Genomic DNA, 72,089 nt, shown 5'->3' with positions numbered 1-72,089 from the left:
AGAAATAAGGAATGTTAACCTTTCTCTTGTGTTGTTGATACATCTATTGCACAGGAAGGAAGACTATATTCACATCTGTAATTGCTTGGGAGCATGATGTATCTTGATGGAGAATCATAGTCCCTGAGGAACTCAATAGCTGTGACCTGCTCTCAAATAGTGTTAAGTGTGTATTATTTGTAAATGGGCAAATGTTCACAATAGTACATGATTTTGGGCAGAACAACATTAATTCACTCATCTCATTCCAATGAAATATTCATTATTTCTTGTATTGAAATGAATTCAAGTATGGAAATAATGAAAAAAATGGCATGAAGGAAAACAGTGCTATGTGTCCTAATAATAATTACCATGTTTTAAAGTGATTTGTTGAAAACTGAAAGAGGGAATCTCTGAAATTATTAAAATATTGAAAAGAACAAAGGGAAATAACTCCACCAAAAAAGTTAGAAAGAAAAACAGGTAATAACTAACTGAAATATTATATAGCTGAATAAATGTGTTGTTCATGAGAACACAGTTTCATCAGGTAGTTTTAGAGCTATCATGTTTCAAAGAAATTGGTTAAAACTAAGAAAGAAGATGTCTGAACAAGATAAAAATGTTGAAAATGTAAGGGAAATAACTCTTCCCAAAACTGTAAAAAGTCACGAAGGCAAATACAATTTCATGTGATGGTTATAAAGTATACCAGGTTAAAAAAATGTATGAGGATGAAGACCTCCTTAAAACATTAAAATGTTGATACAAGAAAGGGCAATAACTTCTTTTTTTTAATCAAACTGCCACACAAGTGTCAAAGAAATTGGTTGATAACTGAGAGAAGAAATCTCCAGATAAGATTATCATTATGAAAACAACAGTAACCATTCCAAATACAGTTAAATCAAGAATTTAATAAAAGACAACCTCATGTATGATGTTCAAGCCTACTAAGTTTAAAAACCGCTGGAGGTGATCTACAGAAAAAAAGTTAATAACAGACAGATGGACAAAGTCATGCCATAATAAGTCCTGAAAGGATTGGAAAAAATGGGGGAGGAAGCTACAGATCAAGAAAGAAAAAAACTACTTATTTCTACAAATAACACATTTTGCCCTTAAGGATGACATTCATGTAGCCATCTAGTTTGTTTACATATATCTATACCTCTCATCAGAAAGGTACAAAGTAATAATAACAGACTTATGATTCCATTGTCCAGTGCTTTGTCAATGGGATATTGTAGAACAAATTTCAAAAAAACATATATATATGTACTGGTACTACAAGCTTTTATACAAACATATTACTTCCATCATAGTACAATCAGCTGTGCAATATAAACCTGTAGAAATAGAACACTACAATTGTATGGATCTCTGCCAACAAATCCGCCTATATTTTTTCGAATTGATTGGAAAAACAGAAATCTATTAGCCTTTCCTCTTTCTTCACATTTTTCTTGTGGTTTACAGCTTAAGCAGATTATGAAATTTTATCAATTCAATCACCATGCTCATATCGATACAGCCAACCCTAAAAAATACAGTGTCATGCACAGTGCAGTCATGGCAATGCTGTCACACGGCACAGCGAAAACCAGGCGACTTAATCAACAGAATCAATTCCACATGAAATTGTGCTGAGGAACAATACTGGTTAATCAATGAAATCTATTTCACAAGAAATCGTGATGCACATCGAAAGTGACTGATGTCAGAGCTCCTTACAACCAAAACTGTATACTGTGGGTTAAAGTGTCTCTACCACAGTCGCACTCAGACCTTACAAATTTTACTTTATAGTACAGAAGATACCACAGACCTTGTACAGATATCTCACAACTTTATAGTAGAGATACCACAGACCTTGTACAGATATCTCACAACTTTATAGTACAGAAGATACCACAGACCTTGTACAGATATCTCACAACTTTATAGTAGAGATACCACAGACCTTGTACAGATATCTCACAACTTTATAGTAGAGATACCACAGACCTTGTACAGATATCTCTGAACTTTATACTAGAGATACATTAGACCTTGTACAGATATCTCACAACTTTATAGTAGAGATACCACAGACCTTGTACAGATATCTCACAACTTTATAGTAGAGATACCACAGACCTTGCACAGATATCTCACAACTTTATAGTAGAGATGCCACAGATCTTGTACAGATATCTCACAACTTTATAGTAGAGAAGATACTACAGTAATAGTGAATGTTCTACAGTAATAGTAAATGTTCTACAGTAATAGTGAATGTTCTACAGTAATACTGAATGTTCTACAGTAAAAGTGAATGTTTTACAGTAATAGTGAATGTTCTACAGTAATACTGAATGTTTTACAGTAACAGTGAATGTTCTACAGTAACAGTGAATGTTCTACAGTAACAGTGAATGTTCTACAGTAATAGTGAATGTTCTACAGTAATAGTGAATGTTCTACAGTAATAGTGAATGTTCTACAGTAAAAGTGAATGTTCTACAGTAATACTGAATGTTTTACAGTAATAGTGAATGTTCTACAGTAACAGTGAATGTTCTACAGTAATAGTTAATGTTCTACAGTAATAGTGAATGTTCTACAGTAATAGTAAATGTTCTACAGTAATAGTGAATGTTCTACAGTAATAGTTAATGTTTTACAGTAATAGTGAATGTTCTACAGTAATCGTAAATGTTCTACAGTAATAGTAAATGTTCTACAGTAATAGTGAATGTTCTACAGTAATAGTTAATGTTCTACAGTAATAGTTAATGTTCTACAGTAATAGTTAATGTTCTACAGTAATAGTTAATGTTCTACAGTAATAGTTAATGTTCTACAGTAATAGTTAATGTTATACAGTAATAGTGAATGTTCTACAGTAATAGTAAATGTTCTACAGTAATAGTTAATGTTCTACAGTAATAGTAAATGTTCTACAGTAATAGTTAATGTTCTACAGTAATAGTTAATGTTCTACAGTAATCGTAAATGTTCTACAGTAATAGTGAATGTTCTACAGTAATAGTGAATGTTCTACACTAATAGTAAATGTTCTACAGTAATAGCTAATGTTCTACAGTAATAGTGAATGTTCTACAGTAATAGTTAATGTTCTACAGTAATAGTAAATGTTCTACAGTAATAGTGAATGTTCTACAGTAACAGTAAATGTTCTACAGTAATAGTTAATGTTCTACAATAATAGTGAATGTTCTACAGTAATAGTTAATGTTCTACAGTAATCGTAAATGTTCTACAGTAATAGTAAATGTTCTACAGTAATAGTAAATGTTCTACAGTAATAGTGAATGTTCTACAGTAATAGTGAATGTTCTACAGTAACAGTTAATGTTCTATAGTAATAGTGAATGTTCTACAGTAATACTGAATGTTCTACAGTAACAGTAAATGTTCTACAGTAATAGTTAATGTTCTACAGTAATAGTAAATGTTCTACAGTAATAGTGAATGTTCTACAGTAATAGTGAATGTTCTACAGTAACAGTTAATGTTCTATAGTAATAGTGAATGTTCTACAGTAATAGTGAATGTTCTACAGTAATACTGAATGTTCTACAGTAACAGTAAATGTTCTATGTTGTTCTACAGTAATAGTTAATGTTCTACAATAATAGTGAATGTTCTACAGTAATAGTTAATGTTCTACAGTAATCGTAAATGTTCTACAGTAATAGTAAATGTTCTACAGTAATAGTTAATGTTCTACAGTAATAGTTAATGTTCTACAGTAATAGTGAATGTTCTACAGTAACAGTTAATGTTCTATAGTAATAGTGAATGTTCTACAGTAATACTGAATGTTCTACAGTAATAGTTAATGTTCTACAGTAATATTAAATGTTCTACAGTAATAGTGAATGTTCTACAGTAATAGTTAATGTTCTACAGTAATCGTAAATGTTCTACAGTAATAGTAAATGTTCTACAGTAATATGTTCTACAGTAATAGTGAATGTTCTACAGTAATAGTTAATGTTCTACAGTAATAGTTAATGTTCTACAGTAATAGTTAATGTTCTACAGTAATAGTGAATGTTCTACAGTAATAGTTAATGTTCTACAGTAATAGTAAATGTTCTACAGTAATAGTTAATGTTCTACAGTAATAGTGAATGTTCTACAGTAATAGTTAATGTTCTACAGTAATACTGAATGTTCTACATTAACAGTGAATGTTCTACAGTAATAGTAAATGTTCTACAATAATAGTAAATATGCTTTTTCCACATCAAAAAGCACCACTAGAGTGATATGGTGGTAAGTGTAGTTATATTAAAGATTTTCAAATTTTGCTTTGGAAACAGCAATACATTTGTTCAACACAAAATCAAATAAAAAATCCTCCCTAGCAAAAGGTACAACTAGACGTTGAGATTGAGATCATCATACAAAGTTTCATGTAGTTATCTTGAATGGTTTGAAGTTATTGTTGAAACAAATGAAATTTGTAATATGGTCTATCTGTTTCCATAGTAACAAAGCAAAGGGCACTTCTAAAGTACTAGCTTGATAACGATACAAAGTATTGAGTAGCTCATGAACAGTTTCTGAGCTCTGGTTCCAAAAAATGCTATTTGTAATTTGGGTTATCTGTTTCCGTGGTAACTGAAAATGTATTGAAATACAGAATTTCTCCTTAACAAAAAGCTCTACAAGAGTACTTACTTGATAACTTTTCGAGTTCTGCCCTGGAAAATGACCATGCATGGACACACTCACAGATGCACGAAAGGATCCCAAATCAAAATTCCTTACAATTGTATTTATTTCATGAGGTCAACAATAAAAAAAAAAAACAGACATTTTATTCATGACAAGTGATGCTTTGACAGGAGTAGTCTACTATTCTCAGTAAGGCTGTACTTCAATGAATCCTAAAACACAAGTAGGAATGGATGTAATTGACTAGGTAAACTAATTGTATCCTACTACCAGACATCTAAAACATCTTACAACACCAAGTGGTCAGATGATCCAGATCTCTGGTGCTATGACCCATCAAGATCAAGAGTTGGGCTGACCTAGAGTAGTCATCTCCAATATAGAGCCAATTACATAAAGCCTGCTTTCTGAGATTAGGCTCAGCTGCCATAACTGACCACTGTCCATCAAACTTGACTGGTGAACAGCTACAAATGACCATAACATTAGGTTGTTTGCCTGCTACATTGCTAGATTAGGTCAGCTGTGTATGAGGCATGGACATGTAATGAAGTGTCACATTTGACTGCATTCTGAGCACATTGCCCAGAAGAGACTCCCTTAGCATCCATCAATATCCCAACTGACATATAGTAATATAATACTTAAACATGTACTGCTCATTATCTTTGATCATAGTTGTCTTAAAAAATGAACTCCATATCAAATCATCTTGATAAATACACATATCCTACAAACTTTGTACATCCTACTATTCATACGTCTACTGCTGCAGTCAAATGTCTATATAACCATCCATGCATCTACTGCTGCAGTCAAATGTCTATATAACCATTCATACATCTACTGCTGAAGTCAATGTCTATATAACCATCCATGCATCTACTGCTGAAGTCAAATGTCTATATAACCATCCATGCATCTACTGCTGCAGTCAAATGTCTATATAACCATCCATACATCTACTGCTGAAGTCAAATGTCTATATAACCATCCATACATCTACTGCTGCAGTCAAATGTCTATATAACCATCCATACATCTACTGCTGCAGTCAAATGTCTATATAACCATCCATACATCTACTGCTGCAGTCAAATGTCTATATAACCATCCATACATCTACTGCTGCAGTCAAATGTCTATATAACCATCCATACATCTACTGCTGCAGTCAAATGTCTATATAACCATCCATGCATCTACTGCTGCAGTCAAATGTCTATATAACCATCCATGCATCTACTGCTGCAGTCAAATGTCTATATAACCATCCATACATCTACTGCTGAAGTCAAATGTCTATATAACCATCCATGCATCTACTGCTGCAGTCAAATGTCTATATAACCATCCATGCATCTACTGCTGCAGTCAAATGTCTATATAACCATCCATACATCTACTGCTGCAGTCAAATGTCTATATAACCATCCATACATCTACTGCTGCAGTCAAATGTCTATATAACCATCCATGCATCAAATACTGCTGCAGTCAAATGTCTATATAACCATCCATGCATCTACTGCTGCAGTCAAATGTCTATATATAACCATCCATGCATCTACTGCTGCAGTCAAATGTCTATATAACCATCCATGCATAACTACTGCTGCAGTCAAATGTCTATATAACCATCCATACATCTACTGCTGCAGTCAAATGTCTATATAACCATCCATGCATTTACTGCTGCAGTCAAATGTCTATATAACCATCCATGCATTTACTGCTGCAGTCAAATGTCTATATAACCGTCCATACATTTACTGCTGCAGTCAAATGTCTATATAACCATCCATACATCTACTGCTGCAGTCAAATGTCTATATAACCATCCATACATCTACTGCTGCAGTCAAATGTCTATATAACCATCCATACATCTACTGCTGCAGTCAAATGTCTATATAACCATCCATGCATCTACTGCTGCAGTCAAATGTCTATATAACCATCCATACATCTACTGCTGCAGTCAAATGTCTATATAACCATCCATGCATCTACTGCTGCAGTCATGTCTATATAACCATCCATGCATCAATACTGCTGCAGTCAAATGTCTATATAACCATCCATGCATCTACTGCTGCAGTCAAATGTCTATATAACCATCCATGCATCTACTGCTGCAGTCAAATGTCTATATAACCATCCATACATCTACTGCTGCAGTCAAATGTCTATATAACCATCCATGCATCTACTGCTGCAGTCAAATGTCTATATAACCATCCATACATCTACTGCTGCAGTCAAATGTCTATATAACCATCCATACATCTACTGCTGCAGTCAAATGTCTATAACCATATACATCACTGCTGAAGTCAAATGTCTATATAACCATCCATACATCTACTGCTGCAGTCAAATGTCTATATAACCATCCATGCATCTACTGCTGCAGTCAAATGTCTATATAACCATCCATGCATCTACTGCTGCAGTCAAATGTCTATATAACCATCCATGCATCTACTGCTGCAGTCAAATGTCTATATAACCACCCATGCATCTACTGCTCAATGTCTATATAACCATCCATACATCTACTGCTGCAGTCAAATGTCTATATAACCATCCATGCATTTACTGCTGCAGTCAAATGTCTATATAACCACCCATGCATCTACTGCTGCAGTCAATGTCTATATAACCATCCATACATCTACTGCTGAAGTCAATGTCTATATAACCATCCATACATCTACTGCTGCAGTCAAATGTCTATATAACCATCCATGCATTTACTGCTGCAGTCAAATGTCTATATAATCATCCATGCATCTACTGCTGCAGTCAAATGTCTATATAACCATCCATACATCTACTGCTGCAGTCAAATATCTATATAACCATCCATGCATCTACTGCTGCAGTCAAATGTCTATATAACCATCCATGCATTTACTGCTGCAGTCAAATGTCTATATAACCATCCATGCATCTACTGCTGCAGTCAAATGTCTATATAACCATCCATACATCTACTGCTGCAGTCAAGTGTCTATATAACCATCCATACATCTACTGCTGCAGTCAAATGTCTATGTAACCATCCATACATCTACTGCTGAAGTCAAATGTCTATATAACCATCCATGCATCTGCTGCTGCAGTCAAATATCTATATAACCATCCATACATCTACTGCTGCAGTCAAATGTCTATATAACCATCCATACATCTACTGCTGAAGTCAAATGTCTATATAACCATCCATGCATCTACTGCTGCAGTCAAATGTCTATATAACCATTCATACATCTACTGCTGCAGTCAAAATGTTTACCTGTGGTATTCTACCACAAATGGATCTTTTCATTTCAGTAATAATTACCGTCGCTGGTTTGGCAGGGTCTCGATCTGCCCCATCCGATGCTTCCTGTGTGGGGGGCCTCTCCGCTTTTCTCCCACAGTGGCGGGAGATCACAGAAGATGCTTACGCTTTGTCTGTGGTCAGGGAGGACCTACATTGCTTGGTCACATGTCCAAGTGCGTTGGTTCCACAATTTTCTGGGGTATCTTAACACCCTGGCAGATGTGGTCCACCTAGGGTGGCTTCATATCAGACCTCTCCAGATGTTCCTCCTGTCCAACTGGGTTCTGCCATCCAGGAAGTGAGAGGCCTGGATTCCTCTTACCAAGTCGGTCAGGGAGTTCGCTCGCTGGTGGACCATTCAGGAGAACGTTCTCCGCGGAGTGTCTCTGACCAACCCTGTCCCCATCTATGACCCTGTTCACGGGTGCGTCCATGACAGGATGGAGAGTTTATCTCGACGGCCAATGCCGCTCGGGGGAGTGGTCTGGCAAACAGCTATCAAAGAACATCAAGGTGCTCGAGATGAGGGCTGTTCTTTTGGCTCTGCAGTCCTTTAGGAGGATCCTGTAGTCCAAAGTGATCTGTGTGGCTACCAACCACTCTACAGTTGTCTCCCGACCTGTGTGCCCTCGCCATCTGCATTCTTCTTCTTTGCCAGGAGAAGCAGTTGATCATTGTGGGCAAGCATCTTCCTGGCAGGCTGAATGTGTTGGCGGACACTCTCTCCTGGCGCCGCCAGCTGGTGTTGATGGAATGGCAGATGTGTCCCTTGATTTTCAAGGGGATTTGTCAGGTGTAGGACAAACCTCTTACAGACCTGTTTGCCCCTTCCCTGAACAATTAGCTGCCAACCTTCATCTCTCCAATCTCAGATCCAAAGATTTGGGCTGTGGAAGCCCTATCTCTGGTCTGGGACAGGATGTATGCATATGCATTCCCTCCCTTCAATCTGGTGGGCAGGGTGCTACAGAAGTTTCGAGAGCATCACTGCTCCTTACCTCTGATAGCCCCTTGGTTTCTGGAGCTCTTGTTGTTTCTGGTGGAGGAGGCCCTTGCTCTCCCCACCAAACCAAATCTTCTTTGCCAGCCTCGGTCCAGAACGACACATTCTCGACCAGAGATCCACCACCTTCAAGGCAGGCTTTTATCGAGAGGTGTCAGATCGCATTGTACGATTAATCAGGGCTTCCTCTTCTGCCATCTACCAGTCACGTTGATGATTTTCTGTGATTGATGTGTCGGCAGGGAGGTTGATCTGTTCAAAGCCTCTGTGTAGCTGATTGCAGATTTCCTACTCTCTGTTTAGGGACCGCAATCTGGCACCTGGCACTATTGCTGGCTATTGTACAGCTATTGCCAGTGTCCTTGTTTTTTATGGCAGGAAAGAGATAGGTTCGTCCTCCTCTCTTTCTGCACTATTCAGAGACTTCGCTCTGGATAGACCCAGAGTTCGGCAGCTGGCCCCACAGTGGAATCTGGCCCTGGTGATAGATTCCCAGACTAGGACTACTTATGAGCCTCTGGAGTCTGCCTCGTTAAAGTTAGTAACTTTCAAGGCAGTCTTCCTTTTGGCTTTGGCCTCTGGACTTAAGAGGAGTGAAGTCCATACCTTGTTGTTGCTCCCTTCTTGGGTTTGGCGGGGCTCTTGATCCCGTCTGTTTCTGCCCATCAAACAGGGACAACCAGGGTTACCAGGTGGGTTTTCCAGGTCATTAAGTACGCTTATGAGCATTCTGATGATCAGGCTCGGGTGAGAGTGAAAGTGTGGGCTCATGAGGTCAAGGCCTTTACTGCATCCTAGGCCCTTCTCAATGGGTTCTCCTTTCAGGAGGTCATGTCTGCAGCATTCTGGCGGGGCAGGGATACCTTCACAGAGTTTTATCTGTGATCCCTCGCTTCCCACTCAGAAGGCCTGTATTTGTCGGGACCTCTGGTGGTGGCACAGTCGGTGGCTGCCTCCCTACTATTTTGGCTGTGCTGGATGGGCTGTCTGGCTTCTAGTCACCTCTACGGTAAGACGAATTCGCATACTAAAGTTATGGTAATTATTTTCATGTAAAACCAATTTTCATAAGGTAATACTTACCATAACATTATGGAGTCCCACCCTATCCTTCCCTCTTCCTTATCTATCTGGCTGCCCCTCTGTGGGATGCTCTATAACAGTTATTAGATGAAGGGAGATCACTCTATGTTCCTGACATGATGGCTCAAGGATTGTAGGAAGGGCGGGATTATTTGAATCTTTCGTTGTTAGGATACAAAGATGAGTGCAGGTACTGTATTTGCAAACTAAAGTTATGGTTAAGTGTTACCTCATGAAAATTGGTTTTACATGGTATGGTACAATAGTACCACAGATGGACTTCACAAAGCCTGATTTGTCCCTTGTGATGTGGTATGTTACAATGGTACCACTGATGGACATTAGAAAATCTTGTACATATATATATATATACATATGTGTACCACTGATGGACATTAGAAAACCTGGAACATATATATATATATATTGTGTATGTGTGTGTACCACTGATGGACATTAGAAAACCTGGTGCATATATATATATATATATATATATGTGTGTGTGTGTACCACTGATGGCCATTAGAAAACCTGGAACATATATATATATATATATGTATGTGTATGTGTGTGTACCGCTGATGGACATTAGATATATATATATATGTATTGTGTATGTGTGTGTACCTGGTGCATATATATATATATATTGTGTATGTGTGTGTATGTGTGTGTATATATATATATATATATATATGTGTGTGTGTGTACCACTGATGGACATTAGAAAACCTATATATATATATATATATGTATGTGTGTGTACATATATATATATATATATATATATATGTATTGTGTATGTGTGTGTACCACTGATGGACATTAGAAAACCTAGTACATATATATGTATGTATTGTGTATGTGTGTGTACCGCTGATGGACATTAGAAAACCTGGTGCATATATATATATGTATTGTGTATGTGTGTGTACCACTGATGGACATTAGAAAACCTGGAACATATATATATATATATATGTATGTGTATGTGTGTGTACCAGTGATGGACATTAGAAAACCTGGTGCATATATATATATGTATTGTGTATGTGTGTGTACCACTGATGGACATAAGAAAACCTAGTACATATATATATATATGTATTGTGTATGTGTGTGTACCACTGATGGACATTAGAAAACCTGGAACATATATATATATGTATGTGTATGTGTGTGTACCACTGATGGACATTAGAAAACCTGGTGCATATATATATATGTATTGTGTATGTGTGTGTACCACTGATGGACATAAGAAAACCTAGTACATATATATATATATATATGTATTGTGTATGTGTGTGTACCACTGACGGACATTAGAAAACCTGTTGCATATATATATATATGTGTGTGTGTACCACTGATGGACATTAGAAAACCTGGTGCATATATATATATGTATTGTGTATGTGTGTGTACCACTGATGGACATTAGAAAACCTGGAACATATATATATATATGTATGTGTATGTGTGTGTACCAGTGATGGACATTAGAAAACCTGGTGCATATATATATATGTGTGTGTGTACCACTGATGGACATTAGAAAACCTGGTGCATATATATATATGTATTGTGTATGTGTGTGTACCACTGATGGACATAAGAAAACCTAGTACATATATATATATATGTATTGTGTATGTGTGTATACCACTGATGGACATTAGAAAACCTGGATATATGTATTGTGTATGTGTGTGTACCACTGATGGACATTAGAAAACCTAGTACATATATATATATGTATTGTGTATGTGTGTGTACCACTGATGGACATAAGAAAACCTAGTACATATATATATATATGTATTGTGTATGTGTGTGTACCACTGACGGACATTAGAAAACCTGTTGCATATATATATATATGTGTGTGTACCACTGATACATTATGGTGCATATATATATATGTATTGTGTATGTGTGTGTACCACTGATGGACATAAGAAAACCTAGTACATATATATATATATGTATTGTGTATGTGTGTGTACCACTGATGGACATTAATATATATATATATATGTATTGTGTATGTGTGTGTACCACTGATGGACATTAATATATATATATATGTGTGTGTGTGTGTACCACTGATGGACATAAGAAAACCTAGTACCTATATATATATATGTATGTGTATGTGTGTGTACCACTGATGGACATTAGAAAACCTCGTACATATATATATATGTATGTGTATGTGTGTGGACCAGTGATGGACATTAGAAAACCTGGTACATGTGTACCAGTGATAGACATTAGAAAACCTGGTACATGTGTACCACTGACGGACATTAGAAAACCTCATTTGTCCCTGATATAGGTTACAATGGTATCTATACACACAGCTACCAAACATCAGAGAACCTCGACACTCTGCTCGTTTAGATTTTCTTTTTTACAGCAATTAGCATCAGATAAGAGAGTTTATTTATTTTGGAGAACAAACAGTTATCATTGGTAAAGCACATGACTTTACTTAACATGAATACAATAACATCAAGAGATTCTATCTGCCAGCTTCAATGGTGGTCGCCTACAAAGTGCAATATTGGTGGTCTTAAAGGTTGTTTGTCAATACCTTACTAGACAACATCATTCTAGAGTCCTAGTAATCCAAGCCATTCTGTCCTTGTGCACTATGGATACAAGAGATTATATGTTATATCTAAAGGAACTAAAGGCAAATTTCATAATAAATCTAAGGTTATAATCACATGCATTTGATAACATTAATACATGTTTTAGTGCTTGACCACAAGTTACAAAATCTGGATGATATACTGTCATTTCAACACATGTCCATTTTGGCCTTAAGGTGTTTTGGTCACAGGTGCTAACTGTTTGTGGAGGTGAACTGTTTGTGGAGGTGAACTTGTGTGAACTAGGTGAACTGTTTGTGTCTTCAGACCTTTAAACAATGGAGAAGAACTGTTTGTGGATAACTGTTTGTGGAGGTCTGTTTGTGGAGGTGAACTGTTTGAGGAGATGAACTGTTTGTGGAGGTCAACTGTTTGTGGAGGTCAACTGTTTGTGGAGGTGAACTGTTTGAGGAGATGAACTGTTTGTGGAGGTGAACTGTTTGAGGAGGTGAACTGTTTGTGGAGGTGAACTGTTTGTGGAGGTGAACTGTTTGTGGAGGTGAACTGTTTGAGGAGGTGTGTTTGTGGAGGTGAACTGTTTGTGAACTGTTTGTGTGAAACTGTTTGTGGAGGTCAACTGTTTGTGGAGGTCAACTGTTTGTTGAGGTCAACTGTCTGTGGAGGTCAACTGTTTGTTGAGGTCAACTGTTTGTGGAGATGAACTGTTTGTGGAGATGAACTGTTTCTGGTGATGAACTGTTTGTGGAGGTGAACTCTTTGTGGAGGTGAACTGTTTGTGGTGGTGAACTGTTTGAGGAGGTCAACTGTTTGTGGAGGTCAACTGTTTGTGGAGGTGAACTGTTTGAGGAGATGAACTGTTTGTGGAGGTGAACTGTTTGTGGAGGTGAACTGTTTGTGGAGGTGAACTGTTTGAGGAGGTGAACTGTTTGAGGAGGTCAACTGTTTGTGGAGATGAACTGTTTGTGGAGGTGAACTGTTTGTGGAGGTGAACTGTTTGTGGAGGTGAACTGTTTGAGGAGATGAACTGTTTGTGGAGGTCAACTGTTTGTGGAGGTGAACTGTTTGTGGAGGTCAACTGTTTGTGGAGGTGAACTGTTTGAGGAGATGAACTGTTTGTGGAGGTGAACTGTTTGTGGAGGTGAACTGTTTGAGGAGGTGAACTGTTTGTGGAGGTCAACTGTTTGTGGAGGTCAACTGTTTGTGGAGGTGAACTGTTTGTGGAGGTGAACTGTTTGTGGAGGTGAACTGTTTGTGGAGGTGAACTGTTTGAGGAGATGAACTGTTTGTGGAGGTGAACTGTTTGAGGAGAAGAACTGTTTGTGGAGGTCAACTGTTTGTGGAGGTGAACTATTTGAGGAGATGAACTGTTTGTGGAGGTGAACTGTTTGAGGAGATGAACTGTTTGTGGAGGTGAACTGTTTGTGGAGGTGAACTGTTTGAGGAGATGAACTGTTTGTGGTGGTAAACTGTTTGAGAAGGTGAACTGTTTGTGGAGGTGAACTGTTTGAGGAGATGAACTGTTTGTGGAGGTCAACTGTTTGTGGAGGTCAACTGTTTGTGGAGGTGAACTGTATGTGGAGGTCAACTGTTTGTGGAGGTGAACTATTTGAGGAGATGAACTGTTTGTGGAGGTGAACTGTTTGAGGAGGTGAACTGTTTGTGGAGGTGAACTGTTTGTGGAGGTGAACTGTTTGTGGAGGTGAACTGTTTGTGGAGGTGAACTGTTTGAGGAGATGAACTGTTTGTGGTGGTGAACTATTTGAGGAGATAAACCGTTTTGTGGAGTTGAACTGTTTGAGGAGGTGAACTGTTTGTGGAGGTGAACTGTTTGAGGAGATGAACTGTTTGAGGAGGTGAACTGTTTGTGGAGGTCAACTGTTTGTGGAGGTCAACTGTTTGTGGTGGTGAACTATTGGTGGAGGTCAACTGTTTGTGGAGGTCAACTGTTTGTGGAGGTGAACTGTTTGTGGAGGTGAACTGTTTGTGGAGGTCAACTGTTTGTGGAGGTCAACTGTTTGTGGAGGTGAACTGTTTGTGGAGGTGAACTGTTTGTGGAGGTGAACTGTTTGTGGAGGTGAACTGTTTGTGGAGGTGAACTGTTTGTGGAGGTGAAATGTTTGTGGAGGTGAACTGTTTGTGGAGGTCAACTGTTTGTGGAGGTGAAATGTTTGTGGAGGTGAACTGTTTGTGGAGGTCAACTGTTTGTGAACTGTTTGTGGAGGTGAACTGTTTGTGGAGGTGAACTGTTTGTGGAGGTGAACTGTTTGAGGAGATGAACTGTTTGTGGTGGTCAACTGTTTGTAGGGGTCAACTGTTTGTGGAGTTGAACTGTTTGTAGAGGTGAACTGTTTGAGGAGGTGAACTGTTTGTGGAGATGAACTGTTTGTGGAGTTGAACTGTTTGAGGAGGTGAACTGTTTGTGGAGGTGAACTGTTTGTGGAGATGAACTGTTTGTGGAGGTGAACTGTTTGTGGAGGTGAACTGTTTGTGGAGGTGAACTGTTTGAGGAGATGAACTGTTTGTGGAGGTGAACTGTTTGTGGAGGTGAACTGTTTGTGGAGGTGAACTGTTTGTGGAGGTTTGAACTGTTTGTGAACTGTTTGTGGAGGTCAACTGTTTGTGGAGGTCAACTGTTTGTGGAGATGAACTGTTTGTGGAGGTGAACTGTTTGAGGAGGTGAACTGTTTGTGGAGGTGAACTGTTTGTGGAGGTGAACTGTTTGAGGAGGTGAACTGTTTGTGGAGGTGAACTGTTTGTGGGGGTCAACTGTTTGTAGAGGTGAACTGTTTGAGGAGGTGAACTGTTTGTGGAGATAAACTGTTTGTGGAGATGAACTGTTTGTGGAGATGAACTAATTGTGGAGGTGAACTGTTTGTGGAGGTGAACTGTTTGTGGAGGTGAACTGTTTGTGGAGGTGAACTGTTTGTGGAGGTGAACTGTTTGAGGAGGTGAACTGTTTGTCGAGGTGAACTGTTTGTGGAGGTCAACTGTTTGAGGAGATGAACTGTTTGTGGAGGTCAACTGTTTGTGGAGGTCAACTGTTTGTGGAGGTGAACTGTTTGTGGTGGTGAACTGTTTGTGGAGGTGAACTGTTTGTGGAGGTCAACTGTTTGTGGAGGTCAACTGTTTGTGGAGGTCAACTGTTTGTTGAGGTCAACTGTCTGTGGAGGTCAACTGTTTGTTGTTTGTGGAAGTCTGTTTGTGGAGGTGAACTGACTTCTACAAAATGATGGGCGAGTGATGTTTGTGTAGAGAGGTGAACTGTTTGTGGAGGTCAACTAATGCTCTCCCTGTTGATTAATACTTTAAAAATGACAGAATGGACTGAACTGTTTGTCAGGTGTGGATTGTGTTGATGAAGTGTTGATAGGTGTGGATTGATTGTGTTGATGAAGTGCTGACAGGTGTGGATTGATTGTGTTGATGAAGTGTTGATAGGTGTGGATTGATTGTGTTGATGAAGTGTTGACAGGTGTGGATTGATTGTGTTGATGAAGTGTTGACAGGTGTGGATTGATTGTGTTGATGAAGTGTTGACAGGTGTGGATTGATTGTGTTGATGAAGTGTTGACAGGTGTGGATTGATTGTGTTGAAGAAGTTTGGACAGGTGAGGATTGATTGTGTTGATGAAGTGTTGACAGGTGTGGATTGATTGTGTTGATGAAGTGTTTACAGGTGTGGAATGAGTATGTTGATGAAGTGTTGACAGGTGTGGATTGATTGTGTTGATGAAGTGTTTACAGGTGTGAATTGATTGTGTTGATGAAGTGTTGACAGGTGTGGATTGATTGTGTTGATGAAGTGTTGACAGGTGTGGATTGATTGTGTTGAAGAAGTTTGGACAGGTGAGGATTGATTGTGTTGATGAAGTGTTGACAGGTGTGGATTGATTGTGTTGATGAAGTGTTGACAGGTGTGAATTGATTGTGTTGAAGAAGTTTGGACAGGTGAGGATTGATTGTGTTGATGAAGTGTTGACAGGTGTGGATTGATTGTGTTGATGAAGTGTTGACAGGTGTGGATTGATTGTGTTGATGAAGTGTTGACAGGTGTGGATTGATTGTGTTGATGAAGTGTTTACAGGTGAGGATTGATTGTGTTGATGAAGTGTTGACAGGTGAGGATTGATTGTGTTGATGAAGTGTTGACAGGTGTGAATTGATTGTGTTGAAGAAGTTTGGACAGGTGAGGATTGATTGTGTTGATGAAGTTTTGAAAGGTGTGGATTGATTGTGTTGATGAAGTGTTGACAGGTGTGGATTGATTATGTTGATGAAGTGTTGACAGGTGTGAACTGATAGTGTTGATGAAGTGTTTATAGGTGAGGATTGATTGTGTTGATGATTGTTGACAGGTGTGAATTGATTATGTTGATGAAGTGTTGGCAGTTGTGAATTGATTGTGTTAATGAAGTTTTAACAGGTGAGGATTGATTGTGTTGATGAAGTGTTGACAGATGTGAATTGATTGTGTTGATGAAGTGTTGACAGGTGTGAATTGATTATGTTGATGAAGTGTTGGCAGTTGTGAATTGATTGTGTTAATGAAGTTTTAACAGGTGAGGATTGATTGTGTTGATGAAGTGTTGACAGATGTGAATTGATTGTGTTGATGAAGTGTTGACAGATGTGAATTGATTATGTTGATGAAGTGTTTATAGGTGTGGATTGATTGTGTTGATGAAGTGTTTACAGGTGTGGATTGTGTTGATGAAGTGTTTACAGGTGTGGAATGAGTATGTTGATGAAGTGTTTACAGGTGTGGAATGAGTATGTTGATGAAGTGTTTACAGGTGTGGAATGAGTATGTTGATGAAGTGTTTACAGGTGTGGAATGAGTATGTTGATGAAGTGTTTACAGGTGTGGAATGAGTATGTTGATGAAGTGTTTACAGGTGTGGAATGAGTATGTTGATGAAGTGTTTACAGGTGTGGAATGAGTATGTTGATGAAGTGTTTACAGGTGTGGAATGAGTATGTTGATGAAGTGTTTACAGGTGTGGAATGAGTATGTTGATGAAGTGTTGACAGGTGTGGAATGAGTATGTTGATGAAGTGTTGACAGGTGTGGATTGATTGTGTTGATGAATTGCTGATAGGTAGGAGCTGATTTGTTTCTTAAACTGCGGACAGGTGTTGATAATTGAGTAGGGGTTGGTGATGAATTGTAAAGAAAGTGGATTGACAGTAAATATTTCATTGTTTATCATTCTTTTGACCTTTAATGTGTGATATTCTTATTCATTTGTGATGTAACACAACATTTGATTGGTTGATGAGGTTCAAAAGTATAACCATGACATACTATTTGTAAGTTTCTCATTTTCATAATTAGCACAGATGATAATCATTTGTTCCTGACATCAATGACTCTGATACATCATGAAACAATAGTATGACCCTGAAAGGTCATCTGAGTTTATAGGTCACTGGCAACCTGAATAAGGATGAAGCTCATCCAGATTTCTTAAATCAATCGAAAAACAATAACAATACATTTTTGCAATAAAACTGAATTTGTGACAGTTAAATGATGACATACTACTGAGAATACTAGAGTTTTGCCAAGAAATTGCTGAACAACTTTTTGTAAATACATGACAGCTCAATATCTGACTGGTGCCAGACTGATACAGGGTTATACAAACTTTCTCATTATACAGCAGCTTCTGCCAGAAAACACCCAACACATTAAGACATAAAACTGAATGCTGTTTACAGATGTTTGACTCATGTGAAAACCCATGAGATCAATACAATGTAATGGACTATCACTGGTGATAATAACAACTCTAAGTGCTTATCAGGGTTAGAAAAATCCACTCATCCACTCGTCTAGACGAGTCAAAGCTACTTGCGGGCGGGTGATTTGTTTCAGCTACTTGCCTGGCAGGCGAGTGAAATTTGTAGTTCTGACTATTGAATATTCCATAATAAATGAAAAAATAAATTAAACACTCTTAAAACTAATTTAAATCCACTGATAGTCGATCAAATACATTGATGTAGTATCCTTGTTTACACCACGTGTCAAGACTCGGGCTTATCTAGACTACGCGAAAACCTATTACGTCACCACAAATGTTGTAAACAAGGTTGTTTTGTGTACGTAGTTACTGTCAAAAAGTTGATGTTCTCACTCACGAGAGTGAATTAGATATGAGTTAAACAATAAGAGCAAGTGTTGAGTTCAAACATTTGATATAGAAATTGATAATAAAATTTGTGTTCCTTAAATTACGTTTTGTTGCCTTTTTTCTTCAGGTGAGTGAATATTGGATTCGGGCAAGTGAATTTCAAGTTTCACTTGCCCGACACGAGTAGCTGTAAATATTTTTAGGTCATCTGACCCGAAGGGTCCGATGACCTATAGTCATCATGCTTCGTCCGTCGTCGTGCGCCGTGCGCCGTGCGCCGTGCGTCGTGCGCCGTCTGCCGTCCGCCGTGCGCCGTCCGTAAACTTTTCATTCAAACGACTTCTTCTCAAATACTAGAAGGTCTAGGGGGCTAATACTTGGCACAGAGGATACTGGCATGGAGCTCTACCAAGTTTGTTCAAATGAATGACCTTGACCCACTTTAAAGGTCACAGGGGTCAAATATGTTAAAATCTTTAAACAACTTCTCATTAACCAAAAGGCTCAGAGTGTAGATATTGGGCCTGTGACATGCTGGGATGAAGGACTACCAAGTTTGTTCAAATGAATGACCTTGACCCACTTTAAAGGTCACAGGGGTCAAATATGTTAAAATCTTTAAACAACTTCTTCTCAATAACCAAAAGGCTCAGATTGCTGATATTGTGCCTGTGGCATGCTGGGATGAAGGGCTATCAAGTTTGTTTAAATGAATGACCTTGAACAACTTTCAAGGTCACAGGGGTCAAATATGTCAAAATCTTTAAATAACTTCTTCTCAAATACTAGAAGGCCTAGGGGGCTAATACTTGGCCCATAGCATGCTGGCATGGAGCCCTACAAAGTTTGTTCAAATGAATGACCTTGGCCCACTTTCAAGGTCACAGGGGTCAAATATGTTAAAATATACAAAGGACTTCATCTCAATAAGCAAAAGTCTATGAGTGCCGATATTGGGTCTGTAGCATGCTGGGAGGAAAGGCTACCAAGTTTATTTAAATGAATGACCTTGAACAACTTTCAAGGTCGCAGGGGTCAAATATGTCAAAATCTTTAAATAACTTCTTCTCAAATACTAGAAGGCCTAGGGGGCTAATACTTGGCCCATAGCATGCTGGCATGGAGCCCTACAAAGTTTGTTCAAATGAATGACCTTGGCCCACTTTCAAGGTCACAGGGGTCAAATATGTTAAAATATACAAAGGACTTCATCTCAATAAGCAAAAGTCTATGAGTGTAGATATTGGGTCTGTAGCATGCTGGGAGGAAAGGCTACCAAGTTTATTCAAATGAATGACCTCAACCCACTTTCAAGGTCACAGGGGTCAAATATGTTAAAATATACAAACGACTTCTTCTCAACAAGCAAAAGTCCATGAGTGCTGATATTGGGCCTGTAAGATGCTTGGAGGAGAGGCTACCAAGTTAGTTCAAATGAATGACCTCAACCCACTTTCTAGGTTTGGCTTGCTTTTTGTCAGATGACCGTTAAGGCCCATGGGCCTCTTGTTTTCTAGCCCTGCTTATCCACTTGATTCTTCTAAAACTGGACAAAACTGAATTGTGTTTCATTCAATCAACTCCAAACCATAAATTCAATTCCACACATGTCACTTGACTCAGGTCTTGATCGACTATGTATGACATTTTGACGCAAAAGATGATTAGTTTTATTTAGAACCTGTTGTAGAATCAACTACAGTACACCATTAAGTGGACAGTGAAGTAAGAGCACAAGTATACAAAACAAGAACAGTCACAACATATTTCATACATGTCACAACATATTTCATACATGTCACAACATATTTCATACATGTCACAACATATTTCATACATGGTACAACATATTTCATACATGTCACAACATATTTCATACATGTCACAACATATTTCATACATTTCACATCACACCTGTCACAACATATTTCATACATGTCATAACATATTTCATACATGTCACAACATATTTCATACATGTCACAACATATTTCATACATTTCAAAACACACCTAAACACAACATATTTCATACATTTCACAACACACCTAATCACAACATATTTCATACATTTCACAACACATCTGTCACAACATATTTCATACATGTCACAACACACCAGTCACAAAATAACCTTATCACAACACACCTGTCACAACATATTTCATACATCTCACAACACACCTGTCACAACATGTTTCATATATTTCACAACACACCTAATCACAACATATTTCAGTCATGTCACAACACACCTGTCACAACATATTTCATACATTTCACAACACACCTGTCACAACATTTTCATACATTGCACAAAACACCAGTCACAACATATTTCATACATTTCACAACACACCTGTCACAACATATTTCATACATGTCACAACATATTTCATACATTTCATAACACACCTAATCACAACATATTTCATACATTTCACAACACACCTAATCACAACATATTTCATACATTTCACAACACACCTGTCACAACATATTTCATACATGTCACAACACACCTGTCACAAAATAACCTATCACAACACACCTGTCACAACATATTTCATACATTTCACAACACACCTGTCACAACATGTTTCATATATTTCACAACACACCTAATCACAACATATTTCAGTCATGTCACAACACACCTGTCACAACATATTTCATACATTTCACACACACCTAAACACAACATATTTCATACATTTCACAACACACCTAATCACAACATATTTCATACATTTCACAACACACCTGTCACAACATATTTCATACATGTCACAACACACCTGTCACAAAATAACCTTATCACAACACACCTGTCACAACATATTTCATACATTTCACAACACACCTGTCACAACATGTTTCATATATTTCACAACACACCTAATCACAATATATTTCAGTCATGTCACAACACACCTGTCACAACATATTTCATACATTTCACAACACACCTGTCACAAAATGACCTAATCACAACACATCTGTCACAACATATTTCATACATGTCACAACACACCTGTCACAACATATTTCATACATGTCACAACACACCTGTCACAACATATTTCATACATTTCACAACAAGGTTATTCTTGATAATCTGTGATCTGTACACCATTTGATCTTGATGAAAATGAAGTTTCTGTAAGCCCCACCATTTTCAATAATGTGAGTTCACCAGCCAGGAACCTTATCAATGCTTGCATACTGCGACTGCTTTGCTTCAGATAAAGGGAATCTTCGGATAGCACATGCTTAAATTTCCCAGTACTGCTTTGGATGTAGCTCTTTCTGTATTCTTCAAAAGACAGGATATCATTAAATGGATTGGTCAGTTTTGAATTCCAGGAACCAATGAAATGGCTGACCTTGACAATTAAACCATGGATGACATTAAATGAGGACAGAATCCTCAGGTGATGTTCAGAATAAGCAATTATGGGTTGAGGATAAATGATAAGCTATTTATGACTGTGTAATTGTTTGGTAGATATTACGACCTTTTATTAGAATGTTAAATGACTATTTTTATTTGTTATTTATTTTCATTTCGGCACTTTAATCCTTTGTAGTCAAACCTGCCTAGAGGATACCTCTCTATAAAGGCCACCTCCCTATAATGACTACCTCCATAAAGGGTCATCTCTACAAAGGCCACCACTCTATGAATGGCAAATCCACACATGCTACCTCCTTATAATGTCTAATTTTAATTTCTTAAAAAGGTGATCTATAAAAACCACACCTCTTCAAAGTCTGTCTCTTTATAAAAGCAACTTCTCTATAAAGGCCACATCCTGACAAAGGCAACCTCTCTATAAAGGCCATATCCCTACAAAGGCAACCTCTACAAAAGCCACATCCCTACAAAGACAACCTCTATAAAGACCACATCTATAAAAAGGCAACCTCTCTATAAAGGCAACATCAATACAAAAGCAACCTCACCATAAAGGCCACACCCTACAAAGATGACCTCCCTATAAAGGCCACATCCCTACAAAGGCAACATCTCTATATAGGGCACATCCCTACAAAGGCAACTTCTCTATAAAGGCCACATCTGTACAAAGTCACCTGTCTATAAAGGCCACATTTTTCTCTGCTCCCTTAGGTGGCCTTTATAGACAGGTTTGACTGCACTAAATAGGCTTATCAGCTTACATAACAATGCAGGTATCAATTCATTATGGAAATCACAGCTTTTTTTCATACTAATAAATGAAAAATATTAATTAGCAATAATAAGTTTGCCATAGCTGGTTTACCTGTTTGTTACTAGATAATCAATCCTACAACTTTAACTCACTCAGGTGATCACTTCCTCTGGGTTGTAGAGAATGTGATTGACAGCACTCCAGAAAATAAGTTACAAGAAACCACTTGAAGATCGGTACTTTATTGATTAATCTTTTAATCTGTTAATATTAAAGTCAGAAATTATTCGTGATCAAATGTCCACAACATACTGTTTTGATTTTAGAGATGAATCATCAAACAGATGTAAAAATCTCCAAATTTTTTTTCTTTCTAAAAACATAACTGAAAACTTAAACATGTAATTAATTCTCTGATACATTGCTTAGAAAGGATATGAGTGGAGAAAAATGCAGGGAATTATGTGACTGATAATAAACATTTTGGAGAAGAATTTTGGTTTTGTTGTGAAGGATTTAATTATCTAAAAAAAAAATGTTATACACCACAAGTTCTTTAAATTCAAACATTTTTTGAAAGAATAAATATCTTTATGTCTATCCTAACTTAAAAAGCTTAACCACTTAAGTGGCATCAATACAGAAGTCGTCCCGAACATATTCAAGTTACAGGCTCATTGCCATTCCTTCTCGCTACATCTATTTACTTAAAACAATCATCAGTACATACCCATCTTTAAGTGTCAACAGCTCAGCAGGTCACCAATGTTAAAATGATCCAGAGAATCCTAAAAAGTTAGAATATTTTCACAAATCTTCAGGCTTCACACATGTCCTAAATCTCTCCAACTCAAAGTCTAAATCACTGCATCACCATGACAAACCAATGGTGCTCCTAAACAGGTATCATTTGTCCGAGTATTGGTTCTGGGCAATCCCTCCTCTAGTTTAGGTCAATAGTTGGGAGACGTGCCAATCTACAGTTGTACATATACTACACAATTTAGTGGTGATCTGTTGTCTGACAGGTTCTAAGCGGATCTCCATTAAACTCAGCCATCCTCCTCTCTCTTTGGGGACGTGTCGCAGTTTCTGTCACACACTCATAAATCCAAGGATAGGCGCAGATCTTCTGTAATGAATAAATTCCATTAAATCAAAGATCAGCAAGTAAATTGATGTTTTCTGAGGTTTTTGTATGTCACCAGTAAAACAGTCTGTAAAGCTACAATCCACAATGTTGGTTTACAGTGCTTTATATACCAGCCTCTAACTAGGGAAATGTATTGACAAAATCTAAAAACAGACAATACATGAGAGATTAAATAAGTAGATGTATGGATATGTTTTTCTTAAGCAGATGCATGTGTTTAATATGTAGAAACCATGTTATGCGTTATAACATAAAAAGTATAATCTCAGGTTTTCAACACATTAGTAGAGTGTAATGTGTTGAACATGTAGATACATTGTCATGCCTTTAACATGTAGGTACAGTGTCATGTGTTTGACATGTGGGTACAGTGTCATGTGTTTGACATGTAGGTACAGTGTCATGTGTTTGACATGTGGGTACAGTGTCATGTGTTTGACATGTACTGGTACAGTGTCATGTGTTTGACATGTACTGGTAGTGTCATGTGTTTGACATGTGGGTACAGTGTCATGTGCTTGACATGTGGGTACAGTGTCATGTGTTTAACATGTAGATACATTGTCATGCCTTTAACATGTAGATACAGTGTCATGTGTTGAACATGTAGATACAGTGTCATGTGTTTGACATGTAGATACATTGTCATGTGTTTAACATGTAGATACATTGTCATCTGTTTAACATGTAGATACATTGTCATGCCTTTAACATGTAGATACAGTGTCATGTGTTTGACATGTAGATACAGTGTCATGTGTTTGACATGTGGGTACAATGTCATGTGTTTGACATGTGGGTACAGTGTCATGTGTTTGACATGTAGATACATTGTCATGTGTTTGACATGTTGGTACAGTGTCATGCGTTTAACATGTAGATACAGTGTCATGTGTTTGACATGTAGATACAGTGTCATGTGTTTGACATGTGGGTACAATGTCATGTGTTTGACATGTGGGTACAGTGTCATGCATTTAACATGTACTGGTACAGTGTCATGTGTTTAATATGTAGGTACAGTGTCATGTGTTTAGCATGTATTGGTACAGTGTCATGTGTTTTACTTGTAATGGTACAGTGTCTTGTGTTTGACATGTAGGTACAGTGTCATGCGTTTAACATGTAGATACAGTGTCATGTGTTTGACATACAAGCCAAGTGGCATGTGTTTGACATGTAGATACATTGTCATGTGTTTGACATGTATTGGTAGAACTGCTATAGTGTCGTCTTTTCACTATTTAACTGCAATCTATTTTTGGATAGTTGTTATATAAATTAAACTTAGGGAATCCTAATTGCCTTGCTGACTTGTGCGGCTGTGTTTCCATTGTCAGCACACTAACATTTTGATTTTGTCATGTGTTGTAAAGCAGACAACATCTTGTTGCGACCTTTACAAACATATCCCTTTTGGGATTTACTTGACAATGCTGTACATCACTAGATAGCTACCTGAAGAAGCCTGTCAAGCTGTTTATTGTTACAGAAGTCACTGGATGTGTCCCCTGGGCTAAATCATTTTCCTTACTGCAAAAGATCAGGGAATTCTCAAAACAAGTTACAAAACACCTCAGATTGTAGTTTCTCCAGAAAGCATTGTAAGTGTTTCTGGAAATATAGCATGGAAAGAGAATCAGCACTGACAGAAGTGATTACAATATCTGTTCTTCAATCACAGAAAGTTAGCAGTCAGCAAAATTACATCAATATAAAAGTACATGTTGTTCCACTATATAGAGAGCCCCAATAAAACCAATGTTAGAAAATCATCAACAGCTAACACTCACCTCAACTAATCTATATCCCTCAGGATGGAGAAAGAAGGATGAGTGAAAGAAGAGGTGATGATTTTACCATCAATGTTAGGATTTAGGGGAGTTTATCAACAAACTTCATTAATGATGAAATATTGCTTATTGGTAAATCACATTCTTGTACAAGGCAAATGACTGCAGAGGTAGCAAAGATAGACAGACTATTGGTAGATCACTGTCTGGCACAGGGAAGGTTGACAGACTATTGGTAAATCACTGTCTGGTACAGGGAAGGTTGACACACTATTGGTAAATCACTGTCTGGTACAGGGAAGGTTGACAGACTATTGGTAAATCACTGTCTGGTACAGGGAAGGTTGACACACTATTGGTAAATCACTGTCTAGTACATGGAAGGTTGACACACTATTGGTAAATCACTGTCTGGTACAAGGAAGGTTGACAGACTATTGGTAAATCACTGTCTGGTACAAGGAAGGTTGACACACTATTGGTAAATCACTGTCTGGTACAGGGAAGGTTGACACACTATTGGTAAATCACTGTCTAGTACATGGAAGGTTGACACACTATTGGTAAATCACTGTCTGGTACAGGGAACGTTGATAGACTATTGGTAAATCACTGTCTGGTACAGGGAACGTTGATAGACTATTGGTAAATCACTGTCTGGTACAGGGAAGGTTGACAGACTATTGGTAAATTACTGTCTGGCACAGGGAAGGTTGATAGACTATTGGTAAATCACTGTCTAGTACAGGGAAGGTTGATAGACTATTGGTAAATCACTGTCTGGTACAGGGAACGTTGACAGACTATTGGTAAATCACTGTCTAGTACATGGAAGGTTGACACACTATTGGTAAATCACTGTCTGGTACAGGGAACGTTGATAGACTATTGGTAAATCACTGTCTGGTACATGGAAGGTTGACAGACTATTGGTAAATCACTGTCTGGTACAGGGAAGGTTGATAGACTATTGGTAAATCACTGTCTTTTACAGGGAAGGTTGACAGACTATTGGTAAATCACTGTCTGGTACAGGGAAGAAGACAGACTATTGGTAAATCACTGTCTGGTACAGGGAACGTTGATAGACTATTGGTAAATTACTGTCTGGCACAGGGAAGGTTGACAGACTATTGGTAAATTACTGTCTGGCACAGGGAAGGTTGACAGACTATTGGTAAATCACTGTCTGGTACAGGGAAGAAGACAGACTATTGGTAAATCACTGTCTGGTACAGGGAACGTTGATAGACTATTGGTAAATTACTGTCTGGCACAGGGAAGGTTGACAGACTATTGGTAAATCACTGTCTGGCACAGGGAAGGTTGACAGACTATTGGTAAATTACTGTCTGGCACAGGGAAGGTTGACAGACTATTGGTAAATCACTGTCTGGTACAGGGAAGGTTGACAGACTATTGGTAAATCACTGTCTGGTACAGGGAAGGTTGATAGACTATTGGTAAATCACTGTCTGGTACAGGGAAGAAGACAGACTATTGGTAAATCACTGTCTGGTACAGGGAACGTTGATAGACTATTGGTAAATCACTGTCTGGTACAGGGAAGAAGACAGACTATTGGTAAATCACTGTCTGGCACAGGGAAGGTTGACAGACTATTGGTAAATCACTGTCTGGTACAGGGAAGGTTGACAGACTATTGGTAAATCACTGTCTGGTACAGGGAAGGTTGATAGACTATTGGTAAATCACTGTCTGGTACAGAGAAGGTTGACAGACTATTGGTAAATCACTGTCTGGTACAGGGAAGGTTGACAGACTATTGGTAAATCACTGTCTGGTACAGGGAAGGTTGACAGACTATTGGTAAATCACTGTCTGGTACAGGGAACGTTGATAGACTATTGGTAAATTACTGTCTGGCACAGGGAAGGTTGACAGACTATTGGTAAATCACTGTCTGGTACAGGGAACGTTGATAGACTATTGGTAAATTACTGTCTGGCACAGGGAAGGTTGACAGACTATTGGTAAATTACTGTCTGGCACAGGGAAGGTTGACAGACTATTGGTAAATCACTGTCTGGTACAGAGAAGGTTGACAGACTATTGGTAAATCACTGTCTGGTACAGAGAAGGTTGACAGACTATTGGTAAATCACTGTCTGGTACAGGGAACGTTGATAGACTATTGGTAAATCACTGTCTGGTACAGGGAACGTTGATAGACTATTGGTAAATCACTGTCTGGTACAGGGAAGGTTGATAGACTATTGGTAAATCACTGTCTGGTACAGGGAAGGTTGACACACTATTGGTAAATCACTGTCTGGTACAGGGAAGGTTGACAGACTATTGGTAAATCACTGTGTGGCACAGGGAAGGTTGACAGACTATTGGTAAATCACTGTCTGGCACAGGGAAGGTTGACAGACTATTGGTAAATCACTGTCTGGCACAGGGAAGGTTGACAGACTATTGGTAAATCACTGTGTGGCACAGGGAAGGTTGACAGACTATTGGTAAATCACTGTCTGGTACAGGGAAGGTTGACAGACTATTGGTAAATCACTGTATGGAACAGGGAAGGTTGACAGACTATTGACACAATAAATTCATTGTCATTAGTAGTAAAAGAGTGACTCATATTTAGGGCTTCAATGGTCTCCACAGAATCCAAATGTTCTTTAGTTTGGTCTAAACTAGACTTGTAAATCCTAGTGCCAGACTTTCAGGGGTGATAAATACATCTTTGTGTTCAGTTAACAGTTCTAACAACTTTAACCTTTCCTGTTCAGTCAACTTAGATGAAATATCAAAATAAGATTCTAACTTTCTGACAACAGAGTTACTCCCCTTTAAAATAGAGCTCAAAACTTTTCCAGGGCACCTCTGTCATGAATCACATTCATCATGTACACTTGAATCATCTGAGCTTGATAATTGGTTATCATGACTTATATCATTACATCTCAAAATATCTGTCTGTACCAGAGGATGAACATGCATGAATAGGACAACATTGGACATCAGTTTTGCAACCTTTGGTATAACCAGGAAAAGTATGTACATTGGTATATTCAGAGGGAAAATGTTTAACATTCACTAAATTTGGACATCCCTTAGCATGAACAACATTGGAAAGGTGGTGGCACCTGAAATGCTGTTAAGTTAGTTTGTCCACTCTCGATGAAAGGTCTTGGATGTGGATATATTGATTATCTACAGGCCTCGATTCCATGGAACATGACACTTGCTGGAGTTCTCGGTATCCATAGACTTTCTGGAAGAGCCTCAATAAATTTAGCAAGTATTTCAACATCCGTCTTTCCAATTCTCTCTCCCCTTTCTGATAATCTAGCATAAAAGTCATCTAAAGGATCATGTTGGGATAACTTCATTTTGTTAAAATTGTTAGTTTCTAGTAATAATGATGGACTGGAGGAATTAAACTTTATATATTCATCTTCAAAACATTTCTGGACCTCCTTCCACGACTTCTTTTGGAGATCTTTTGATATGAACCAGGCCCGAGCTGGCCCTTGCAACAGGAGATTGAACAAAGCAACTCTCTTGTCCTCTTCATAAAGCTGATCCTCTGCTAGAGAATATAAATGTACGTACGATTCATATTCACTAATAAACTTTGCGCCATTTTCATGGGATAGTCCTGAAAAATGTCTGCACTTAGATATATCCATTGTGAACTGTTGACATGACAAATTGACGTTTGTAGTACGATAAAAATGAGATGGAGATCGTAAATCACAACATTTCAACTCAGTCAATCGATTTTCTTTCAAAAAAAGTTTGAGACAAGATTTCATCATCCGAATATAAGACGGTACTATCTTCTGATTCCGACGAATACATATTTTACCGCCAAAACCCGCATGGTTTCTCGACGACAAGTCACTAGAGTCACATAGAAGGCATATCAACATTCAGTTCAAAACAACAGAAAAAAGGTTCAAAAATGTCATAGGAATAGCTTAGCTTGAAGTTGGGATCATCATTGTTTGTAAGAGCTACCCACATTTCCCACCATTTCGTAGATATCGGTTGTTTCTGCATTGAGAAGCAAGACATCTGTAGCATGCCATGTTTTTTCCATTTTCCTTCTTCTCAACTTTTTAGTGGCCCGGATCAGAATATATAACTTATTTTTAAAGGATACGGACAGAATCCGGAATTATTAATTGCCGATTGGCTTACCTCCCTTACCACAGCATTATCTCCATATCACCCATTATACAGCATGTATACACCACAATGTCCGCATGTCACTTTACGTTAACATTGCATTCAGGATCACTTGAGCCAATGTTTTGCTCATAGAATCAGCCATCTCACCTATACCTTATCTGATCTACCAATCTCAATATCAATTTCTCTAGGACATCTCGATTGGTTCCTTGTTATTGTTCCATGTACAGAAAATTAATAGATGTTAAAAAATCCAGGACAATACAAATGTACAGAAAATTAATAAATGTTAAAAAAATCCAGGACAATACAAATGTACAGGAAATTAATAAATGTTAAAAAAAAACAGGACAAAACAAATGTACAGAAAATTAATAGATGTTGAAAAATCCACGACAAAACAAATGTACAGAAAATTAGTAGATGTTAAAAAAACAGGACAAAACAAATGTACAGAAAATTAATAGATGTTTAAAAAAAACAGGGCAAAACAAATGTACAGAAAATTAATAGATGTTAAAAAAACAGGACAAATCAAATGTACAGAAAATTAATAGATGTTAAAAAATCCAGGACAATACAAATGGATGTTTACTAATAACACATAAGGGTCATACAAACATTGTTACCTTTTCTTTGAACATGGATACAGATCCATTCAAGAGTTTCCATGTAGATTCTAAATCTTTCTTTTGTTCATATTTTGCCAAAGAGTTTTTTTTTCATTTTTGTTTGGATTATGATTGTTGACATGTTGATAATTTCTTGTTCTTTTCGGCTGCATTGAAGTTCAAGTCAGTGCAATCTGGCCATTTTGAACGAATACCTAGAATTTAGAGCTAATAGCATCAACCATATAAATAATAGTGTCCCTATTCGATGAATCCGTGAAACGCTTTGAGAGATCGCCGAGAAAGGCGTACTTAATTCAAGCGTTAAATAGATTCCGATCTTCCCGCGAAATTGCAATTTCTAGCAATCTTGCCCGCCACAACGACGAAATGAGTCTGTGGGTAGATAAACACCGCCCTAATTCCCTTACTAAACTTGACTTCCACAAGGAGCAAGCCTCCCATTTGAAAAAGCTGGTATGTATAACACAATAAAGTATTCGCTGAGTCATATTAGCCATAATTACATCATGATTTATAAATGGAAACCAATCGAGGTCGACAGCTACCGTACCACGAAGCCTGGATCCATATCCATGGTGGTGTGACGTATAGTTAATCACAGCTTTGTTGTCGTGTCATGTGAATAAAAATCGGCAATGAATAATAGGTCATTCTTCTTGCGGTTTTTTTACTATGAATGTACAAACATGCATGCCTTAAGTTATATTGAATAGTGTCATTTTGATGGTTCATTTCTGATTCTAAATAATTAGTGAGTTGTAAGCAGAGACATGAAAAATTAGCATTTCGGAAGCATATGTTGTCTGCTATCCACTGCTCTTAAAACCAAAACAGCCAACAGCGGTTGTAAGAGTTTTAAAAGTAAAACTTGTATATCGGTTTTGCCAATGTATTCATGAATTAATTTTACACCCACTTGACTGTACGCATACAGTTCAATTTCAAATTATGGACACTCTTGTTCAAATATGTGAAATTGTTCTTAGCTGCTTAAATTGGTATCAATTTAATTTCATCAAAATTGCCTGAATGATTACATTTACAGGTGAACAGTGGAGATTTTCCACATCTGATCGTGTATGGACCATCAGGGGCGGGCAAGAAGACAAGAATCATGTGCCTGCTTCGTGAGCTGTATGGATCTGGGGTAGAAAAGCTACGAATAGAGCAACACAACTTTACAACACCTTCTAATAAAAAGCTGGATATATCTACCATCTCCAGTAACTACCACATAGAGGTTAACCCAAGGTTTGTACTATAGACCCACCCATGGCCACAGATGTGTGGATGGTGGTGAGCAAATTAAACTGGGTCGTAATGTTAAAACATTTGCAGTAGGTGTCAACCCGAGGTCAGTACTTCATAGACCCACCCATATTCACAGATATTTGGGTGGTGGTGGGCAAACCAGGTCATAATATTGATACCTCTAATAGGTTTCAACCTGAGGTCTGTACTTCACAGACCCACCTACAGATGTGTGAGTGGTGGTGTGCAGACCCCGGGTAATAATATTAAAATGTTAAGTATTTCTGAGACCCTCATCATTGAAGTATGTATGTATGCTCGTAATTTTAGAATGTTTTAACGTAGAAGACATTAACCTATAGCAAACGTTTGTAAGACCCACTGATTAGGGTGCACTGATGCAACATGAAGCATCAGGATTCTAGTTCACCAGCTTTTATGTTCTCCTTTCATTGCTGTGATACAGCTTTTGATTTTTAATAAAGGTGGGCTGAGTTCTGCAGTCGATGGTTTTATTTACAAATACTGCTTCTGTTTACTTTGTTATGTACTATTGCCTGAGAAAGACAATGAAATCTGATTGGCTGACCTATAAGTATCTGCTGAGCCTTACACTGTAGTAGTGACACAAGTTTGAAAAATGCCTTGAAAGCAGGTGAGAACCATAGTATCAAGCAAAACCCAGGGCTCTCAATCTGCCAGATTTGATTGGCCCCATTTCCAATGCAAAAATAGTATCTTTTTTTTTCCAATTTAGACCCCAAGTTTTCCCCATTCTAAGAAAAACGTCAATATTTTTCCCAATTCTAAGGGCCCTGGGCCCCAGTCCCAAAATGGGGTGTGAGAGCCCTGAAACCAATAATATATTATCATTAAATCAGTCCATACATTACAGAAAGATACTTCCATTTTAGATGCAGCCATTGATCTACAATTTATTTTCACAGTGTAAAATTAAATATTTCCAAATGTTAGATGAGTTCCATCAAAACTTTATGAGTACAGGACTCGCATGTAGACTTATCACTGGGATTGTGGACATTTATGGTTGAGAGTTTGAGAGGTAATCTGGAACAAATATACAATCAGTAGTTGAATATTCTTATTTTTCAACTGTATCAAATCAAAATTAACCTGTGTGACACAAAGACCTATCCACAGAGATAGAACAGTTTTAAGTGAAGTGAGGGTGGGGATGGGGGGTGGGGGGTTCATATGTAGTACTTTGTCATTTTCAATAGAGGTCTATACCGATCAATACTTCACAGGGTGACAGTGGTCAAAGAGGTCAACACAAGGTCATTATTTGCACTTGTATAATCCATAGTGGTCAACCATCTTTGTTTTTTTACACAATTATAACTCCTACCACAGCTATATTTCATCTGCATCAAAACGACAGGCCTCAGTTTTGTCAACAGGTGAGTGGTGAATCATAATATCACTAAATGTCGACACTTGCATTAAAGCCATAGGTTTAATTTTTTAAATGTGGGTGGGGGCCAAATGGAAGGGATAAACTTATACCACAAGATTTACACTTTTACCTGTGTAATGAGTACACTGTAGCCTGCAGGTGAAGTATGGCTTGGGTACATGTGCATGTGATGTTGAGTGTAAAATAGAGGATCTTAATATGAATACAGTTTCCTTTCAGAATTATTGAAATGGGAATCAATTACAGTCCAAGTCTGGTGATGTGATTGAGTTTGAGATTTAGTGTAGATTATCCAATATTTATTTACAGTGATGTGGGAAACAATGACAGAGTTGTCATACAGGAACTTATAAAGACAGTCGCACAGACAAACCAGCTGGAATCTTCTTCACAGAAAAGCTTTAAAGGTATTTCAATACTATTAAGTAGAAAAACACGCTGGAGTCATTATCTGAGAAAACGACTTTTGTTATGATTATATGTATAATTACTAAGTATACAAACAGATCAGCATGGATAAGTTTAAAGGTAACGGATATCATAAACGATAAGTCCAGGATTCAATCCCAAAATGAGGCTGTAAGATAAATCTTGAATGCAATAACAATCATAATCTACTCTGGGATATATGTCTTGAAGTGTTATGGTCATATTACGTTTAAAAAACTGATGTGGTTTCTATAGTAATTGTGAAACTAATTGATTGCAGTGGTCATTCTGACAGAGGTTGACCGTCTCAGTGTAGATGCCCAACATGCACTGCGACGGACGATGGAGAAATATATGGCAACCTGTCGCTTAATCCTCTGCTGTAACTCTACTTCTAAAGTCATTCCCGCCATCCGCAGCCGATGTCTTGGAGTCAGGGTAGCAGCTCCCTCTATAGATCAGGTAGGTACAGGTGTCAGGGGGTTAGGATAGTGGCTCCCTCTATAGAACAGGTAGGTACAGGTGTCAGGGGGTTAGGATAGTGGGTGTCTAGGGGTCAGGGTAGTGGGTGTCTAGGGGTCAGGGTAGTGGCTCCCTCTATAGAACAAGTAAGTACAGGTGTCTAGGGGTCAGGGTAGTGGGTGTCTAGGGGTCAGGGTAGCAGCTCCCTCTATAGAACAGGTAGGTACAGGTGTCTAGGGGTCAGGGTAGTGGCTCCCTCTATAGAACAAGTAAGTACAGGTGTCTAGGGGTCAGGGTAGCAGCTCCCTCTATAGAACAGGTAGGTACAGGTGTCAGGGGGTTAGGATAGTGGGTGTCTAGGGGTCAGGGTAGCAGCTCCCTCTATAGAACAGGTAGGTACAGGTGTCTAGGGGTCAGGGTAGCAGCTCCCTGTATAGAACAGGTAGGTACAGGTGTCAGGGGGTTAGGATAGTGGGTGTCTAGGGGTCAGGGTAGCAGCTCCCTCTATAGAACAGGTAGGTACAGGTGTCTAGGGGTCAGGGTAGCAGCTCCCTCTATAGAACAGGTAGGTACAGGTGCTAGGGGTCAGGGTAGTGGCTCCCTCTATAGAACAGGTAGGTACAGGTGTCAGGGGGTTAGGATAGTGGGTGTCTAGGGGTCAGGGTAGTGGGTGTCTAGGGGTCAGGGTAGTGGCTCCCTCTATAGAACAAGTAAGTACAGGTGTCTAGGGGTCAGGGTAGTGGGTGTCTAGGGGTCAGGGTAGCAGCTCCCTCTATAGAACAGGTAGGTACAGGCGCTAGGGGTCAGGGTAGTGGCTCCCTCTAGAGAACAATTAAGTACAGGTGTCAGGGGGTTAGGATAGTGGGTGTCTAGGGGTCAGGGTAGTGGCTCCCTCTATAGAACAGGTAGGTACAGGCGCTAGGGGTCAGGGTAGCAGCTCCCTCTATAGAACAGGTAGGTACAGGTGTCTAGGGGTCAGGGTAGCAGCTCCCTCTATAGAACAGGTAGGTACAGGTGTCTAGGGGTCAGGGTAGGGCTCCCTCAATATAGAACAGGTCAGGTACAGGCGGCTCTCCCTCTAGAGAACAATTAAGTACAGGTGTCAGGGGGTTAGGATAGTGGGTGTCTAGGGGTCAGGGTAGTGGCTCCCTCTAGAGAACAAGTAAGTACAGGTGTCTAGGGGTCAGGGTAGTGGGTGTCTAGGGGTCAGGGTAGCAGCTCCCTCTATAGAACAAGTAAGTACAGGTGTCTAGGGGTCAGGGTAGTGGGTGTCTAGGGGTCAGGGTAGCTGCTCCCTCTATAGAACAAGTAAGTACAGGTGTCTAGGGGTCAGAGTAGTGGGTGTCTAGGGGTCAGGGTAGCAGCTCCCTCTATAGAACAGGTAGGTACAGGCGCTAGGGGTCAGGGTAGTGGCTCCCTCTATAGAACAATTAAGTACAGGTGTCTAGGGGTCAGGGTAGCAGCTCCCTCTATAGAACAAGTAAGTACAGGTGTCTAGGGGTCAGGGTAGTGGGTGTCTAGGGGTCAGGGTAGCAGCTCCCTCTATAGAACAGGTAGGTACAGGCGCTAGGGGTCAGGGTAGTGGCTCCCTCTAGAGAACAATTAAGTACAGGTGTCAGGGGGTTAGGATAGTGGCTCCCTCTATAGAACAGGTAGGTACAGGCGCTAGGAGTCAGCGTAGTGGCTCCTTCTAGAGAACAATTAAGTACAGGTGTCAGGGGGTTAGGATAGTGGGTGTCTAGGGGTCAGGGTAGTGGGTGTCTAGGGGTCAGGGTAGCAGCTCCCTCTATAGAACAGGTAGGTACAGGTGTCTAGGGGTCAGGGTAGTGGCTCCCTCTATAGAACAGGTAGGTACAGGTGTCAGGGGGTTAGGATAGTGGGTGTCTAGGGGTCAGGATAGCAGCTCCCTCTATAGAACAAGTAAGTACAGGTGTCTAGGGGTCAGGGTAGTGGCTCCCTCTAGAGAACAATTAAGTACAGGTGTCTAGGGGTCAGGGTAGTGGGTGTCTAGGGGTCAGGGTAGCAGCTCCCTCTATAGAACAGGTAGGTACAGGCGCTAGGGGTCAGGGTAGTGGCTCCCTCTAGAGAACAATTAAGTACAGGTGTCAGGGGGTTAGGATAGTGGCTCCCTCTATAGAACAGGTAGGTACAGGCGCTAGGAGTCAGGGTAGTGGCTCCTTCTAGAGAACAATTAAGTACAGGTGTCAGGGGGTTAGGATAGTGGGTGTCTAGGGGTCAGGGTAGTGGGTGTCTAGGGGTCAGGGTAGCAGCTCCCTCTATAGAACAGGTAGGTACAGGTGTCTAGGGGTCAGGGTAGTGGCTCGCTCTATAGAACAATTAAGTACAGGTGTCTAGGGGTCAGGGTAGTGGCTCCCTCTAGAGAACAATTAAGTACAGGTGTCAGGGGGTTAGGATAGTGGGTGTCTAGGGGTCAGGGTAGCAGCTCCCTCTATAGATCAGGTAGGTACAGGTGTCTAGGGGTCAGGATAGCAGCTCCCTCTATAGAACAGGTAGGTACAGGTGCTAGGGGTCAGGGTAGCAGCTCCCTCTATAGAACAGGTAGGTACAGGTGTCTAGGGGTCAGGGTAGCAGCTCCCTCTATAGAACAAGTAAGTACAGGTGTCTAGGGGTCAGGGTAGTGGCTCCCTCTAGAGAACAATTAAGTACAGGTGTCAGGGGGTTAGGATAGTGGGTGTCTAAGGGTCAGGGTAGTGGCTCCCTCTAGAGAACAAGTAAGTACAGGTGTCTAGGGGTCAGGGTAGTGGGTGTCTAGGGGTCAGGGTAGCAGCTCCCTCTATAGAACAAGTAAGTACAGGTGTCTAGGGGTCAGGGTAGTGGGTGTCTAGGGGTCAGGGTAGCAGCTCCCTCTATAGAACAAGTAAGTACAGGTGTCTAGGGGTCAGGGTAGTGGGTGTCTAGGGGTCAGGGTAGCTGCTCCCTCTATAGAACAAGTAAGTACAGGTGTCTATGGGTCAGGGTAGTGGGTGTCTAGGGGTCAGGGTAGCAGCTCCCTCTATAGAACAGGTAGGTACAGGCGCTAGGGGTCAGGGTAGTGGCTCCCTCTAGAGAACAATTAAGTACAGGTGTCAGGGGGTTAGGATAGTGGGTGTCTAGGGGTCAGAGTAGTGGCTCCCTCTATAGAACAAGTAAGTACAGGTGTCCAGGAGTCAGGGTGGTGACTCTCCTCAGAAACAGGTAAATGCATGTGTCTATGTCATGGCTCTCTTTATAGAACAGATATAAATACAAGATTCAGGATTAAAAGTGAATTGTAACCAATTACAGATACTGTATAATTATTTATCCTATACACTAACCTTTGTCAGCATGTTATGATGTATTTTGTTTGTCTTCCAGGTTGGTCAGATCCTCCAGAGTGTCTGTAAAAAAGAAGGATTGACCTTACCTTTGGAACTAGCAACAAAAATTGCCACAAAAAGTAACAGAAATCTGCGTCGTGCCCTATTGATGTGTGAGGCTTGCAGAGTCCAGCAGTAAGTGACTCAGGTGTTGTCCATTTGTAGGTCACATGTAATTCAGGTGTAGTCCATTTGTAAGTCACATGTAACTCAGATGTAGTCCTACAACAGTAAGTCACATGTAGCTCAGGTGTAGTACTACAACAGTAAGTCACATGTAACTCAGGTGTAGTCCTACAACAGTAAGTCACATGTAACTCAGGTGTAGTCCTGCAACAGTAAGTCACATGTAACTCAGGTGTAGTCCTACAACAGTAAGTCACATGTAACTCAGGTGTAGTCCTACAACAGTAAGTCACATGTAACTCAGGTGTAGTCCTACAACAGTAAGTCACATGTAACTCAGGTGTAGTCCTACAACAGTAAGTCACATGTAACTCAGGTGTAGTACTACAACAGTAAGTCACATGTAACTCAGATGTAGTACTACAACAGTAAGTCACATGTAACTCAGGTGTAGTACTACAACAGTAAGTCACATGTAACTCAGGTGTAGTCCTACAACAGTAAGTCACATGTAACTCGTATAGTCCTTTAGTAAGTGACTTACATGTTGAAATTCCTTTTTTTTCTGGATATTTACATTGATTGCAGTTAGATTGCCTTTATCAGTACAAATATCTATATATAACTTTACCTGGAGGAATATGAATGTTTTATCCTAAATGGGTACGTAGCATGTAATTATGATATAGGAATTATTGTATGTCCCTGAAGTCCTATGGTTTGATGTCCATAGATATCCCTTCCGACCTGACCAGGAGGTCACAGAACCCGATTGGGAGTTATACCTGAAAGAGACAGCAAATCTCATAGTCCAACAACAATCACCTAAAAGGTAAACTACTACAATGATCCTAGGAAAGATCTTGTCCTCTGCCATCAAGTTTTAAATATATCCCATATTTCATCTTGTCTTTATTTTTTTTTTTTTTTTTTTCCATATTCTACATTTGCTTCTTTTACTGGAAGATTTAATGCTGAAATTAAACAAGCAAAAGTTAATTGAGAAAGTGTTACATGACATAAATTTAGTTCCTTTGGTCCTTTTAAGTGATGATAATATGACTGCTAAAACCAGGTATTCCTGTTTTGGCATCAAATTAGCCTGTGTACGTTATTTCAAGATAAACATCTAATCACGTTGTTCCTTGACTGATTATGTATTGTCAAGTCCTTTGATCATTCAAATTTCTAATCAATTGAGGTTCAGATGTAGTAGAAGATCAGGGTCTCGATCTGCCAGACCTGGGACCGATATTCGGCCCCATTCCCAATGCGAAATAGTATCTTTTTTCCCAATTTAGACCCCAAGTTTTCCCAATTCTAAGGAAAACGCCACTATTTTTCCCCATTCTAAGGGCCCCAGTCACAAAATGGAGTGTGAGAGCCCTGAAGATGATTTTTGTAGTAGACAGAATGCTGAATCCTTTTTAAGTGTATGTTTACCTTGTATTTTCAGACTACTGGAGGTGCGGGCACGTCTGTATGAACTGATAACGCACTGTATACCAGCTGACGTCATTATGAAAGTAAGTCAGGAATCATATATATGTAAACCTTGTATTGTGTTGAGGTCACAAATCATAGAAAAAAGTCTTAATAGTGTTATAGAATGTACTGGTCTAAATTCTTGTGTTCATCCTTAAAAGAGGTCCAATTGGCATGTTATTCCTCATTTTTTCCATTATGTGTGAATGCTCAGGTGTAATTAAATTGTTACAAATACAGAAACATAGGAAACTTCTGTAACTTCATACTTCGCCATTTCTCCTTATGGGGAGAAACTTTCAAATTTTACTCCAATTTTAGGAATTATAAGTTATTAGTAAGTTTATAATTTCAACCATCTATTATGAAAACAGCTCAAAATATCTGGTTTTAAATATTTAGTTTGTGAAAAAGGAGGTCTGTAAATACACTTTTCAGAGGCTTCTCATGTTCTCAGCAGTGAGCAGGTACGATGCTTTTACTTCTTTGTGCCATATGTACAGTTCCTACCTAATTCTTACATTACAATGTATTTGAGTACTCCTTCTGTTGTCAGTTTGCCTAACTCTAATGTATTGTTACTTCAGGGTCTTCTGAAGGAGCTGGTGAAGAACTGTGACGGGGAACTGAAGTTAGAGGTAGTGCAGTCTGCAGCATACTATGAACATCGTTTACAGACTGGACAAAAGGCCATCTACCATCTGGAGGCTTTTGTGGCAAAGTTTATGGCGATCTACAAACGCTTCTTTGAGGAAGGCATCGCCGATCTGTTCTGATGGATATTGTGTTTTAAGGTCTGTTATGCATGTTAGAGGAATGAGTTACTGAGTTTCCTGTTAATTTCTCCACCTTGTTATCAGGAGACAGAAAGGACAGGCCTATTTTCCAGAGGAGTACTATAGCTATACTTGGCTGCATAGGGACAATTCTTATGACCATCCATCCAAACTTCACCAATTACAATGGTAGCAGTGGTCACATGAATGTTTAATGTTTTATTAGAAGATGATGTTACTCAGTGCCTGTTGTATATAAATAGTGGTTTCCAGGATACTGCCATATAGTCTCTAACATGGCCTAGATGATGGTTTACAGGATACTGCCATATAGTCTCTAACATGGCCTAGATGATGGTTTCCAGGATACTGCCATATAGTCTCTAACATGGCCTAGATGATGGTTTCCAGGATACTGCCATATAGTCTCTAACATGGCCTAGATGATGGTTTCCAGGATATTGCCATATAGTCTCTAACATGGCCTAGATGATGGTTTCCATGACTATTACCATTGGAATAGTCTCTAACATGGTCTACATGATCGACTCTTGTGGAAATGAATTTAATCTGTAACTGCATTCTGAAGTGAAGTTGTCAATATAGTGGCTTGTAAGAAAAAATGATTCAAGATATGAAGGTTTTCTTGGTGTGTTCTGTTTCAATCATTCAGATCAATCCATCATCCGTAGCAACTGTTAAGTGACAATTGTTTGGTAGTAATTTTTGATGGCAAATGTGATGGACAAAATAATGTCATCAGAGTAATGTATATCATTATACATTAAAAAAATGAAGTTTATATGCACTATTAAAAGTTTCAAAATGCAAAAATGTAGTCTTTGATCTGTTTGAAAACTGGCAAGGTAAAAAATTACCATCCAAAATTGAACCACTTATAAGAGTTGTGTCTGGATGTGGCTATCCCTACATATCTCACCTTGATGTTTGATAGCTTCCTATCAGCTTGCCATACACTTTTGTATTTTTTGGATATGGATTGTGTTGAAGAACATTCCTGTAGGCTAAATTTGTCCACTTTGAATATCATTATTCCCCTACCATTGTATGGAGGGGCATATGTCTATCTCATTGGTCCCAAAGCAGTGCTATCCCTCCAGCAACTTCATCTCTTAAGAGAATTTGATAAAACTGAATGGAATGGTTACCTATGACCTCACATTAGTTAATGTTTCAGACTTCAGAGATCACAGTTGATACCATTACTATTTTTTCAATTAAGTCAACCTTACCAACTTGTCAGAGGGGTTGTTAAAGTCACTAGGACCAAGTCTTGTGTGAAATCCAAATCATGTAGATGTAACAGAAATGGATACACTGATTACAGATGCCATGGACAAGATTGATAACACTATATTTACTCATAACAACAAAAGGTCACAGTGACCTATATTTACTTTTCCAGCTCTAAAATTCCTCATCAGTTCTACAACAATGAATTAACTGTAGGACATTAATTAAAATTCACAGATTTTGTTAGTCATAATTCCATAGAAGTACATTACACTTAGACTATACAACATTATTATTATTGCAGGTCTCTTAATTGTTAGAAGTTGTTGAAATATATCTAACCACTGCTACCTTGAAAGTGAATGAAGGTCATTCATCCTAGCTTGCTACTGACCTCCAAAAGAAGTCCTCTAAGACAAGAGGCCCATAGCCTTAAATGGTCACCTGACTAATCTGAACCAAACTTAGACTGCCTTAACATTGCAAGTCACATCAAATTGGTCCAATTATAGAACTCATAAATATCTTAATGATACAAGGCAGTATACCAAGTTTCATCAAAATCTGTTCACATGTATCCAAACTATTGTGTTCACAAGGTCCACAGGAAACAATTGGTCCATTGTCAAACTCATCTCAAATCTATTAACATTAGGCTGCATGTATACCAAGATTTATTCAAATCTTCATATTTACTCAAGTTATGGTGTCCACAAGATCCAATGGAAATAGAAGTGCAAAGGGCCACAACTCTGTATATTAGAATGAAATTGATGCCATTGTCAAACTCAAAATTTAAGATATTGTTATAAGGCTGCACGGCAAGTTTCATTAAATTCTATTCATAGTTACTTTATTCATTGTGTACACAAGGTCCAATGGAAATATAACTGCAAAGGACCATAACTCAGCTAAATTTTGATATCTAGGGATGTGAGCTTGTTTCAGGCCCCAACCCCCAAGATAAGAAAAAGGGAATACAAGATAAAAGAAAACCATAAACAGTGTTGAAGAGTTTTATTAGTTTATTACTCTCAAACTTACAATGAGTATATATAAAGCTACATTGAAACATAACAAAATAATAAAAACAAACAAAATCATCAAAACAATTTCTTCACACTCGGGATAAAAGGTTGGTCAGAGATCCATTTTAGGATCTGACAATACTTCCACTTTGGGAAGTGATAACACAAAATCAACTAACCTCTCTCACTTATGTTAACCAGTCCTCATTTCACCGAACCTCTCACTTCTGCAGAAAAAAGTTCTTCTCGCCTCTACTCTCAGCAAAACAATCCTTTCTCATTCAGCTTAATTTGTCTCTTCAACATAGAGTAGTAATAACAAAAGATTTAGATATTGATCCTCCTGGTATGCTGAAATGATTCCAGGAACATCGATAAGAAATCAACTGATCAGTTGACCAGTATCATGTGAATTTGTGATATTCTGTGATTTTTGGAAATATTCAGATTTTTGAAAAGATAATTTAGTGAAAAAGTAAACACAGGAATCCATTTCCAATAAGTTGTCTCTGATTAATTGAAATTTTTAATTAAATTTGTCAGTTACCTGACTAATTATTACCACTGTACAATGTCCTGAGAGATCAGTTTTGGAACAAATTTATAACTGCGCTTTGGCAGTTTATAATACATGATTGCAGACAGAATCTGATTCTTTCTACATGGAATAAAGCATGGTAATACTTGTGAGTTTAAAACTGTACATTATAAAACAAAAGAATATTTACAGTCATTTGAATGATAGTAATGTATGTTTGTGTAGCTATGGATCAAGGTTTGACTACCAGACAAAAACAACCCCCTATTAGTCTGGTAATGAAATGAGATTTTTCGTGATATCAAAAATTAGTGTGGTACCCTGCTTTAGATTAGTTTTTGTTCTTTCATGTGTGGGACTGCATTGGGGATCTTATTGTAGTTCTGGTAACTCTGACCTAATTACTGGAAACTTAAGGAAAAGTGTGGGACATTACATATATGTTTGTGGTCACAACAGATGTCAACCCAACATAGGATTTTAACAAGAGGCCCATGGGCCTTAACCGTCATCTGACATAAAATACAAGATTTCAAATTTTGAACTTAAGAAGTCGAAAATGTGTTTTCAAGATGGCAGCCATGTTGGATTTCGGACCAACCCGAAATAAACACACTTTGGTCAGGATCATGTCACGTTCATTTCAGGTAAGTTTCAGCTCAATGAGACATGTAGAACTTGAGAAGAAGTTGAAAATGTTTACGACGGACGATGCTGGACAAAAGGCGATCGCAGTAGGTCATCAGACCCTTGGGACAGATGACATAAAAATATATTTACGTGGTCATGACAAATGTCACCTCAACATTTTTTCAAAGATAAAAACAGTCCAGAAATTCCATGAATCATCGTAAGAGAACTACACCATATTATATGTTACATTGTATACATACAGTTGCTATACCTGTATCTGGTTGATATTTTCTATAAGGACTACCAACACATACGAAAGTTTTGTTACTACAGAAACTACAAGTACTTTGAATTTAAAGAGGGTGGTCAGTTGGCACAGTGGTAACGCACCTGCCTTTCACCTAGCCATCCCGTGTTCCATTCCCGGAATGGATGTGAAAAGGTATGGGGTCACCTGCCCAACCACGTGGGTTTTCCCTGGGTACTTAGGGTTTCCTCCCACAATAAGACCCCTCGCGTGCTTACATCCGAACCAACAAGAGTGATTAGTATCAGTTAGAAAAACATCCTTCATGATTGTTGTAAAATAAAAAAAGTTTATTATTATTATAAACATGGATTTCTGCACACCAACATCAACAATGCACCAGAGAAAGTTTAACTTGGTTTTGTTCTCCAGCTAGTAATTACACACACAAACTATTGTACAACTCAATGGTTTGAACTCGTATTGATTTCATTCCATCCAATATTATATAAATTTTCTACCATAAACAGAATCCAGTTCTGTCGTACCTTAAACCAAGCAATCATCCGAATGGGAGGAATATGTTGGTGAGTTTTAGGAAGGAACAAAATAATCAGGCTATAATTATCACTTGATGTCATGATCATCAAATAGATGTAAAAAGTGGGAAAGGTTTTGATAAACAGACTGTAAAGAAGTTTACCTGTGGTAACTTATACTGAATACCGTTTGATTTATGTAGGACTTTCTTGCTGAAATCTCCCTCAATTTCCTAAACCATCAGTATGCTACAAACACAAATCCTAACACATAGAATGATATGCCAATGTTATTTAAATGAAACAGGAAAATAAGAAGACCTATATTCCTGTGTTGATGACATTCAGTGAATACAGATGAATCAAAAGACCTTTTTTTCTTTGATTGACAAAAATGTTGGATGATACAGATAAAACAGCTTATGGTCCTTAGTTGATGACAGCTAGATAATACAGATGAATTTGATGACCTACGTCCACTTGCCATTAGGAACAGGAAATGGATCTTACATCAGGCACAGTGTTATTTCTCTGCAACATGGCAGATAAGTGGCTTCTGTCCTCAACATTTTCTTCGTCAATGTCAGCCCACGTGGGGGCACCACCAGTTTTACTGGTTCCAACAGTAAAGAAGTCACTTTTATCCTTCTGAATTCTTGTTTTCTTCGCGCCTACAAATTGAGGCTGAAGAATTGATAGTGATGCTACATCTTGTTGTACATCACGTTTCACATCTAGATCTTCAATGTGTTTGCGTAAGTAGTCACTGAGGGATGGAGAAGATAAAGACAATGGGATTTGTTCAACAGGTGGCATCTTCACTTTCAGTGGCTCCACCTGGATGGGGTTTGGGATCTGTATCTCAAGCTGTGGCTCCTCCACAAAGTCATACATGTACTGTTCTGTAAGGTAAGAAATTAAATATCTCTTTAAAAATCTTACTAGTACACATTCTGTCAAACTTTTACAATGAATATTACAGATCGCAACAAATGGACACCTATACTTATTAATAAGGAACTTACCACTATGATTCTCCCCAACAGATGGACAGCTATATCTGTCTATAAGGAACTTACCACTATGATTCTCCCCAACAGATGGACAGCTGTATCTCTCTATAAGGAACTTACCACTACGATTCTCTCCAACAGATGGACAGCTGTATCTGCCTATAAGGAACTTACCACTACGATTCTCCCAAACAGATGGACAGCTGTATCTGTCTATAAGTAACTTACCACTACAATTCTCCCCAACAGATGGACAGCTGTATCTGTCTATAAGGAACTTACTACTACGATTCTTCCCCAACAGATGGACAGCTGTATCTGTCTATAAGGAACTCACCACTACAATTCTCCCCAACAGATGGACAGCTGTATCTGTCTATAAGGAACTCACCACTACGATTCTCCCCAACAGATGGACAGCTGTATCTGTCTATAAGGAACTTACCACTACGATTCTCCCCAACAGATGGACAGCTGTATCTGTCTGTAAGGAACTTACCACTACGATTCTCCCCAACAGATGGACAGCTGTATTTGTCTGTAAGGAACTCACCACAATGATTCTACCTGATAGATGGACAGCTGTATCTGCCTTCAATGAGTTTACCACAATTCTCACCATGGACAGCTGTTACCGTTTCATTTTATTTTTTGCCTGTCTAACACCATCATTTAAATAACAGACAGTGGTAACTAACAGACCTATTTCTACAGAGTTTTGAAATCTGGTGTAATACAAATAACTTGCCTTTCCAGGTTGGAGAAGCTGTTTGTTGTGGACCTTCAAGATAACTGAGAGCACTTTCATTTCCTGCATCAGCAGCTTTCCTGTACAAGGTCATGGCTGTAACTTGATCCTCTGGTAGCCCTGTTTACAGATAAAACTTTTGTGAAATTCAGAATTTAGAAGTTGATGTACAACTTTTGTTGAAACAGTAAAGACTGACAAGGACATATACATTGCTACTTTTTTTGTACAACATTGTATGCCTGAAGTCATTTTGACACAGTGTTATCGATGATGGAGGAAAAAAAGTATACAGGTGGTGTTAGATTTTTAAGAAATAAACAGGACTTGTGGTAGTTTTCTATAGCAGACATACCCCCTAATCCGTGCTCATGGAAGAAGGCAAGATTGTAGATGGCACCATCATGGCCTTTGGTGGCTGCCTGGCTGTACAAATCTGCAGCACGACACTTGTTCTCTTCTACACCAAGTCCCTGCTCATAACACAGTGCTAGGAAGTACTCTCCATCAGAGTCCTGGAACATTAGCATTATTGTAACAATTAGTGGTAAGTAGGCCCTAGCATTATTGTAACAACTAGTGGTAAGTAGGCCCTAGCATTATTGTAACAATTAGGGGTAAGTAGGCCCTAGCATTATTGTAACAATTAGTGGTAAGTAGGCCCTAGCATTATTGTAACAATTAGTGGTAAGTAGGCCCTAGCATAATTGTAACAACTAGTGGTAAGTAGGCCCTAGCATTATTGTAACAACTAGGGGTAAGTAGGCCCTAGCATTATTGTAACAACTAGGGGTAAGTAGGCCCTAGCATTATTGTAACAACTAGTGGTAAGTAGGCCCTAGCATTATTGTAACAACTAGGGGTAAGTAGGCCCTAGCATAATTGTAACAACTAGTGGTAAGTAGGCCCTAGCATTATTGTAACAACTAGGGGTAAGTAGGTCCTAGCATTATTGTAACAACTAGTGGTAAGTAGGCCCTAGCATTATTGTAACAACTAGGGGTAAGTAGGCCCTAGCATAATTGTAACAACTAGTGGTAAGTAGGCCCTAGCATTATTGTAACAACTAGGGGTAAGTAGGCCCTAGCATTATTGTAACAACTAGGGGTAAGTAGGCCCTAGCATTATTGTAACAACTAGTGGTAAGTAGGCCCTAGCATTATTGTAACAACTAGGGGTAAGTAGGCCCTTGCATTATTGTAACAACTAGTGGTAAGTAGGCCCTAGAATTATTGTAACAACTAGGGGTAAGTAGGCCCTAGCATTATTGTAACAACTAGTGGTAAGTAGGCCCTAGCATTATTGTAACAACTAGTGGTAAGTAGGCCCTAGCATTATTGTAACAACTAGTGGTAAGTAGGCCCTAGCATTATTGTAACAACTAGGGGTAAGTAGGCCCTAGCATTATTGTAACAACTAGTGGTAAGTAGGCCCTAGCATTATTGTAACAACTAGGGGTAAGTAGGCCCTAGCATTATTCTGTGAGAGCTTAGCACTAGGTAAAATGCTACCATCAGAACAAGTGTCACACACTTTGTAAAGTATTATTACAGAAGTTTTTTGTCTTTTTAAAGATTACCCAATGCTAAACGGTTGTGTTAAAAGCTACTAAGCCCCATAATTACCTGTCTCAGACTTAAACTAATGAGATTATGTGTAGTAACTGGAAATCATGTTTTATCACACCAGAGAGGTCATCACAGACAGGTTGTGAACGGGCTAGGTAATTACAGACAGGTTGTTAAGGGGCTAGGTCATCACAGACAGGTCGTTAAGGGGTCATGTCATCACAGACAGGTTGTAACGGGGCTATCATACTGACGTAATACCAGCAAGGGGCAGTAACTCACATCCTGTCCAGCAGCAGCTCTGAAGTAGGCGACAGCTTTGAACAGAGATGGTTGTTTCTGCTCCATGATATGTACTCCCATGAATGTCTGGGCCTGAAACATTACAATTTTTTATACTAAGTTTATATTGACTTATCTCCCTTTGAATATATGGATATGGAGAAATGAAAGTTTCCGGGGATACTGCCTTGTGAATTACAATATTACTTATGATGTCTGCTACTTTAACTTCTTAAACAAGTGGACAATCTCTTAAAAAGTCTCCAAATTACAGACCATTTACCTGAGTAAAACCGACCAATAAACTACATGCAAGTCTCTAAGATGAATGTAGCTGAATATAATTAGATTGTTGAGAATTAATAGCTGGACTGTTGATGAATTGATAACTAGATTGTTGAGAATTAATAGCTGGACTGTTGATGAATTGATAACTAGATTGTTGAGAATTAATAGCTGGACTGTTGATGAATTGATAACTAGATTGTTGAGAATTAATAGCTGGACTGTTGATGAATTGATAACTAGATTGTTGAGAATTAATAGCTGGACTGTTGATGAATTGATAACTAGATTGTTGAGAATTAATAGCTGGACTGTTGATGAATTGATAACTAGATTGTTGAGAATTAATAGCTGGACTGTTGATGAATTGATAACTAGATTGTTGAGAATTAATAGCTGGACTGTTGATGAATTGATAACTAGATTGTTGAGAATTAATAGCTGGACTGTTGATGAATTGATAACTAGATTGTTGAAGCTCAATTATACAATATACATTAACTTGACTCTGCGACACCTTCAAACTAATATGCAGAATAAGCAGCCATCAATCAAGGTCTTTAAGATGTACCTTGGACATATTTAATGTTTTATGTTTGAATGTGAGAACCTACCTGAGCTAATCCAAGGTCAGCTGCCTTCTCCATAAGCTGTATACCGAGGGCAGGTGATGTGAGAGCCCCATCTTCTCCCAGATAGATAAGTGCTAGGTTGTACATGGCCTGTGGGTGGTTCTCCATCACTGCTCGCTCATACAGTTTCATAGCCTGCATATGTAAGTGCACAAGTCAAAAAATTGTCTTTCTTCGTCAGTTGTGTTACTATGTTCAAATACCAATTAACACAAAGCATCATAAACTGTAATGTATATTGATCTGAAAGTTTCAGATTTGAATTTCCTGTCAAAATTGTACTCATGTTTAATGTATTTTCTTTGTATAATTCATATCCATGTATATATATTGCAATCCAGTTGTTCATACATTGAACCACATACTAGACAATTTGCCACTCTGATCATGTCAAGATTTTCCAGCACTCTATGATCACAACTTCCAAACATTCTGTTTTGGGATGTCAAGGTGGTGTAGTTGGTTAGGCAATTGTCCAATTTCTTCGCTAGGTGATTTGATACTGTAGGTTGTGAGTTTGCGGCCCGAAGAGGGCACAAGCAAAAAATTGTCTCCCTTTGTCAGTTGTGTTACCATGTTCAAATATATTGATTCAAGATTGTTGAGTTCAAGGATAATTCAAGAATTATTCAAATGATAAACTTTGTACTCAATCTACCTATCAAAATTACCACAAAAATAGCCTGTATTGAACGTATCACCAAAAGACCTGTGTAGGGCTAAACAACTGAACTGCATGGAAGTTGCCTTCATCTATAATTAGAAATTGTCATCTTTCTCCAGAGAAGCTGCACCAACTCATCAATGACATTATTTCTAGGCATGAGTATTTTGATGCACAAAGACAATAAATATAAACATGACAACATATTCACCTGTTTAATATTTTTCTTCACCCCACGTCCAGTTTCATAACACAAACCCAGATTGAAGTTTGCCTTGCCATATGCTGAGCAACTAGCCTCAGCCCAGTGATTGGCTGCCTGTGTCAGCTGACCTGCCATAGCCTTCTTAAGTCCGGCAATGTTTTGTCCAACAGCAGCATAATTACGACAAATTGCTTCAAACTCCTTCATTACAGTTTCCAAAGGATCAAGAGAAGGGCTAGAGGCCAACACTTCTTCCTCTGCCACAAACCTATCATCAGTCTTCTCACCATCCTTCAGAAGAAATCAACACAATTACACAAATTACCTCAGATTTGAAATACAGATTGGGGAAAGTTAAGAAATTCACTGAATTGGATATATACTCAGAAACACAAGTGATGTATAGTAGAGGCAGTAGAAGGAAAGATAATTGGGACAAGTAGTAACATTTTCATTAGAAGGAAAAAATTGTTGATATGGAGTGATGGAAACCAATTTTCAAATAAACTGAATACCATCTCAGACAGATAAAACTTTCTATAATCTGTTTTCATATTAATTTCTAAACATTCAGTTACAAATTTCTGAAAGTTATTGTGTCCTAATGCATTAGGATATTCAGTCTTAACCTACATTCAGAATTTAACAGTTTCAAACAGGCACTATATACCTTAGCATCCTGTGTAGAAGTATTCAATAATGACGGATGTCTTTGGTATAGTTTTGACACTGGAGAGGTATGTTTCCTGTCTGAGGGAGGAGAATCATTTGTCTCCAGAACAGAATTCTTCAGTAGACATGGTTCGGGCAGTACACTCCTGATCTTGTAAAGCAAGCAGTGGGAACGCCTATCTTTGTCTTTCAACTTCTCCCATCTGTCTATCAACAGATGGTATTTGGTTAGCTGCAGGCCGACAACTACAATTGTCCCCTGTTAACATCAACAAACACCATGTAATATTAACAAATATCATAACATTAACCCACTAGTAAACATCATACACAATACACTCAACAAGAACTGTAAATAATATATAAAAAATAGAGATATATTTAAACTGCTTTGTTCCTGTATTAATAATGAATAAGATGTAGACAATTAGATGGATTTGAGTTTAAGAAAATGGTGTATAATTATGTCCCTTTTGTGACTCAGATATTGGAATATTATCAGCAAAACTTCTTTACCAACTGAAATACAATAGATACAGCAGAATCAGTGATTATACTCACCAATCCTAAAGCCTCACATGACCCTGGTCCACAGAACAGATTCCAGAAGTTTGGGGTGTGTCTGTAACCTTTCTCCTTGTCAGGTCCAGCCTCTTGTTCCCATTGGTAGTCATCATGGGAGCCTTCCTGATAGTCAGACCAAGCTCCTAGTCTGTAACAGCATTACATTCTTAAATAGAGTATAGACCATGCATATGCATACTGTAACTACATTCTCTCTCGACACCCAGGTATCGCTTTTACATATTAGGTCTAGATCTACATCTAGATAAAAACATCTTTGACTGAAATTTATCATAATACAAGACAGAAAATATTTTAACTCTCTACAAGAAGTAGAATGTCTCTAGACTTTTTATGTACTAAAAGTGCCAGAGCAATGAAAACTTACAAGTACATGTATTTGGGGAAAAATGAACTCAAGAACAGGTAATACAATTATTGTAGGGCTCAATCAGAGTGAATAATATTCAAAACTATTTGATGAAATATGAAGACCATCAACATCATATCTTTTTTGGTTCCCAGTAAGAATTGATGAAATGTTGGACACCAGTAGTATGTTTATTGTTGGTCCTAATCAGTGAAAACTATTTTAAACTATTTGATGAAATGTTGGACACCAGTAGTATGTTTATTGTTGGTCCTAATCAGTGAAGACTATTTTAAACTATTTGATGAAATGTTGGACACCAGTAGTATGTTTATTGTTGGTCCTAATCAGTGATGACTATTTTAAACTATTTGATGAAATGTTGGACACCAGTAGTATGTTTATTATTGGTCCTAATCAGTGAAGACTATCTTAAACTATTTGATGAAATGTTGGACACCAGTAGTATTGTTGGTCCTAATCAGTGAAGACTATTTTAAACTATTTGATGAAATGTTGGACACCAGTAGTATGTTTATTGTTGGTCCTAATCAGTGAAGACTATTTTAAACTATTTGATGAAATGTTGGATACCAGTAGTATGTTTATTGTAGGTCCTAATCAGTGAAGACTATTTTAAATGATTTGATGAAATATAATGTTGGACACCAGTAGTATGTTTATTGTTGGTCCTAATCAGTGAAGACTATTTTAAACTATTTGATGAAATGTTGGATACCAGTAGTATGTTTATTGTAGGTCCTAATCAGTGAAGACTATTTTAAATGATTTGATGAAATATAATGTTGGACACCACAGGGAGATTTATTGTAGATCAGCTATAAAATGATGTTACCTATACTGGGCTTTGTAGTGCTGGTGACAGTTCTCTGCACATTTCTTTGCTTCATCTAATTCATCTTCTTTACAGACACCAGATGCTGAGGCTCTGGGACCATGGAGGTGGTTTCGGACGGCTAAAACAAGTCAAAATTAGAGAACATCAATACAAAACTATATCAAGCAGAAAAAGATGGACAGGTAATACATGTATAGCAAGATAAAGATATTTTCAAAAGATGTCATTGAGTGAAATTTTAACAAAAATTTATGAAGAGGCAGAGATGCTGATCATGACCCATGTGACCCTGACTTTTTGCTTCAGGATTAATGAAATAACAAAATATTTAGTGACTTAAACTTATAATGTATCCGAATGACCTTGACCTTTAACCCTTAACTTCTTTCGAATTCAATCAAATCAGTTGTAGATAAATTTGGTAAAATTCTATTTTCAGATTCAGGCTTTGATGACTTCACGGCTTAGTGATCAAACTGAAAAGTTAATGCCAGAGAAGTCTGCACACAGCCCAGTTTCTTATCCTCTATATTGTAGCAAGCGCTTTATGGTATTGTGTGATAATTCAACACCAACAACCTGCCCATACTATCAACTTTAAACAGAAGTGTGGCTGGAACTTCATTACCCACAATACACTTGCCGCAGCATTTTAACATAACGAAAACTCTCAATAGCAAAGAGAAAAGAAAATGGTGGGAGAGAACATTCTGATTTTAATAATGAAAACTTGTGAAACATAAGCACCACCTTTACAAATCCGACTGAAACTATAATATATTGTCTTTCCCCATATTTTGACTACAAAATCCTTTCATTTTAAAGCAAAGATGACAGATAGTCCTCTCTGCAATATCTGTAACTCTAAAAGGGAAACTCTTGTGCATTTATTTTGAAGATCTTTTTTTTATCAATTTTTATAGTCTAAATGTGTTGTCAAAGACTTTATCAACACATTTATTGTTACCACTGAAACCGATAACCATCACAAATTTCAGTTTTTCTGAGCCAATACTCTGACAAGGTAATTGCTCAAAAATGTTTACATTTATTAAGCTAGTAGTATCTTTTGCTATGGGGAAGTTCTCCATTTAAATACTTTTTATGTTACCATGGAAACAGATAGGCCAAATCACAAACTTCAGTTTTTTAGGCAGTGCCTATTTCATATTATGTCCTTGCTCAGACACTGGGTGGGATGTCTTTACTATTTGTTTTGACTGACTTGATGATGATAGACGTCCTGTATTATGACCGGAAACAATTTTACTATAAAAAAACAAAACATCTCCGTACGGATACTTGCAAATTAATGCTTTGTTTCAGCCGATACCGACAGGTCCACACAAAATCTATCTCAAAGCAGCTTCCACAGAAATCTACTTAAATAATACCATGCTTCGAGTAGTTACCATCAGTGGAAATAAATAGACAGTTACACTGACAGAAAGGAAATATTACAATTGATCAAAAGTTTCGTGCGTGAACTTGGTTTATTTGAAATCTATGAATGTAAATTAACTATTAAGCTTTGACGATATGAGGAAGTAAATAGCGCAACAAAACAGTATTAACGGGTCACCTTGGAGCGTTTGTAATGTTCTTTAATAGACCGTGACGCCACCCCCAACATGGAAATACTCCCGAGAAACACATCTAATGAAAAACATCGTCCATTTCTTTAGGAATATTAAAAACCGCTGGATGCTTACCTCTGGGAATTCCACTGAGCCACCTCCACATGGCTACATAATTTTAGTAAACATTGAGAAATTAGAAGGTAAAAGTTTCCTACTCCACTAAGACCGGACACACGTGACCTGATTCGATGTCCTCGTATTAGATCCTCCACTTTGGAGAAAAATGCGAGAGTTCCGAATAGAAGAATTTTTCGGGTTTTCCTCTTACGTCAAACCGAAAATAGATTCAAGGGAAGTCACTCTTTTTTCAGCGGTGCCATCGAATCTGTGTAACACATAAATCAAATTGTCATTTGACATGAACCTGTCATGAATGTCTGGTCTACCATAGACGTGCACAGTACAGGTAACGCGCCCGCACAGTAGAGTCACTGAAAGGAAAGCGTCTTCATTGAAAATTTCAGGTAGGAATTAATAGTTTGTTTTAGTATATTGTTTCAAAGAATCTCCTGAATATCCACTGCCGGATGTTCTATTTTCGGTTTGTTTTCTAGTCTTTGTTTTTCACAAATTAAAACTGAAGCGTTATATCTACGCTATGTATTGAATGTGTAACGTTATACTTTTTCTGACATATCCAGAACTCGTTGTTTCTATACGTGATAACGTGTATTATATTAGAAGGACTTATGTGTAATTTGTAAAAACGTAGATTTGATAGGCCGCGTACACGCATGTTCGTGTTACTTGTGTAGTACTTACGTTTATAAATATATACATATATAATAATTAATGTGGTCTAAGTTTTTTGTATGACATAGTGACTGTGAACCTTTGATACTATACAATGATCGGCTGAATTAATTGCCTTCGTTTTATGTGATTAACCAAAGAACGAAGTATTAGTATTTTATCAAAGTACAATAAAGTGGAAATAATTGTCTAAAATGCACCAAATGTTAGATAATATAATAACCATCAATATTTATCTGCCTTTTTCAACCAGTTAGCTACAGCTAGTCGACAGTTTTTGTCCCAATATGGTGACCTGCTGTAACATTCTTCACTTCTTCATATACATTTTAAAAAAAAAAGATGATGATAAAAAACAGATGATTTGTTGTATACTGGAGGAGATTCTGTGACTGAGTCAACAATATCGAGTGCAACACTTTCCTTTGACTTCTTTTTTCGAAGTTTACCTTTAGATTTTAACCAAACTTGGTTGAATGACCTTACGTTTGGGTAAGTAATTGTTGACGGAGCTGGAAGGTAGGAACCAAACACAAAAGCTTCAATCAACTTAAGCTGTAGTTACAATAGGATTTTTACCAAATTAGTGTAAATATGCAAGTGGCGGACCCCTCAGGGGCAGGAGAATGGGGCCCAGAAGAGGTCATAGAGAATGAAGGAATAAAAAGGTATAGTTGGTGAGTGGCGGCCCCTCAGGGGCAGGAGAAAGGGGCCCAAAAGAGGTCATAGAGAATCTAAGGATAAAAAGGCATTATTGGTAAGTGATTGACCCCTGTGGGGCTTGAGAATGAGGCCCAAAAGAGGTCAAAGAGAATATTAAGGATGAAAAGGTATAGTTGGCAAGCGGTTGACTCCCATGGGAACAAGAAATGGGACCCATTTAATGGGTCATCAAATCCTTGTGACATAATTGCATCTCTAATAGTTGAGAGTCACATTCCTTAAGCATGCAGAGTTTAGTTTTTATAATTTACTGATATATAAAACTTCACGCATTCAACCCAATAAAAGTACCATAGAGAGATCATAAAACAGATAAGATTTACATGGATTTGACTAGTTGTATGAGTCATATTGTTCCAATTTTGAATTTTAGGGCTTTTTCACTGTACTCAACGATGGTGGACAAGGTATTGAACTGCAGATTTCCACGACCAACAGCCTCTTGTCAACTTTTCTGTTTCCCTTGGGCTGGTGGAGGGTCAAACTTCTATGCAAACTGGGGAAACATGCTTCCAGAGTCTCTTGAAGGTAAATTGGTAATAACCATCAAGTCTTAACATCAAACAGTGTAGTGTTTTTTATTTAATATTAGATTTTAAAATCTTGACGAAAAGAAAGATGAAGAAAATGGAAGATGATGTTATGTCCTGAGTACTTGTAAGGTTTAATCTTGGATTTTGAATTAATTCAGGAATGACTTATAAGATTATAAACATCTATTTATATAAATGTGATCAACATGATGTTGTTAGTCCTAGTTATCATTTAAAGATAAGAATTAAGATTTAATCAACAATTAATACTGTTGATGTATTTTAGGGGGAATCCATATTTATTTATCTCATATATAACAGGGAATTTCAAATGTACCAACATACCTGCTGGATTTCATGGTTACAACTTACAATCTTCGATTGAAAAGGTGTATTTCATATGTAAGGAAGTCAAACATCTTTAGGTAATATATACAACCATCCACATATTGTACATCATTTGGTCATAAAACTTTCTTTTGTCATAAAATCATCTTTCTTCATTTTCAAAAGATCTATTTGAAATTGAGTAAAGAACTTTTTTATTGTAGGAAGTTTTATAATTAATTGATATGATATATTTTGGGAGAGTTGTTTCCCTTTAGGTTTTTTTCCTGGAGTAATTTTAGAGATTAATATGCTTTCTTTGACTACTTGGTGAAACTAATAGACTTTGAATATGTTGATGTCCTTTCCTGTGTTATTTGATCTGAGAACTTACAATAGATTTTGATATTAAATAGCAGAGATTTCTTCACTCAGGTTTGATATGGAAAAGCAGAGATTTCTTCACTCTGTTTTGATATTAAATAACAGAGATTGCTTCATTAAATTTTGAAATTGAAAAGCAGAGATTTCTTCACTCAAATTTTTGATTATATCTTACAAGCCTGGTTCAACTTAATCATCATGACATGTAGTTGTGTTTTTCAGAATAAAATCTTCAATTGACAGTTTGGAAGACTGAGTTTTGTCTCCTATTCAAGGCTTTTCACAATATCCAGATTATTTCTTCTAAAAACTTGATTTCCACCAATCATGTTGAAACTTGATAAACTTCATAATTGTAGTTTTGTATCAGTGTCGTCCTGAATGACCCCTTGGTTGTGAAATCATTCCATTTTCAGTGTTCAGTGTTAATAGTGTTGTACATGTTTCAGTGACTGGTCTGATATTTCCAGGATAAGAGGGACATGTTTAATAGTGTTGTACATGTTTCAGTGACTGGTCTGACATGTTTAATAGTGTTGTACATGTTTCAGTGACTGGTCTGACATTTCCAGGATAAGAGGGACGTGTTTAATAGTGTTGTACATGTTTCAGTGACTGGTCTGACATGTTTAATAGTGTTGTACATGTTTCAGTGACTGGTCTGACATGTTTAATAGTGTTGTACATGTTTCAGTGACTGGTCTGACATGTTTAATAGTGTTGTATATGTTTCAGTGACTGGTCTGACATGTTTAATAGTGTTGTATATGTTTCAGTGACTGGTCTGACATTTCCAGGACAAGAGGGACGTGTTTAATAGTGTTGTATTTGTTTCAGTGACTGGTCTGACATGTTTAATAGTGTTGTATTTGTTTCAGTGACTGGTCTGACATGTTTAATAGTGTTGTATATGTTTCAGTGACTGGTCTGACATTTCCAGGACAAGAGGGACGTGTTTAATAGTGTTGTACATGTTTCAGTGACTGGTCTGACATTTCCAGGACAAGAGGGACGTGTTTAATAGTGTTGTACATGTTTCAGTGACGGGTCTGACATTCTCAGGACAAGAGGGACGTGTTTAATAGTGTTGTACATGTTTCAGTGACTGGTCTGACATTCCCAGGACGAGAGGGACGATTTAAGGACCCCTGCTGTCACTCCCTGGAAGTCATGCAAAAGGAAATCATTGCAGCAATTCTACCAAAATGTCGGGAGCGACCATTTGCTTTTTGGGGTCACAGGTCAATACATAAAAATATAGTTGAAAATTATTATTTCTGAATATCTATTAATTTTGTTATATGTCCAAATAGATTCACAAATGAAGATATTGACAAAAATGTTTCAACAGATACATAATTATACATGTAAATGATTAAACCCAATTTACGGTCTTGATATTGTGGTAATGACCTTTGAACTCCTCCTAGCAATGAAGATCACAATATAGTTTCCTCTCTTGATCTGTGTTTCCTGCTAAGTAATGGATATTTATCACTTAGTTAATTCCATGTATCGAAAGGAGTTTATCAACACCAGGAAGGTTATAAAACATCTGCTTTAACATTCAATAGTTCTGTTACAGCTTAGGAGCATTGATGTGTTTTGATGTAGCAAAAACTCTAAAGAGTGAATACAACCTTGAACCAGAGCGAATGTTTGTTTCTGGAGTTTCCGCTCCCCACGTAAGTATGAACTTCAATGTGTCAGCCTTCTGGTTCTTAACTTACATTGTATAGAGAGTGTTTTTGCCCCTCAGTCCGATGGGGAGGGGTGTTTGGGGGCAAGGGATGACAGAATTAGTAATTTTGAACTAGAATACACTAGAAAGCAAAATATAATTGATTGATGCCCTGACAAGAAATATAGCAGTCCTTGATATTTAACACCAGTCTCACATAACAGCAGTCCTTGATATCTAACACCACAGTCTCACATAACAGCAGTCCTTGATATTTAACACCAGTCTCACATAACAGCAGTCCTTGATATCTAACACCCCAGTCTTACATAACAGCAGTCCTTGATATCTAACACCAGTCTCACATAAAAGCCGTCCTTGATATCTAACACCAGTCTCACATAACAGCAGTCCTTGATATCTAACACCACAGTCTGACATAACAGCAGTCCTTGATATCTAACACCAGTCTCACATAACAGCAGTCCTTGATATCTAACACCACAGTCTGACATAACAGCAGTCCTTGATATCTAACACCAGTCTCACATACCAGCAGTCCTTGATATCTAACACCAGTCTCGCATAACAGCAGTCGTTCATATCTAACACCACAGTCTGACATAACAGCAGTCCTTGATATCTAACACCAGTCTCACATAAAAGCCGTCCTTGATATCTAACACCAGTCTCACATAACAGCAGTCCTTGATATCTAACACCACAGTCTGACATAACAGCAGTCCTTGATATCTAACACCAGTCTCACATAACAGCAGTCCTTGATATCTAACACCACAGTCTGACATAACAGCAGTCCTTGATATCTAACACCAGTCTCACATACCAGCAGTCCTTGATATCTAACACCAGTCTCGCATAACAGCTGTCGTTCATATCTAACACCACAGTCTGACATAACAGCAGTCCTTGATATCTAACACCACAGTCTCACATAACAGCAGTCCTTGATGTCTAACACCACAGTCTGACCTAACAGCAGTCCTTGATATCTAACACCAGTCTCGCATAACAGCAGTCCTTGATATCTAACACCAGTCTCGCATAAAAGCAGTCCTTGATATCTAACACCAGTCTCACATAAAAGCAGTCCTTGATATCTAACACCACAGTCTGACCTAACAGCAGTCCTTGATATCTAACACCAGTCTCACATAACAGCAGTCCTTGATATCTAACACCAGTCTCACATAACAGCAGTCCTTGATGTCTAACACCACAGTCTGACCTAACAGCAGTCCTTGATATCTAACACCAGTCTTGCATAACAGCAGTCCTTGATATCTAACACCAGTCTCGCATAAAAGCCGTCCTTGATATCTAACACCAGTCTCACATAACAGCAGTCCTTGATATTTAACACCAGTCTCACATAACAGCAGTCCTTGATATCTAACACCAGTCTCACATAACAGCAGTCCTTGATATCTAACACCAGTCTCACATGACTTCAGTCCTTGATATCTAACACCAGTCTTACATAACAGCAGTCCTTGATATCTAACACCAGTTTCACATAAAAGCCGTCCTTGATATTTAACACCAGTCTCACATAACAGCAGTCCTTGATATCTAACACCAGTCTCACATAACAGCAGTCCTTGATATCTAACACCAGTCTCACATGACTTCAGTCCTTGATATCTAACACCAGTTTCACATAAAAGCCGTCCTTGATATCTAACACCAGTCTCACATAACAGCAGTCCTTGATATCTAACACCACAGTCTGACATAACAGCAGTCCTTGATATCTAACACCAGTCTCACATAACAGCAGTCCTTGATATCTAACACTACAGTCTTACATAACAGCAGTCCTTGATATCTAACACCAGTCTCACATAAAAGCTGTCCTTGATATCTAACACCAGTCTCACATAACAGCAGTCCTTGATATCTAACACCACAGTCTCAAATAACAGCAGTCCTTGATATCTAACACCACAGTCTAACATATATAAAAGTTGACAAAAATATTCAATCTTTTGTTGTTTTTTATATACATTTTCACAGTCAGCAGAGAGAAAAGAAAGTAAAGTGTATGTAAAAGATCTCAATGATGAAGAGTTTAAAGATTTTCTGAAGAAGCTGGGTAAGTTTGAATTCTATCATTAAATCATTAGCTCATTAAGAAATCTGACTGCTTTCCTGACAAAGTCAGATGTCAGCCAAGGATCTGATTGGTTGGCATTTTTTATATATTAATAGAGCTACTCAAGGTGAATACCCAACACTGCATGTGTTGGATTTGGGATTTATATTCTTTATGCATGTTCACGTTGGTAACTGATATATCTGACCCACACTGTACATGGTAACTGATATATCTGACCCACACTGTACATGGTAACTGATATATCTGACCCACACTGTACATGGTAACTGATATATCTGACCTACACTGTACATGGTAACTGATATATCTGACCCACACTGTACATGGTAACTGATATATCTGACCTACACTGTACATGGTAACTGATATATCTGACCCACACTGTACATGGTAACTGATATATCTGACCTACACTGTACATGGTAACTGACATATTTGACCTACACTGTACATGGTAACTGATATATCTGACCTACACTGTACATGGTAACTGATATATCTGACCTACATTGTACATGGTAACCGAAATATTTGACCTACATTGTACATGGTAACTGATATATCTGACCTACACTGTACATGGTAACTGATATATTTGACCTACACTGTACATGGTAACTGACATATTTGACCTACACTGTACATGGTAACTGATATATTTGACCTACACTGTACATGGTAACTGATGTACATGGTAACTGATATATTTGACCTACACTGTACATGGTAACTGATATATCTGACCTACACTGTACATGGTAACTGACATATTTGACCTACACTGTACATGATAACTGATATATCTGACCTACACTGTACATGGTAACTGACATATCTGACCTACACTGTACATGGTAACCGATATATTTGACCTACACTGTACATGGTGATATGACTCACTTTTTTCTTTTCAAGGTGGGACACCAGATGAAATTCTCAGAAGTGAAGAACTCATGGCTCTCTTTTTGCCTCCATTGAGGGCAGACTATGAACTTGTTGACCAGTATGAGTAAGTTTGAATAATCCATTTTATTCCTACTTCTGTTTATTGCCCTCCGTGTATCACAGTGCACTTCTGATAATGCCTCCTAAACCATCATCCTAAACACCATCCAGGACCTCCATGTCCCATCCAGTCATTGTATTATATTCTCAAATTCCATCTGTCATAAACATCTCTGTTCCTCAGACTCTTTTTATCATTATTTCATATCTAATCTCAATATCATTATATAGATTCTTCTAAATATGGCAATAACAATATGCTGTTTCCAAATTATAAGTGAAAATCATTGAAATGACCTGTGTCTCATACATTGGTTTTTGTAAGTAACATTGAGGTGTTGATTTAATTTTGCAGGTATGACCTTGAGGGAGAAGCCCCTTTGACCTGTCCTATAGATATAACAGATGGACAATATGATATCAAACATAATTTGAAAGGTAAGCCTTCAGATATCAACTACATCATTGGCACTGCAGCCTACCACACAGGCCTTACATCTTGCAGCACAGGCCTTCAGATATCACCTACATCATTGGCCTTACATCTTACAGCAGAGTCCTTCAAATATCACCGACATCACAGGCCTTACATCTTACAGCACCGCCTTCAAATATCACCGACATCACAGGCCTTACATCTTACAGCAGAGTCCTTCAAATATCACCGACATCACAGGCCTTACATCTTACAGCAGAGTCCTTCAAATATCACCGACATCACAGGCCTTACATCTTACAGCACAGGCCTTCAAATATCACCGACATCATAGGCCTTACATCTTACAGCACAGGCCTTCAAATATCACCTAAATCATAGGCCTTGCATCTTACAGCAGAGGCCTTCAAATATCACCTACATCACAGACCTTACATCTTACAGCACAGGCCTTTAAATATCACCTACATCATAGGCCTTGTATCTTACAGCAGAGGCCTTCAAATATCACCTACATCACAGACCTTACATCTTACAGCAGAGGCCTTCAAATATCACCTACATCACAGGCCTTACATCTTACAGCAGAGGCCTTCAGATATCACCTACATCACAGGCCTTACATCTTACAGCACAGGCCTTCAAATATCACCTACATCATTGGCCTTACATCTTACAGCACAGGCCTTACATCTTATAGCAGAGTCCTTCAAATATCACCTACATCACAGGCCTTACATCTTACAGCAGAGGCCTTCAGATATCACCTACATCACAGGCCTTCAAATATCACCTACATCATAGGCCTTGCATCTTACAGCAGAGGCCTTCAAATATCACCTACATCACAGGCCTTACATCTTACAGCAGAGGCCTTCAAATATCACCGACATCACAGGCCTTATATCTTACAGCAGAGGCCTTCAGATATCACCTACATCATAGGCCTTACATCTTACAGCAGAGGCCTTCAAATATCACCGACATCACAGGCCTTATATCTTACAGCAGAGGCCTTCAAATATCACCTACATCACAGGCCTTACATCTTACAGCACAGGCCTTCAAATATCACCTACATCACAGGCCTTACATCTTACAGCAGAGGCCTTCAAATATCACCTACATCACAGGCCTTACATCTTACAGCACAGGCCTTCAAATATCACCTACATCATAGGCCTTGCATCTTACAGCAGAGACCTTCAGATATCACCTACATCATTGGCCTTACATCTTACAGCATAGGCCTTCAAATATCACCTACATCATAGGCCTTGCATCTTACAGCACAGGCCTTCAAATATCACCTACATCACAGGCCTTACGTCTTACAGCAGAGGCCTTCAAATATCACCTACATCACAGGCCTTACATCTTACAGCACAGGCCTTCAAATATCACCTACATCATTGACCTTACATCTTACAGCAGAGGCCTTCAGATATCACCTACATCATTGGTCTTACATCTACAACCAACGCCTTCAAATAGTACCATTAACATAGGCCTTACTTCCTACAATACAGACTTTCAAATATCTCCTACATCACTGGCATTTCAGCCTACCACACAGGCCTTCAAATATGTCCTTCAATAAAAAAATCTTCAAACATGTCCTACAAAGAAGGATTTCAAACATATCTTTCCACAAAAGCCTTCAAATAACACATATAAGACAAATCTACAAATATGTCCTACATTGAAATCATTCAAACATATCCTTCAACGAAGGCCTGACATCATTTTCCTTTAAAAGAAAAGAAAGCCTTCAAACATATTGTACAACAAATTAAGGCCTTCAGATGTATTCTACCATAAAAGTCATAAAAACAAAGAAAACATGAAAATGTTAACAGAATCATTGTTCCGGATTTTGTTGTTGATTTGTCTGCCATACAAGCTTTCTATGGTATTTTAACCTGCAGTCATGTTTTATTTCATTAGAATGGGTCAGAATATACACATATTCTTTGACCTCATTTTTTGCTCACCTGGCCCAAACGGCCAAGTGAGCTTATGCCATAGCGCGGCGTCCGTCCTCTGTCCTCCATCCGTCTGTCGTCCATCAACTTTTCATTTAAACAACTTCTTCTGAAATACCGGAAGGTGTAGAGTTATCATATTTGGCAGGAAAGTTCCTTTGATGAAGCCCAACAAAGTTTGCGAAAAAAAATTACCTTGACCCATACTCAAGGTCAATGAGGTCAAATATGTTAAAAAAATTTAAGTGACTTCTTTCAAAATACCGGAAGGCATAGAATTATTATATTAGGCTACTATGTTCCTCTTATAGTGTCCTACAAAGTTTGCTAAAAGAAATGACCTTGACCAATCTTCATGGTCACAGGAGTCAAATATGTTAAAACATTTAAACAATTTCTTTTGAAATATCGAAAAGCCTAGAATCATTATATTTGGCCAGTATGTTCCTTTTATGAAGTCCAAGAAGGTAAAAGAAATGACCTTGACTTTTTTTATAGGTGATAGAGGGATAGGTCTGTTTAATGTTGACGTGTCCATCAGTTTCCTAAACCTCGTTATTTAACATTGACCTCGACCTATCGGTTAGATTGTACATTTATAGCAGATTCAGTTCCACATTTTCCTTCCTATCTCTTTGTTCTGTATTAGTAATATATACGTTTTTTTCAGCTTGGCAAGATTTGACGACTGGAAAATTGACCATTAAAATGTTGCCAGGGGGCCATTTTTACCTGAAAGAGAAAGACAACATGATGAGGATCCTGGAAAATATATCTTCGTACTTCTTTGAATAGCGTAGAGATTTTGTACAACTATCATTAATTGTCACAGGTGTCATATCTTCACAAGAGATGTGGCTGGTAAGAAAGACTGTATCAATAAAAGCTGTAGATGGACATTATTAAACATTGTTCAGACATCAAAACCTATCTCAAATTCATCAACATAATTCATTATTGATCTGATATTGATTATTTTGTACAAGGTCATTAATATTCACTTGTGGCCATATTTCAAACTTAATTAGAAATAATTTTCTTGTATAATTACATTAAAAATTTTTTTTTCAAATTTTGAATCTGGCTCTCATTACTGCAAGGGACATCGTCTTTCAATATATTACAATTCCTTCCCAGGATCCAGAGTTGCTTCTTACCACTTTTGGTTGGAAATCAATGTTTAGATTCCATTGCACTTGATTTCGTGATATTGAAAAAATCCTCGAAATACTTCAAAAAAATCATAAAAAGAATATTAAACGTTGAAAAGATCACTTAGATTCTCCGAGCTTTTGTTTATCAATACTGACAAAATAAGGAAAATACGGACATTTCAACGTAATCTTATATCAAACTTAAATTCAATAAAAGTAGGAAAAATAGGAACAAAGGAAAGATTCACACAGAGACTCCTGAAAAAGGCAAAAACGACAATTAGGTTAGGTGTTCTGGAAGAGTAAGCGTCTTTTGCTTCTTCGACGTTATCCGCCATGTATATCTTGGTTAATTCAAGTAAATCATGCCATGTTCTCAAAATGAGAACAAGATACATGTACATCATTTCATACAGGAAAGAATATTTCCCACCAAGATCATTATGACGACCTTAAATCTTCCAATAATCTTCATTTACACACATCTCTCGAATTCTTGTGTTTAAAGTTTGTCAGTTGCCAACATGTTGCATGAAATTGCTTGTTATGATATTGATAACAAGTCTTTGAATATCAGATCATATAGAACGTGTTACATCATAGGCTGTGGTTGCAAGGATTGAACTGTTAAAAGGTAATATGTAAGTTAATTACATTGTTCAAAACTGTGCTAGACATAAGTCAGATGTTTCCTCATAATGTATCTGCCTGTGTTAATTTAGTACTGACATCTACTGTGAACAATTATGTATTGACCAGTGGCCAGAGGTATTCTGTTGTTACTGATCTACTACACATGTTCATGTATTAGTTAGTTCCCTGATTATATAAGTCATTACCTGAAGCCTATCTAAGCAGTTTGTATGAAGGTCAGTGTAACCTTATCTTGTTGTAAACAGCCGAATCTATTGTCATTTATGTGTGTAAGACCATGTCAGGAGCTCATGTATTATTCAATCCTTGTTTACCTGTTAGCTAATGTGTAATAGTACTTTATCAGTTAATTAACAATTCTAGTATAAATACGACCTCTTTTCTAGCCAGTTTGTATCCGGTTCCTGAAGGCATGCGAGTGTCCCATCTCTCTATAGTCTACATTTCAATAAACCTTCAACACCCGAACACCACCGTTTGGACTTCTTCATTTCCACTCATCCATCACCACCCAAAACAAACTTCATTTTAGGATGAAAGTTACAAACATTAGAATGAACAAACTTTTAAGATTCTTGAACAGGTGTTATAACATTTATTGGTTATGAAATGGATTCCTTTATATATCTTCTTGCTGGGTTGTTTAAATATAAAAGATGTTGATAAAAATCTTATGATACGGTCGGGTTTGATGCAAATATCAATAGTCTCTGTCATCTACAGAAAACTGCTGCAAATAACTGGGATTCGTCTATATGTGAAAAATAACAAGTAAGAACTAATAACATTCAATAATTTTATTTATTCAATTTTGAAATAGTAATTTTGATCGCAGCATATATATAAACTTTAAAAATTTAAAACATTTCATAGTGTTTAATATTATATAGTGTGTCAATTTGTCTGAAACCAAGAGATATAGGTCTGGTTACCGAGATGAAACGCAGAGAAACAGGTCTGGTTACAGAGATGAAATGCAGAGAAACAGGTCTGGTTACAGAGATGAAATGCAGAGAAACAGGTCTGGTTACCGAGATGAAATGCAGAGAAACAGGTCTGGTTACAGAGATGAAATGCAGAGAAACAGGTCTGGTTACAGAGATGAAATGCAGAGAAACAGGTCTGGTTACCGAGATGAAACGCAGAGAAACAGGTCTGGTTACAGAGATGAAATGCAGAGAAACAGATCTGGTTACCAAGATGAAACCCAGAGAAACAGATCTGGTTACCGAGATGAAACCCAGAGAAACAGATCTGGTTACCGAGATGAAACCTAGAGAAACAGGTCTGATTACCGAGATGAAATACAGAGAAACAGGTCTGGTTACCGAGATGAAACCCACTGAAACAGGTCTGGTTACCGAGATGAAACCCAAAGAAACAGGTCTGGTTACCGAGATGAAACCTAGAGAAACAGGTCTGGTTACTGAGATGAAATACAGAGAAACAGGTCTGGTTACTGAGATGAAACCCACTGAAACAGGTCTGGTTACCGAGATGAAACCCAAAGAAACAGGTCTGGTTACCGAGATGAAATGCAGAGAAACAGGTCTGGTTACTGAGATGAAACCCAAAGAAACAGGTCTGGTTACCGAGATGAAACCCACTGAAACAGGTCTGGTTACCGAGAGGAAACAGCCGTGGTCGAAGGCTTTATCCGTTTCGTTCACAACACAAATAAACACTGCTGGAGCATATTTCGGAATATTTTCGTCAGGTAATGCAGAGACGTATATACGTCTCTGGGTAATGTCAGTAGAGTAGAAATTCATTTAAGACTACAAGTAGACGATTTTAGTGTGGTTTTCGATGACTTTACGATCACCTTCATCAGACAAATGTCCAGTGTAGAGCATATCAGCAGTGACGTACGTAGTGTACGAGATTGCAATATGTGTTATTAAACAAAGCGTAGCCGAATTGACCACAGTGCATTGTTACCATCTTGTGAGTTTTTTATCTGTAATCTGTTTACCATCTCGTCACACTATTTTCTACCTTAGTGTACATAGGATTATAGTACAACCGAAAAGTTGGCCGATTCCTTACCACGTCGTGGAATAAGCACGTCGGTGCTAGTACGCTCCACACTGGTCACTTGTCAGATGAAGGTTACTGTGTAGTCATCGAAACGTCACACTCTAATCTGCTACTGGTTGTGTTATAAGATGAAGGTAACTGTGTAGTCATCGAAACGTCACACTCAAATCTACTGCTGGTTGTGTTACAAGATGAAGGTAACTGTGTAGTCATCGAAACGTCACACTCAAATCTACTGCTGGTTGTGTTACAAGATGAAGGTAACTGTGTAGTCATCGAAACGTCACACTCAAATCTACTGCTGGTTGTGTTACAAGATGAAGGTAACTGTGTAGTCATCGAAACGTCACACTCAAATCTACTGCTGGTTGTGTTACAAGATGAAGGTAACTGTGTAGTCATCGAAACGTCACACTCAAATCTACTGCTGGTTGTGTTACAAGATGAAGGTAACTGTGTAGTCATTGAAACGTCACACTGAGGTCTTCTACTGGTTGTGTTATATTAACGGCTATTTTACGGTACGAGTATTTGATTACATAACATTTCAATTTTATGAAACGAGTCTTTCGAACCTTGAGTCTGATCAAATGAGCTTCATAAAATTTAAGGTACTGTACATCACATAGCTCCTAAATGTTACATTTTGACATGTAATCATTTCGAAATGTAGACAAAAAAATCGAACTAAGGCAGACATTTTGTTGTTACATTTCCGATCAATATCAGCCAATAAAAATGTTCCTGGGTATGTTTCACTAGTGACAAAATGGAAAAAATATTGCGAATTCAATGGGGAACGGACCCCGGATATGTGATAATTGATAATCTAAACGAAATGGTATCTCCTTACTTCACTCCGGCTTGCTTACCTCGTAACCTGGAGATCGACCTCAAGCTAGGTAACCATCTCCATGTAACGAAGAACAGCACACGAAGCGAAATGAGGGATCTGATCTAGATTACACTGTACAAATTGCAATTGAACTTAACAAATGCTAACTCCTGTATGGTGACCCGCAACATTGGGAATATGGCAAAATTAGATACGTTTAAAGGTGAACGAAATGCACTTTTGTTTTTGTAAATTTCCTTAATGATATTGATAAGAGGGTATATTTAAACAATATATAGACTTTAGATGAAAGGAGGAATTCCAAACATTAAAAATTTCGTAATGAAATAAAAATGTACTTAAACAACAATCATCACTATGAGAATCGGTCTGCGATGTGAGGATTTATACATTTTAGGGAGTATCTCATACTCTCTTCGTTAATCACAGCTTACTGCTGTTATCACGTGACTAAACACTTTTACCATCAAATAATACACAATCTAATGAGACTAAAAAGTACTGTTTGTAGTGTCATAAATAGGTGTAGCATGGTTGGATCTGTGCGTCTGACCATGAGTAAGCATTCTGGAAGTTCTCCTGTAGCGAGACGCCACTGCAAAACGCTTGTGGAAATGTTGGGAGAGGCGTTGTGTCACACTGGTGTTCTCTGATACCAGACACTGTCTGTCCTGTGAACGAGGGTTCTATGAAGAGCTTGTCCTCTAAGGATTGACAATCCGTTACGTCCCCTATTCTGTTATCACCAACAGGAACTAGGGGACTTTGGACTGATGCAAATCCATCCCCAAATAAGGATGGGGTTTGGATGTTTTCGCCGAGAGATTGTGAAAAAAACGAGGCGATCCAGTCGGAATTCTGGTCCGAAATTGCCGGGGATACCGAGGCACTACTTGACATAGCGTCAGAACTGTCAGAGAATGATCGTGGACTACAGTTACCTAGACTCTGTTCATAACGAGGCATGGTGAAGTTATCTCGAATATTGTCAGTCCATGGTCCGGCCAAAAGTTCCTGCAACTCAGTTTGTCCGAGTATTGAATCCAGCGTATCAGCCGGAAGTTCGTTACTTGTTATATCTTGACATAACTGTAAGTCTGCGTTGCCACCAGTTTGTAAAACTTGGTCGGTGTCCTCCAAACCAGATGTGGGTTCAATGAAAAAGGATGGAGGTAAGTTACGTTTACGCAATGGAACTTTTGAATTTGACGCTGGTTTCGCCGTTTGGTCTGTACAGCATTTCTGGTGTAATGTCTTAGGGTCGAACAAGGCCTGAAGAGACTTAATTTGTAGTCCTATCTGTGTTGTTTCCTTCCTCGAACCTTTTCCTCCATTACACACTGCCCCCTGTAGATCGACCTGTCTACCGTCTGGGTAAGTAGTGGAGGAGTTTCCGCAACGCTTCAGTTGCTTTTGTAGATATTTTCTGTGGTTCACTTTCCGTTTTGATCGGGAAGGTTTGTCCAGAGCTAATTTAATGTTACTTGACGCCATATCCACAAAACTCAGCAAGTTTGATGTCTCAGAATCTTGTGTTCGCGTGCTGGCTACTGTTCTCTGTACCCCTACTTCCGGTAGGTATGGTAGAGACATCACACTAGTCATTTTAGGTAACATGGAAGTTTACTATTCTACGCGAGTTTGTCTTACTAACATACCACTTCACTTGTAGGACAGATTGAGCAGGTCCAAGGTCTTGTCGAAATTTTGTGTTACAGAAACTGCTTTCACGGCAGCTATATACATAGCTATAATGTTCACTGACAGCTCAATGTGCTGTCATGTTATTCGACGCCATTTTGCTGAATATCCGGTGAAGAATTTCGATGAGACACCAATGAAGGCTGATATTTACCTGGTTTATGGCGATGTTCAGTACTGCATTCATCAGCACACGTTTGCCGACTCTGATATTCATTTGGTGTACCTCGTCTTAATCCCTATCGCTGCTCTGACGTGCTCTTCATTAACGGCCGTCACCTCCCCACCCCATCTCCACCGTCATGGAGGGGCCTCAGGGGTCCAATACAACGGACAGAACACTGGTGACAAAATGCTAAAATAAGATGAAATTTGTTTCCTTTACAACTTGATTGTTTCTTAAAAGAAAGTAATGCAAATTGTTGAGTCAAATAACAAAACTCGATTACGACTGGAACAACTTTAACAGAATGACAATGAGCGTTTCCTCGTGCCTGGAGTTTCCTTGGTCCCTCGCAGAGCCCCGTATGTTGATGAGTGTATCATGAGAGACCCTCCCCGTCCTCACCTTTCAGCTTTTTACGGTCCACGGCAGCTCCTGAATGGTTGGAGCCATCACGCGGACAAAACTGCTATAAAGCGTTTGTTCCTTGTTCTGCCGTACAGGTGCGTCCTTACCTTGCTGACTGTTCATCTCATAAAATCTCTCCAATTTATCAGGCTTAAAAATCGTTTAAACTCTCTTGTCCTATACCGCTACTGGCTGTATTTACCGGGTCAGTCAATATGTCTATTTGTCAGCGTTGGGAAAGTTTCAGATATAGGATACTTAATTCAGTTTTATGTTTGAGACGTCCCTTTGAATTAAACTTCTATCATTGACTTGATCAACAGTAAACAGACTGAAAAGGTTACAATAGAAAAATACCATAACAGGGAGGATGTGGATATATTCACACAGATAAACACAATACTGCTACTTTCTTTTATAAAACAATTATTTATCAAACTCTTACCCGTGTTTCTCTGGCTTATAAATAAAACCCGAACTAACTTTATGAACTTTGAACTGAGTTGTCCGCTCACTGACGAAGGAAATTGCATTTTATTTATGAAATCCATGCCGATTCATAATTGTATTTGGTGTTAACGCATATCGACATTCTGATAATTTAAAGAGAACGAAAGTTTCTTGAAGAATATTATCGCGATGTAAATAATCCAGTAAGCAACACAGTAACCCCGGCAGGGGGATAAGCCACACAGCAGCCCCGACACGGGGATAAGCCACACAGCAGCCCCGACACGAGGATTAGCCATTCAGCAGCCCCGACACATGGATAAGCCACACAGCAGCCCCCAAATGGGGATTAGTGACACAGCAGCCCCGACACAGAGAACATTATTGTCATCAAGAGAGAAGAATAGAATTAACAAAAAGAGTATCAATCGATACAGTGACAATCCAGGCGTGGGGAAAATTAATTACAATCAAGAAAAACAACTGAAACTAGAAATTGTTGCTAACAATTTTGCGGGCTTTTCACTTCTTTGGCGACAATCTACCGAAAAACAAAACATCAAATTCATCGGAATGATGCTCTGCATCGATCTGAAGAAGAAAATTTCAAGAAAATTCAAAATTGAAAAAACAGACAAAAAATTGTTAAATTTTAAAACTTTACCCCACAGCGAGCTTTTTTATTTGACACATTTTGCATTAATATGGGTGACAAAAACTTAGATATGAAAATTCTCTACAAATAATATTATTGCACAAACTCTGTACAATCAATGGTTTTCGAGATAGTGCCATTTTTAAGTTTTTAACTTATGACGTCATGGCGGCCATATTGGATTTTTGACCTACTTAAA

At 38.3% G+C, this 72,089-nt stretch overlaps 4 protein-coding genes across 4 annotated transcripts; 2 read left to right on the top strand and 2 right to left on the bottom strand.

Annotated features, from left to right (window-relative positions):
* The first annotated feature begins 31,134 nt into the window (after positions 1-31,134).
* LOC132553142 (replication factor C subunit 3-like) lies at positions 31,135-40,905 on the top strand. Its single transcript, XM_060217356.1, has 8 exons — positions 31,135-31,228; positions 31,821-32,026; positions 33,774-33,871; positions 34,174-34,355; positions 37,713-37,849; positions 38,574-38,672; positions 39,297-39,366; positions 39,913-40,905. Exons 1-8 carry the CDS (start codon positions 31,142-31,144, stop codon positions 40,099-40,101), a joined length of 1,068 nt encoding a protein of 355 aa, XP_060073339.1. The 5' UTR covers positions 31,135-31,141; the 3' UTR covers positions 40,102-40,905.
* Positions 40,906-42,362: 1,457 nt separating this feature from the next.
* Positions 42,363-54,025, bottom strand: LOC132553153 (DAP3-binding cell death enhancer 1-like). Its single transcript, XM_060217375.1, has 10 exons — positions 53,915-54,025; positions 52,200-52,320; positions 50,971-51,121; positions 50,408-50,668; positions 49,744-50,028; positions 48,851-49,003; positions 47,952-48,044; positions 46,457-46,616; positions 46,102-46,221; positions 42,363-45,242 (listed from the first exon to the last, which is right to left on the bottom strand). The coding sequence occupies exons 1-10, from the start codon at positions 53,943-53,945 to the stop codon at positions 44,827-44,829; spliced, it is 1,791 nt and encodes a 596-aa protein (XP_060073358.1). The 5' UTR covers positions 53,946-54,025; the 3' UTR covers positions 42,363-44,826.
* Positions 54,026-54,166: 141 nt separating this feature from the next.
* Positions 54,167-66,085, top strand: LOC132553154 (S-acyl fatty acid synthase thioesterase, medium chain-like). Its single transcript, XM_060217376.1, has 8 exons — positions 54,167-54,306; positions 55,692-55,846; positions 57,665-57,803; positions 58,148-58,247; positions 60,281-60,359; positions 61,299-61,392; positions 61,744-61,826; positions 64,480-66,085. The coding sequence occupies exons 2-8, from the start codon at positions 55,714-55,716 to the stop codon at positions 64,602-64,604; spliced, it is 753 nt and encodes a 250-aa protein (XP_060073359.1). The 5' UTR covers positions 54,167-54,306; positions 55,692-55,713; the 3' UTR covers positions 64,605-66,085.
* A 2,941-nt stretch (positions 66,086-69,026) lies between these two features.
* LOC132553155 (uncharacterized) lies at positions 69,027-70,118 on the bottom strand. The gene has a single exon (XM_060217377.1). It carries the CDS (start codon positions 70,116-70,118, stop codon positions 69,027-69,029), a length of 1,092 nt encoding a protein of 363 aa, XP_060073360.1.
* Positions 70,119-72,089: the final 1,971 nt, after the last annotated feature.

This window comes from Ylistrum balloti, unplaced genomic scaffold (genome assembly GCF_031769215.1).
Source record: "Ylistrum balloti isolate Yb309-2 unplaced genomic scaffold, AGI_CSIRO_Ybal_v1 Utg370298, whole genome shotgun sequence".
Lineage (NCBI taxonomy): Eukaryota > Metazoa > Mollusca > Bivalvia > Pectinida > Pectinidae > Ylistrum > Ylistrum balloti.
The sequence above is the reverse complement of the archived record's forward strand: the minus strand, read 5'-3'. Positions and strand labels throughout refer to the sequence as shown.

Coding starts and splice junctions, on each gene's coding strand:
- LOC132553142 (XM_060217356.1), top strand. CDS start 31,142: ATGAGTCTGTGGGTAGATAAACACCGCCCTAATTCCCTTACTAAACTT. Junction 32,027..33,773: donor CACATAGAGGTTAACCCAAG/GTTTGTACTATA, acceptor ATTTATTTACAG/TGATGTGGGAAACAATGACA. Junction 37,850..38,573: donor GAGGCTTGCAGAGTCCAGCA/GTAAGTGACTCA, acceptor TGATGTCCATAG/ATATCCCTTCCGACCTGACC.
- LOC132553153 (XM_060217375.1), bottom strand. CDS start 53,945: ATGTGGAGGTGGCTCAGTGGAATTCCCAGAG. Junction 52,321..53,914: donor GCTCAGTGGAATTCCCAGAG/GTAAGCATCCAG, acceptor GACTTGTTTTAG/CCGTCCGAAACCACCTCCAT. Junction 50,669..50,970: donor CATGTGAGGCTTTAGGATTG/GTGAGTATAATC, acceptor TGATGTTAACAG/GGGACAATTGTAGTTGTCGG.
- LOC132553154 (XM_060217376.1), top strand. CDS start 55,714: ATGGTGGACAAGGTATTGAACTGCAGATTTCCACGACCAACAGCCTCT. Junction 55,847..57,664: donor GCTTCCAGAGTCTCTTGAAG/GTAAATTGGTAA, acceptor TACATGTTTCAG/TGACTGGTCTGACATTCCCA. Junction 61,827..64,479: donor TATCAAACATAATTTGAAAG/GTAAGCCTTCAG, acceptor CGTTTTTTTCAG/CTTGGCAAGATTTGACGACT.
- LOC132553155 (XM_060217377.1), bottom strand. CDS start 70,118: ATGACTAGTGTGATGTCTCTACCATACCTACCGGAAGTAGGGGTACAG.